Below are 72,089 nucleotides of genomic sequence, written 5' to 3' on the forward strand. Positions count from 1 at the left end.
TTTCTGCTTCCCGCTTCCTCCTTGTTTTGGGGGTCCCCAGCTAAATTGAGGTTCCAGTGCAGAAGTACAAGAGTGGCTAGCAACCCTGTCCTAACAAGAAATGAAGGGGAACTGGACATGGTGTTTTCTGGTATGCCTTTCATGGAATACTTCTTTTACCTGGCAGACGGATTCATGTCTGTTTATCTGACCTATGACCATGGCATCTTTCACCAGGGAAACTTGATACTGGTAAATGCCCTCGTGGCTCTTTTCTTTCCCATGACAGTTTACACATGCTTGATTACTTCTCTGGTGCTGGGAGCCTGACTCTGTGGTACCCATCTCCAGCATTCTGGAAAACAGCAGCCTGGGGTAGTCCCTCATTCTTTAAATAAAGGGTACAAATTCAACACAACACCATAGTAGGAAGCAAGTTAAAAGATTTTTACTTTCAAACCCTGGGCAAGTAGGACATAGTCATGAGGGCAGTCTCCATCTTGGGTCATGAGAGGCAAGAATGAAGAGTGAGCAGAGGGAGAGAGAAGCATGTAGCCACTAGCAATATGCATGTGTATACACATATTTACTCTATAAATAAATATATATAAATATATATATATTTATATATATATAAATATATATATATTTATATATATATATGTATGAGAGTAGGGTGTGGGACAGTTTAAATGGCAGTAGCAAACACTTAAAATGTCCATTTAAAGGAAGGGTTAAGAAAGCAGGGAATCAAGTCTGCTCATGGGAAAGGTGCTTCTAAATTTTTATCTGTGGCCATTAACTTGAGCCATGAAGGTGTGCTGCAAACCTGGAAACTGTTTTAAGGGTGACTAAGCCTGTTTCTTGTATGAGAAAATTAAACTTACATTTCAAATAGATTCCAAGGGAACATAAAATTATAAAAATTCACTACACTCCTTCTCTAGAGTCAAGCATAAATCAAATTAAGGTGAGCTATAGACACTTTTAGCATAAAAATCATACTAAAGATGCTCAAAGGATTACTAAGCAGGGTAGATTGTTAAAAATCTGATTATCTTGAGTCTTGAGCAGAGAGAGAATCTAGTGGAAGTGACACTGATAGAAAAGGGCAGACAAATCAATATTGATTATTTAAGTGTTCTCATTGTCTCTTTTAAGTTGTGTAATGCACATCTCAAACCCAACTAACTAAGTTTTTTAAATGTTCTTCCAGATGCTTCAGTTTTTGCTTAATCTAAGGAAATTCTGTTTGTGGCACTGAATGTACTACCCTCATCCTACTCAAGATAATGTATTACTTTGTGGCATTATCAAACAATTTGTAAGTTTTATCTCTCTAGTTAGTATAAAGTGATAAGAGAACACATAAGAAAGGTATTCAACTTAAAGGTTTTGAGCAGGTCACTGAAAGGGAAAAAAAAAATTAAAGTTAAGCCTTCAAAGAGGACTCTCCTTTTTCTAATTGAACTAGGTGATAAACTTATTTCTCAGGCAGAGGCTCCAGCATAAACAAACAGAGGTCAGAAAAATGCTTTCCAGAAACACCAACTGTCAGGATTGTAAGGCAAGTGTGTTATTCTAAGGCTGCAGTATCTGAGAAGGAAACTCAAATGATAGTTTGGTGACAGATTACAAAGGGCTGACATCTTCAATTACTTAGCCCTGGAACATTTGCCAAAAGCCCTATACCAGTCACCTTCTGCATTTTCATCTAGAGCTCCCTGATGGGAGGATGGTTTGCAATCCGGTCTAATGGCAAATTGCTTGAGTTAGCACAGACATTGAGTGCAACGAGCATGAGTAATTCACTTTTCTGAGACAACAAGTATAGAGCAAGGTTAAGCAGTGGCGGAAAGCTTCAGAGTAATCCTCCAGCCATCATGGACATGGAGAGTGGTTGCTACCAGAGGCATTTGTGTTTTAAGTGTCAAAGGAACACTGTGCAATGGCCATGTAATATTCAGTGAGGGTTTGAGAAGGAAGGGGAAGAGGTAGAGGCTTTGGAAAGTACAACTTTAGGAACAGCCCTGATTCTCCAGCTTTGCATACTCCATCTGTCCCTTTGCAGCTTACTATGTTTATCATATTGTCTAGTCTGTCTTGGGATTCTTCTAATTTTACTCTGGCTTTTTAAAGATTTTTTTTTCATTTCTCTCTTACAGTCTTCTTTCATAAAGAAAATAATCTCATTAAGTTAAATTTTAATTCATTTAAAAATAATGATCACAATTGTTATCTCTTCTGTGGCAACAATTTTAAGTTTTGCTGCTTCCCCCCACCCCACTCTTGTTCCTTTCAGTTTTAGCACTTCTGCATTGATGCTTTAACAGGCCCTTATTTATTCTTCACCATGGAGAAAGATTTTCAATGAACAGCAGTTTTCACAAGGTGTGTGCGAGACTAGAAGGGTAAGGGAGAGGTCCAGGATAGATGACTTTCACACTCCAATGTTCTCTTCTGGCTGCCCTAGAATACGGCTATTTGTGAGAGTCTTCTTGCAGCCTGCCCTCATGCATCCTGAACAAGCAAACTGCACAAAAGAACTTTTGTCCCCTGTATAGTCACCCCAGGCTCTATGCCTACTGTAAACAAAATATACCATTTTTGATCTGAAAATGTGTCCATCACTGTTGGGAAATATACATTATGTGAACACTTGCCAAAATGTGCTGCTGTACTTTCCAAAGACAACTCTTTCTCTCCCATCTGCTCTACCCCTTTCTCAGCTGCTATTGTCAACCCTTAGATTTATTTCATAGTTGGTGGGTTATATATTTTTCTTAGTCTTACTCAAATTAGATTTTATGTTTAATGTTTCATTTTCCTTTTTGCTTTAGGGTGGCTTTCCGGAGGAAAAAGGGAAAGTGATGATTTTTATAGTTATGTTATCATTGGAAGTCCCTAGTTAAAATTTTTGTTGGCTTAATCTCTTTATCCTGAGAATTATGTGCTAAATCTTTGACTGTGATTGTAGGTTTGTGTTTTCATTTTTCAAATTCTTTGTATATATATTTTGAGGCTACATTATTAGATACATAGAGATTCATGACTCTCTTTTTTGATGAATTAAAATGAATTAGAATTGTTATCTATATGCCAAATTGTTAAGTTATACTTCCATTAAGCCATTAATGCTCCTTTGGTTAAATCTATTTTATCTTAGGTGGCTACTCATACATACACCAGTATGCCTTTTCTATTTTTTTATTGTCTAACTTTTGGTTTTATTGTCTTTAAACCAGTAAATCAACTCATTTTATTTTTACTAAAAGAGTTGCTATGTTTGAATATGTGTTAACATATCATCTTTTTTTCTGTAACTTATTATTTTTTTCTCTTTTCTATACTTCTTTTCCTCCTCCTTTTCTTCTCTCTATTCCCACTGTGCTAATTAAAACTTACATCCCTAAATACTGAGGTTTATATCTGGATCCAGCTCTTCCCAAGATATTACAATTTTAACTTTGTTCCTCACCTTTATATGTTCACTTCTCTCTTCTCATTTAATATGGGTAAATTCTCCTATTTCATTGGAACTTGTGAATATATATCCACATTTAATTTCATTGTGATTTTTGTCCAGAATTTGAGATATTACCCAGAGATCTCTAAATAAAAGAGAGATGATACATACATACATACATATATACATAGATATAAAGTGAAGAGACTATGATAGAGAAGAAAATCAAAATTTTAATTTATATTTTTATAAAGTTAGAAATAAACATATTGCATCAATTATTACTGAATTTTGAAACGTCATAGTCACAAAAGTTTTAACAGTTATTTAATTAATGGTAAAAAGTATTCTTTTTTACCATTCTAATTCTACAAAGAAAAACATTTTAATCTCAAATCTATTCAATCTTCTAGACTTCTAAACTACTTTTTATATTACAATGTTGAGTGGAACTCTTTCTGTGGCCAGTAGGGTCTAAAGTTGTACCCAACATTTTAAAGATGGCCACACACAGCTAGGCAAGCTGCCTCATCCAAATGCTTCAGCAACATCTTCCTGCTTAGGCCATTTTTTTGTAAAGAAGACTAAACGTGAAAATGGAGACAAGGTCAGAGTTGGGAGAACCGAGTGTGGCGGGAAGTGTTATGGCTCTTCTGGGCTGGGGCAACAATAAGCAAATAGGCTCATCTAGATGCTAATCAATATAAACACCTACAGATTTAACTTTGGGAACGTATTTTATTAGATATATTGATGTTCAATTCTAGTACCATCAACTTTCTACCTCAATTCTCTGTGCACTTACCATCTTCCTATAATCTCATATATTTTACTTTCACTGTCAGATATGTTACATGCAGATCTCCTGGGTTCAAAGAATCCCTATAAGTGCTAATGGTGAAGCGTTCAATGACAGGAACTTCTCAGGATGAGAACTTTGATAGTCACCCCGTAGGTGACTTTCAAATGCTTTGTATTCCTGATTAATATTATGGAATCTTCATCTGTTACTCTATCAGAAATTTAAAGAAGTGTTTACACACAATTTTAGATAATACTCAACAACAGAATACATTTTGTAACCCTAGGCAATGATCAGGAAAAAATAATTTTTTAACAGTTTTTAGCTTTTAGTTATAATCCTTTATCATGTTTCTACCTTTCAATTGACTGTTAAAAAAAACAATTTTTTTAAACAACCTTACTTAAGCGGATCACTTAGCTCCTTAAAAGTTAATATGTATATTAGATTCCTATTGCTGCCATAACGAATTCTTAAGCCATAATAAAAATAAGAACTTTGAGGAAAATATATTTTCTGATGTATTAGAAATTCAGCCTGACTTGGAAACATAGCATTGTTTTGTTTTAATGTAGTTTATGTAAAACATATGGCAACACAGCTATTTACAAACTTCTCTCCCTTGAAAAACTGGATAAAAATAAAAGACTTTTGGTAATGCACTTGGGGCTGGAGGCAAACCCAACAGGGATATGTTTAGAATAAAGCCATACAACTGAATGTTTATATCAGGAAGTTAAACTTAGCAATTTAATACATATTTTCGTGGTGTAGATAAATCACCTGTAATTGAACCAGAGTAGAGGCCTATTTTTCCCCCTCCTATCCCTCATCCGTAAAATATGGGACCACTCCCAGTACTTCAAGCAACATAATTACAGGAAAGTAAATGACTATTTTGCCTGAGGCCAGGCACTGAGTCGGGGTGAGGGAAATGGAGTGATTTGATTGGGACTATAAGATAATGAGGAAAAGGAAAAAAATTCAAGAAGGCAGAGGCTGTTGCACACTCTAGAAATAAAGTTTAGTGAGGACATGTAGTGTAGAAGGGCATGTAGGACCCATAGTCTACATTGAAGTGTATTTCACCAATGAATTGTTTAACATGAGTTGAAGAGAAGAGAGAAATCACTCTCAAATTCTCACCCATTGACCCTAAATAGGTTGGACTAGAAAATTTAAACCAGAAAAAACTATTTATATACTCTGATCAGAAGTAACCTGCCAACTGTATGAACTTTTTTGTCGTGTCACGGACTTTACCATGTAATCCTTCCACAATTAAAAGACCAGAACTTATACACATAAGCCAGCTCTTATTTTTTTTATTGCAATGCAATCACTATTAATCCAGGTAGAAATTTTCTTAGAAGGTCTAAATAATAGGACAGCTCCCTCCGTAAGAAGATTGACTGCTGGAGTGGATTAAAAGCTTTCAGAGAAATCCTCTGCTCATTTATATTAGAATGGGAGAATTTGATTTTCCTTCCAACAGAAATTGCTGTTTTATCCAGTTTGCATTTCTAAAGGGCATCCTAAAATATCGTTGACTTTATGCCATTCAAATATTATGAAACATTTATTCAGCTTAATTTTATAGCTTATCTTCTGATGTTCTCAAACATTATTTTTATTTAAAATTGCAATAAAAGTCTTTTATTAAAATTTTATTATCAAATAATAGTCTATAAACTACATTTTACATGAACTATGCATCTATTAATTTTCTTTTTCAAATTATGTCTATTTGGAAACTGATTTCATAAAACTACAGGTCACTTCATGTGTCTTCCTCTCCAGAATTCATATTTTGTCATTATCTAAAAATCTTAAGTATATTAAAGTCAAGTAATCTTAATACTTATGTAATTATCACACTTGTTTTCTTATGTACACCTTCAAACTTTAGAAAGTAGTAAAAGTTTGGGCATAGGACCAGGACACAGGCCTCAATCAAATAGTTTGACGTGAGGATAACTCGTAAGTAAATTGAGCAGATACCAAATAAGTCTAAAATGGACATGAGGATAAAGAAAGTTGTATTTTTTTACTGTTTTCTGTGTTCTATGCATTTTTTAGAATGTAATACAATTGTATGTAATCATAACCACATTTATTTTCCTTTCCTCTGTTTTTTATTTGGGGTTGGCGGTAGTGGGAGGGGGAAGTTGAGTGCTAAGGAGTGTGTAAGCACAGTTGACATGCTGAAGTATCTAAGACAAAAAACTCTGTGTTTCACATCCCAAAGTTGAGTCCCAAGGGGAAGAGCCTAGTTCATATTTAGTTCCATCAGAAAACCTTGCTGTGTTTGTGGAGAGTCATAGATGAAACGGGTAGCCCAGGAAGTTCAAGCTTGAATATGAAGCTTATTTATGTCCTTTGTTTATTCACAGTTTCCCAGTTTTGGGAGGTTACTCCTCCATTCCCAGTCCTGAGTCTATAGAGTCTCAGTAAATATTTATTAACTGAATGAATAATGTCTCCATTTTAGGCACTATCAAAGAGATTGGATAATGATAAATTATTATTGTAATCAGATGTCAACTATGACAACAAAATTGTTTTTTTAGATGTGCTGTTCTTACTTGAGTGTATCATAGAGTCGCTGGCAGCCCGTATGCAACTTTTGATATGTGCATTACATTAGAAATCAGGCCTAGTGAGCAGGAAAAATAGTAGGGACTGCAATATAGCGTAACCGTATTGCTTGAGATTTATATCAGTTCTTCAATTCTGGCTACAACTTAGTCTGCTGGAAAACTGATATCTCACTAGCATCCCACAGGACATCACAATGGTTCACTACCTTAATGGAATTATCCTTATGGAACTCTCAGAGAAGAGAATGACAAATATTTGTTAACTATCTTAGTAAGATGCATTTCTAGGATCGAAAATTACTCTTGGCTTGCTGCCAGACACTGATGGAGACTATATGTCTATCATGAGGTGACATGTGACAATAAATCCCAACTGCTCATTAGGAATTGGGAATAATCTAATCCACAAGGCTATAAAGTAAGATATTCCTGGCATCATTTCCTCATCCAGTGAAAGTTCTGGTCTATATACACCTAGGGTAAGAATGTGCAAAATCCAAGAAAGTTACATGAACAGTTTGTTCACATTTCCAAAATGCTTAATAATGCCAAACTGCTATCCTTTCCTCAACCCACAGATATGGTCTCTTGGAAGGGTGTGTGTTCACTTTGATGGTTTAACATGCAATATCACCATTTTTTTTTCTTGTTTTGTGATTCAGTATATCCAATGGTGTTCAGTCTCTATGGGAGGTCATGTTTTCTATTGAGCTTGAGTCATGTCTGAAAAAAGGCATAGAGGAAACCACTACAGTTTTAATGCAAAGTTACATCCTTTCAACAAGTACCATGTAACAGGTGTCCTTGCTTAACAGTGAATTTTCCCTCACTGATGTTGATCTATCCACTACCACTAATGAGTAGCCAATATTTTATGACAGCAACTAAAAATAATACCTACCTTAAACAAATAAAGAAAACATTGCTTGCTTTGAAATAATAGATTAGATGTAGAATTAGCAACATGGATAGATCTTAAGAAAATTCTTACTGCAAGAAGTATGAGATATATAACAAAACAAATTTTACTGGAATAGCAACAAAAATATGCACAATAATAAATATCCTCCTTTTGTAAGAGTATAGTCTTATAAAAATACATATTAAATACATAAAATTTGTTACTTTCATACGGGGAGAGGATAGTGGGAGATGGCTACAAAATTGAGTGGAATCAATGTATGAATGAATCAACTAAATATTAAAAATCAAACACAGACCTTACATAGACTCTGGTGATTAAAAGGTGCTATGAACAAATTGACTCAATTTGTGTGTCTGATGCCTAAGGAAAAAAAAATCAATAAGATACTATTTGTTTTAATAAAGAAAAAGTGCCAGTTCAGCAATGAAATAGTAAATACGAGGGAAGGAAGTAGGATATGACTTCAGAGAGATAGACAGTGTTCCGTTTATGTGGGTTATGGTAAAAAAGTGAATTTTATTTTTTCATTCTAATTTCAGTGTGATCTACTGGAGTTTTTTAAGCATGGAAGAAATATTATCAGACTTAGATTAGAGTGAAACACTCTGGCTACAATATAAAAATTAGACTGCAGAATGAAAGTAAAAACGAGACAACTGCTAGGAAGCTTTCGATTTTTCTGATGAGTTGTCATGGTTGGCACCAGTGTCATAGAACACAGTCAGATGTTGGTAAAAGTGATCATGTCCCATTCTGGACTAAGGTATGTTGTTAGCATCCAGTGGTTTTCCCACTAACGCCCCCAAATCCTTGGAACGACATCCTTAGAACTTCAGAGTTTGGACTATGCTGACCACAATTCTCCACTTACTCTTCGGAAATATTGTCCTTACTGAAAGAGATACTGCTTTCTCTTAAAGCTTCCTGTCTGTTCACATGCCACTGGGTTTTTAGCTTGGGAAAACCCTGTTTTCTCTTTTCTTGATCATCATCTCTCAGATTCAGCTAAAATTCATTTCCTATGAGAATTCCTCTAAAACTGTCTTCATACTATGAAAAATTTAATTTAATTTCTGAGCCTAGTACTCCATTATTAATATGTAATTTTCTTTGTAATAGTGCTTTTCTATTAATGTCACTTTCTCTGTGTGATTTTTACTTGTCTGATTTTCTAACTAGATTGTGTAATTAGCAAAGACAAGACTATATAATCACCACTTAGCCAAACACCTTAAATAAGGAAGGTGTTTTATAAATGTTTGGTTTTGACTACTCAGTCAAAAAGTAATTAACAATACTACTGCCTTTCTTCTTATTTTTGTTTTGCTTTAAACCTACATGTCTCTTTTGGAGATTTTCTGTAAAGTAAAACAATGTATATGTATAAATGTGTTCTCATAGTTTGCTATAAAAATAAAATATATTAACTCAGTTGACTAAATAATATATTCAAATATTTACTCATTTCATTTGTTCATTAAGAATAACATTTACTTACCAAGAGCTAAACACATGAAAGTATTAAGTATCGCAGAAGGTACAAAGAAAATTTCTACCGTAATGGGAAAGTATTTTTGTGGGTTGAGTAGAGACACAACTTTAAACATAAAGTAGAGTGATCTCAGAATAATAATAAAAATATGACACAATTTCACAAAAAGCTTAGCAATGAGGAGGAACACCATGTTTAACCTTTTCTTCTTGACTTATCTATTACCATGTTTTTTATTATAAAACTCAACAAAAAGTATGAAGCATTATACCAGTTAGAGTAGCACAAGCTGTACAGATATACATGGAGGTTCAATGATTTTGTCTGGGAGACTGCTATTTCTCATTCACATAAATTCTACTTGGTAGTGATTGTGAGTGCTGGAGTGAGAATAGGGTCAGGAAATTGATACACACTGTATCCAGAGAAGGGGATGCTCTGATATTATGCAGCCACTAGATGGGAGATGAGAGCAATTGGAAGATGCAGTAGGAAGCGTTTCGGGGTCAAGCCTGGAAATGGTGCACATCTTAACCAGAATAACGAAGTTAACAGGCTTGATGAATTATCTAGTTGCTGCCACAAGTATATTTTAAGAGCACTGAAATAAGATTAATGTAAACAAAATATAGGTACACGAAGAATATAGCAAATAGAAAATTTCAGGGTCAAGTTGATGTTCTCCCAACTTAAAAGAAATAAGAGAATGCAATTCTATATATTGAATATGATCAACCACAAAGCAAATCTTGTTCAAATACACATAAAAATATGCATGAGAAAAAAGATTCAATAAATCCTTGTTAAATGAAATAGATCTGATTATGTTTCTTTAAATCCATATTCAAGGTATCAGAAAAAAATATGGTTTGGTATATTTCTATCTCTGCCCTTTTATTCTTGGTCTGATAATTTTGTGGCACTCAACCTCAAACTTAAAGGACATTGCAAATTGTTAGTAGATTTTAAATGCCTATTACATTATAACTACAGTTCCAAATCATCAATCTGATGATCTGACAGTATTATATAAAAAATGATAAAAATAGATGAAATGATCAATTCTTTAATAAATTATGAGACCCTACTTCATTGGAGACTCTTCAGTGTTAAACTATTTGATATGCAAATCTCAGATGCTCTGCTCTGGGTGTTTTTGTATCTTTTTTTCTGTGTTCCACTTTGAATAACTTTTATTAACTTGTCTTCTAGCTTACTGATTCTTTCCTCTTCTGTGCCCAGTTTTCTGATTGCACACTAAACACTTTATTTCCGTTACCATGTATTTCTAGCATTTCTATTTGTTTTTTCAAACAATATCAAGTTCTAAAATGATCTATTTACGCATGTATGCTCTCTACATTTTCCATTGCATCCTGAACAATTTTAATTGTTACTTTAAAGTCCTTTAGAATACTTCCAAATTCTCAGTTGTCTCTGTATATGTTTCTATTAATGGTTTCCACTCTTGTCCATGGGTATCCTTGCTTCTTTGCATTTCTCATACATTATTTTTATTGCCTATCACACATTGTGTGTGAAAAAACCATAGAAATAGAAGTAAACGACATTTTTGCCCAGAATGTTGCACATTGAGTCACTATAGCTGGTGAATCTAGTCTGTAGCTGAGAAGTCTCTAGGCTTTTTTGCAGTATCAGATTCAATTCGTCATCTGCTTCAAATGATCTCACCCAAGGGTGAGATAACTTTTCCTTCAGCAAGGCTTCTAATCTGAGCACTGGTGAACCTCTGAGAGATCTCTTTATGATTTACAACCCAACCACAAGCTTTTTAACCCTTTGGGTGATTATTTCTATTTTGCAGTTTGATTTTCATATTTTGGTGCCTCTGTGTGTTCTTTTTTTCTACAGTCCTGCCCCTGCCATTCTACACTTCAGGAGATCACCCCCTCACCTGGGTGCTCTGACTCCAACCTTTGGGGAGCTACTGCAAGTGCCTAAGTAAAGGTCCAGAGTGTCTTGCAAGGATGTATTTCTCTGAACAAGTTGGCCATGGCACAGGCATAGAAAGGTCACTGCAGTAAATGTGGGGAAATACTGAGGGGCTTATTTAACATTGTGTATGCATGTTACCATTAAAAGTTCATTAAAATCAACTTATGTTTTCTTATTTCTCTTTATGATTTTTTTTTCTTCATTCTACCAGGGATGAAAGCAGCCATGGCTTCTTTCTTCATAGGAAGGGATTGTAATGAGATCTTAGGATCCTTAGCACTCTGATAGTTTCAAAATACTCTGATTTTGTAATCTGCTTGTACATCTTCAATGTACTTAAAAAAATAACCCCAAATGTTTGAGGGGATAGATACCCCATTCTCCATGATATGTTTTTTTCACATTGCATGCATGTATCAAAACATCTCATATACCCCATAAATATATACACCTACTATACCCACAACTATTTTTTTAAAAAGATCCCAAGAGGAATTTTGCTTAATTAAGTAATCAGAAGATATGAAGTTAACTAAATGGGCCATAAGAATAAAAATTTTTAATTTTGTAAGCATAGCTAAACCACATCAGTTTTTAGATTTTAATATTTTTACACATTTACGTATAAGCTACAAAAGTGAACTTGCATTTTCACCTTTCTCTTCATAATCCATTTAAAAGTGGCTATTAGATTGTCTTACTTAGTGAAATATATGACACTATTATCTAGGCATGGTTAGAGAAAATGTTATTTACACTAGAAGACTGAATTCAAAAACTATCGCCATGCCAATAATGATTTCATCATAAATTTAATATTTAAAGTGAAGACTACTAAAGTCTTCAGATCTAAATAATCAGTCTTCTATTTTAGAATAAGTACACACCTTTCTAAAATTAAAATTAAAATATAATTTTATTTGTATTAATTTATGTGCTAAGAATCATATCTACAGTTTTATCTTTTGCCGACACTTATTTGTATAAATTGCAGCATACATTATAATTTAAAGGAAACACTGATAATGACCTTAAGTCCTTAGGGTCCAATAGCATCTAACAGCATCCTTTTAAGATTTCCATGGAATGTCAGCCTTAGGTTTATAAAATATATAGTAATCGACATTATCACTCTCCAGAATAGACATAAAGAGAAGACCCTCACCTTAAAGACTAATTTAAACGAAGCTTAAATTTCACCAATTGACTTCAATATTCCCCAGAATATTTTGTCTATTCATATACAGAATCAGTTAGATTTCATCAAAGTGTCAGTAGACACTTTAAAGTGATTTTAAACTAGTTTTGTAATTGAAGTGGGGAGTATATCATGGGCATGAATCTACTCTTGTCTCACATCACCACGCCATTTGAGCAAAATAAAACTGCTTGGATAGAATTGCTGTGCACCCCCAACATACATCACAGGACTCTTCACTCCATGCTCCAACAACTGATGACAGGCAAATTCCCTTAAAAATACAACTGCCAATGTTTAAAATAATTATAATAAAAAACTGTCCTAGGAAATCAACATCCCCAGTGACACTTAGAACTTTTTCTTCAGTATAGAATTCATGGTTTCAAGTTTGTATTTATTCTTTGTAGGGGAGGAAGACTGAAGAAGAAATGAAATATCTGAACATTGATCTCTGAAGCTAAAATCTGAAAAGCGAAAGTGGAAATTTATGTAGGAAAAGCTTATCTTCCTCATATCTCCCATAAAAGTTAAAGAGTCATTTTAGAAATTTGTAAAATAATAGCATTCAGAATAAAAATCAAATGAGGATTTTTTATCCTCATTCCCAAGATAATATCATTATTTATAGTTCATTGTATTTTCTTTCATTTATTTTCTAGGTAAATTTAAAATTAATGTGATTAGCTGTTTCTTTTTATTCCTTTCTATATATGATACATATGTACCACGTAATTTTTTGTATAATTTCTCTTCACTTAATATTATGAGAATATTTCTCTGTCATTATTTTTTTCCACAAAGGGTTTTTATAGTTACATAATATGTATTCAATGATTATGCATTATTCTATTTTGGAAAAATTAGGCTATTCCCAATTTGCTAATTTTAATACAAATAATAAAAATTTATATTTTGTAAATATAATTCACTTAATAAAATAACAGTTCTATAAAAGGCATGGTTGTATTATTTCCTTTGGAAAAAACAAGCAAATAAAGTTATCGATTCAAAACCAAAGAATATGGATATTTTTGACATTTTTATTACCTATCTATACGTACATTTTCCAAAAGATTAGACCAATTCATAACCTCATACAAGATGAGGGTGTCTAACTCATTATACTTTGACAATTTTTGTAGTCACTTTTTAATCCTTCATTAGTTTGATTGTTTTAAAAAGGATATTATAGATTATGTATTATTCTTAAAATGTTTGGTAGTTTATTTTCATTTTGTTTTTTAACACTACCCACTTTTTGCTTCCAAATGCCTTATGTGCCCCTGAAATTCTCAAGCAAATAATAATAACAACACTATAGTCTTAAACTTCCAAGCCTTTCTCTCCCAAAGCTGTATTGAAAGCTATATCTGCTTAGTGTTTCATTTTCTCATGACACCAGCCTTTAAGAGATTGCAGCTGGTTGATGTGATAAATGAATATATGCTCATGAGATACAAAAATTTGCAAGTCAACTCTTGCAATTCAAAAGGAGAGGCCACGTACCACAAGGAAGAATTACTGGTCTATCTGTCAGAAGAACATGACGTGTGTCCTGCCTCTCCCTGAATCCTTCTGAACGCTGGGATTCACCTAATCTCTTAAGAATCAGTTTCTTATAAATTAAGTGATCATAATATCTGATTTACAAATATCAAAAGAAAATTACAATAACTTAGTACATCTCAAATGTAATGGTTTTTGCAAGAGAATTAAAAAAGAACAAACCATCAGTATATTACATTTTAGTTAAGGGAATCCCTTTGCATACTGTGTATCTGTTTCATATGTACTTTAAAGTATACAAATGGATTATTCCAATAGTGATTAATTTAGGACTCCAGAGAAACCATTTTTGGAGAGATTATACCCACAGATAATGGCGGTGAGACAACTGCCAAACACAGGACCAGTCATGGGATCAGGCCACATATAAATAAAAAGGTAATGTAATTATTTTATTTTAAAAAATATATATATATAATATTAGAGCATACATTTGTAGAAGTAGGAAGATGATTCTGCAGAGCGGCTTTTAAATTTGGATCTTTCATGGCAAGCCTACTTTTAATTTCACAGGCTTCTTTCCCAGGAGACAAATGTGATCTATATGTATCTTTCTGAAAGCTACAACTTAAGATCAAAATATTTTACTCTGACAGTGACCATGAAGAGCAACACAAAAACAAACCATTGAAAAACCCAGTATTGTGAAGTGAATCACTATACTGCCTAATATAAGGCAATCAAAACAGCTAATGGGGGAAAAATCAGATTCATTAACATCCACAATTGTATAAATTAGGAAATGTTTGTGCATGTATGTTTCCAGAATATAAAATAGTTGTTTGTCATTATCTTTGTTTGTTGTCATTATTTATTTAATTGTGTAGTTCATTGTGTGTTCTCTCTTCAACACAAATGTTGCCATTGGACATTTAAAACTTGAGTATTTTCTAAATTTCTTCCTCTAATTCTTTTATTATTATAAGTAGAGGCTAAGAAATTACCAGAACACCACATTTAAGAAGCCCAATTGATGAAGATTAATTTTTAATGTTGTAAATTTTGAGTGCTGAGACCTGAAACTAGAAAATATGAAAGATCTTAAGAATTTTTCTGTTTCTCCCACCTCAATCTCCTCCTCCTCCCATTAGAGAAAGTAGAACTTGTACTCTTATGTTTAGAAATTTATGTTACCCTCTTGCATCCACAAAATAGAGGTTTACTTAGTTCTTCCCTGCTTTCCAGTTGTGGAGGGCTCATGTGGTAACTGTGAAGAATACAAACCTGTAGAAAGTCTATCTAACACTGGGGCTGCACTTTTCACACTACCTTGTAGGAGGTCAGGCACTTGAAATCCTCAAACTTAAGACTGTAAGCATCACGTATACCTTGCTACGCATTTGACATCAGTGAACTAGTCAAACTTGTCTGCTGACAGAATTCCTTTTTGATTTTTTTTTACTTTATCATCAATAAAAAGGGTGCTAAACACTGGAATAAAACAATTCATATTTCAAGAAACTGCACTTCTTTTAAAATTATCTATCAATATTCAGTATTTATGCTGAAATGGCGCTATGTTATAAATTAAAACGTGCATTATATAGTGAAATTATGTTTCGATGTAGAAATTAAAGATTAAGCCACCTTTTGTACTAATGTTATCTGTCATACATCCTAAATAAATCACATAATACTATTTTACCTCTACAACTATATTTACTGATAATAAATAATTGTTGAATTCAGCTTCCATTAATATCATACATTTACCATTTCTGTGTAATGACATAAAACAATTTCAGAGTCATTGTTAAATAAAATGCTCCTTTTGATCACATAATAATGACAAAACTAATCAATATTACTACCAGACATATTAACTGGGCTAAAATAAAACACAATGTTTAAGTCATGAGAATTTGAATGTCCTCAGAATTGATGGTAAATATATTTTTGAAGATATACCATAATTAAAATCAGGAAATGATTCTTCATCTATCTTATTCACCTAGTTATCTGAATATACTATTAAATGGGTTCTCATTTCAATTGTAATTGCATTTTTATATGCACCTGCATGACATTTGCTTCGGCAACTATAATATACCAGATATTTGTCCATTCATTACACGCTGCCCTTTATGCACTAGATTCTTAAAATTGACCAGTAAGATTAAAAATGTGGGAATATATGAGCAACACCAGAATGAAACTAGAACATATGAAACATTTTAGGGAGATAAGAACAAGAGATAATCCTGTTGAAGAATATTACCCTCAAATCTTATTCAGGATGGCCTTCTGTAGACATTGAATGTGACCACAAAAACACCTCACTGCCAGATACAGAGATGTGGAGGGGCTCTGTGACAGCAGTAACATCTGTCTCCAGAGAGGATTGATATAGCCTACAGTTATGGTATAGAGAAGCAAAACTTCAGACTACTGGTGACATCTAAGATGAATGGAAAGTACTAACTCATAAACTGTCTACCAAAAGCTCTTTTCATGACACATACCATCCCTCCTCCATTCTTTCGAAAAACAGGCTAAATTGCAAATGGTAGAAGTACGGGCTTTTCTTCTTCTAAGTAGGATTTTAAATACATATGGAAGAAGTTTCACAGATGCACTGAACTAAAAACACAATTTGACATAATATATTTTAATAAACAAAAATTATAAAAATATACATATGAGTAAAAAGTATTATACAGTTTGAAGCAACTTTAGATAAATAAGCACCGAGATAAAGAAGTATTATTTTCTAAGAATAGTGAAACATTATCACATAAATAAACACAATAGACTATGATGGAATAGTCAAATATAAAAATTAATGACTGTATCTTTACTGAACGTAAATATGTACACGTTTGTTAATGATTAGAATTGACAAAGGTGCAAAGCAAATTACTAAGCTATTATCAAGCTTCAAATATAATGCCAACAGTTTTCCCAAAATGTGTTGTAAAAAGATAATGAGATGAAAAGATCATAATAAAATTTAGACTATCAGAGATTAAAAGTATAAATTGTAAGATCTATACCACAAACATACCAAAGAAGATGATGGAGAGCATCCAAGGAGATAATATTTTAAAGGAATTAATAAAATCAAATAAATTGATGCAGCATTTCTTGAATTGAAAATAGAGATCAAATGAATACAAAGTAAGCTAAGCAAATTTCTTTAAAAAAAATAATAGAAGTAGAAGAATAAGAATCTTTTCAAAACTGAGTTAGAATTAAATTGTTAAATTTTAAAATCCTAACACCAGGAATAAAACAAATCCCAAACTCCAAACAGAGAACAGAAATAAAGAAATAGAAATAGAAATAGAAATCATAAAATATCAAAGGCCTCACTTGAAAATGTGATGCAAAACAGATCTACATATTCAATAAATTCAAAACCTTGTCGAAAACGTAAGTAAAATTATTAAACTTATAATACTTTTTACAACTACAGTAACATTCAAGTATGAAGGTAAAAATGACATATTCAGACTCATCAAGTTCATGATTTCTATGCACTTGCTAACATAATGTATTCCAGCAAGTAAAAAGAAACTTCAAAGTGAAAGGAATAATGCAGCAGCAAAAATATATCTAAACTTAGAAACACTATAATGCTGTGTTTAAATTTATGTTTTGCTAAACACATAAGAAGAAAAATATTTCTTAAATGATGATAATGATACAAACATGGGAGCTGAATGTTGGAAGCCAAGAAGAAGGGCTTTAAGCCATCTAAGGATTTTATGCCATTTAGTTTTAAAATATTCATATACTGGCTAGCTTTAATAACTTATTAAAAACCTAAAAGTTTTATGATTGTTACTAAAATGATAGAAATCATATGCATACCTTCTAAAATAATAGAAGAAGAAAAATAGGTCAAAGAAAACATGACTAATCCAGCAAATGACCAGAAAGGGAAAATAAATATCAGTAAATCATTATAGAGAAAAAAGTTAAAAAATAGGAAGGTGTCAAAAATGAATTGGTGAATGCAATAACTTTGAGACAGCTTATACACCTAATAAAATAAGAGATTCTTAAGTTGGGTGGAACAGATATCCATTTAAAATAAATGACATAATATCACAGAAAATTTAAAAAAATACATTAGAGATAGACCAGGAAACACAGGTCATACACAATTAAGGGCAGAAGAAATTAAGGAGGAAGAATAAGTGAATGACACATTGGAAAATGGAGTAAGAATAGAACTGTAACAGCACAAACTGATAAAGTTTAAATAAGATAGGTACAAGTCCACAATAATAGTAAGAGACAATAGCATTATTCTTTCAGACTATGTATATAATCAGACACAAAATTATATATGTGTACACATACATTATATATAGTCAGACACACACATATATATGTGTGTATATATATATGTATATACTATATTTACATGAAAATAGAGATTGGAATACTCTCTTTTAAAATTTTAATATATTTTGTAATTTTTCCCCAAAATGGCTGCCTCAACACTTCCACAAGCAGTTTATGGGAGTGTTAGTTTCCTCACACTTTTGCAGAGATCCAAATTACACCTTTTTAAAAATGATTCCCAGTCCCAAGGTTAAAAATGCTATCTTATTGCATTTTAGTCTATGTTTCTCTGATTAGTAATGTATTAGTCAGGATTCTCTGGAGTGACAAAACTAATAGGATAGATGTATATATGAGGGGAGTTTATTAAGAAGTATTGACTCACAGGAACACAAGGTGAAGCCCCACAACAGGCCATCTGCAAGCTGAGGAGCAAAGAAGCCAGTCTGAGTCCCAAAACCTCAAGAGTAGGGCAGTTGACAGCACAGCCTTCGATTTGTGGCCAAAGACTCAAGAGACCCTGGCAACTGCTGGTGTAAGTCCAAGAGTCCAAAACCTGAAACACTTGGAGTCTGATGTTCAAGGGCAGGGAACATCCAGTAGGGGAGAAAGATGAAAGCCAGAAGACTCAGCAAGAATGCTCTTTTCAACTTCTTCTGCCTGTTTTATTCTAGCCGTGCTGGCAACTGATTAGATGGTGCCCACCCAGACCGAAGGTGGGTCTGCTTCTCCCAGTCCACTGACCCAAATGTTAATCTCCTTTGGCAATACTGTCACAGACACACCCAGGAACAATATTTTACATCCTTCAATCGAATCAAGTTGACACTCAATCGTCACAAGTAATAAAACTAAGAAATATTTTATATATGCAGCAACTATTTATATTTCTGTCTATAAATCACTTTATCATACTTTTTGCTCCCTTAACACTAATCTAATAATATTAAGAAATAGCTTTAATATCATTTTGATAATATTATTACTTGAATCAAAGTCAAGTACTGAATTACAGTTATATTCTCCTTTAGATATCTCCATTCCTCCCCACTATCCTCTTGGTCTTGTTGTCTTTGTTTCTTCTTGGTGTGTCTTTCTGTTGAACAACTAAGATCAAGGATCCAGCCATTTTTCCAAAGAATCATTTTCTGATGGGAAATCACAGAGGCCTTAGTCATTGCAAGTGCCTCAGCTCTCCATTCCCCATTATATTCTGAAGCATTTAAAGAACCTAATTGATATGGTTTGGCTGTGTCCCCACCCAAATCCCAACTTGAATTGTATCTCCCAGAATTCCCACATATTGTGGGAGGGACCCAGAGGGAGATAATTGAATCATAGGGGCCAGTATTTTCCATGTTGTTCTTGTGATAGTGAATAAGTCTCACAAGATCTAATGGGTTCATCAGGGGTTTCCACTTTTACTTCTTCCTTGTTTTCTTTTGCTGCCACCATGTAAGAAGTGCCATGATTCCGAGGCCTCCCCAGCCATGTGGAATTGTAAGTCCAATTAAATCTCTTTTTCTTACGAGTCTTGGGTATGTCTTAATCAGCAGCATAAAAATGGACTAATACAGTAAGTTGCTACCAGTAGAGTGGAGCACTGCTGAAAAGATACCTGAAAATATGGAAGCAACTTTGGAACTGGGTAACAGAGAGAGGCTGGAACAGTTTGGAGGGCTCAGAAGAAGCCAGGAAAATATGGAAAAGTTTGGAACTTCCTAGAGACTTGTTGAATGGCTTTGCCCAAAATGATGACAGCAATATGAAACATAAGGTCCAGGCTGGTGGGGAGGGGGTCTCAAATGGAGATGAGGAACTTGTTGGGAACTGGAGCAAAGGTGACTCTTGTTATGTGTTAGCAAAGAGGCTGGTAGCATTTTGCCCCTGACCTAGAGATGTGTGGAACTTTGAACTTGAGAAAGGTAATTTATGGTATCTGGCAGAAGAAATTTCTAAGCAGCAAAGCATTCAATATGTGACCTGGGTGCTATTAAAGACATTCAGTCTTATAAGAAGAGTAGAGCATAAGAGTTTGGAAAATTGGCAGCCTTACTATATGACATAAAAGAAAAACTAATTTTATGGAAAGAAATTTAAGCTGGATGCAAAAATTTGCATAAGTAGCAAGGAGCCTAATGCTAATCCCCATGACCTTGGTGAAAATGTCACCAGGCCATGTCAGAGACCATCACGACAGCACCTGCCATCACAGCCCAGAGGCCTAGGAGGAAAAAGTGGTTTTGTGGACTGGGCCCAGGGTTCCCATTCTGTGTGCAGCCTAGGGACTTGGTGCCCTGTATCCCAGCTGCTCTAACCGTGGATGAAATGGGCCAACATACAGCTTGGGCTATGGCAGAGGGTGAAAGCCCCAAGCCTTGGCAGCTTCCACGTGGTGTTGAGCTTGCAAGTGCACAGAAGTCAAAATTGAGGTTTGGGAACCTCTGCCTAGATTTCAGAAGATGTATGGAAATGCGTGGATGCCCAGGCAAAAGTTTACTGCAGGGGTAGGGTCCTCATGGAGAACCTCTGTTAGGGAAGTGCAGAAGGGAAATGTGGAGTTGGACTGCCCAGAGTCCCTATTGGGGCACTGCCTAGTGGAGGTGTGAGAAGAGGGCCATCGTCCTTCAGACCCCAGAATGGTAGATCCACTGACAGCTTGCACCATGCTCCTGGAAAAGCCGCTGACACACAATGCCAGCCCATGAAAGCAACCAGAAAGGAGGCTGTACCTTGCACAGCCACAAAGGCAGAGCTGCCTAAGACCATGGAAACCCATCTTTTGCATCAGCATGATCTGTATGTGAGACCTGGTGTCAAAGGAGATCATTTTGGAGCTTTAAAATTTGACTGACCCACTGGATTTTGGACTTGCGTGGGCTCTTTAGCCCCTTTGTTTTGGCCAATTTCTCCCATTTGGAATGGCTGCATTTACCCAATACCCGTACCCCCATTGTATCTAGGAAGTAACTAGCTTGTTACTTTTTACAGGCTCATAGGCAGGATGGACTTGGCTTGTCTCAGATGCAACTTTGGACTGTGGACTTTTGGGTTAATGGTGAAATGAGTTAAGTCTTTGGGGGACAGTTGGGAAGGCATGATTGGTTTTGAAATATGAGAAGATGAGATTTGGAGGGGCCATGGGTGGATGGTTTGGCTGTGTCCCACCCAAATCTCAACTTGAATTGTATGTCCCAAAATTCTCGCGTGTTGTGGGAGGGACCTAGGGGGAGGTAATTGAATCATAGGGGCTGGTCTTTCCTGAGCAATTCTTGTCATAGTGAATAAGTCTCACAAAATCTGATGGATTTATCAAGGTTTCTAAGAAGTGTCTTGTACCTCCCACTGTGATTCTGAGGCCTCCTCAGCCATGTGGAGGCTCTTTTGAGTCTCGGGTACGTCTTTATCAGCAGCATGAAAATGGACTAATACACCAATAGAGCTAGACTTATGGAAATAAAACATGGTCTTTAGGCTGCATGTTTATAAACTTCACAATTGGAGAAGAATTGCAACTCACTCTCTCAAAAGTGTGCAATGGGCTAGAGATCTCATCTATGGTTATAGAAATATGATGTGGTAGAAAGATGATGCACATCTCTGAACTTCTGAGTTCATATGTTAGGAGTACACTAGATCATCTCCTACTATGATTGGTTTTGTGGATATGAAACTGGGTCATGGTAGTAGCATGCCATAGAGGTCTAGTAACTTCCAACCATACTCTGTCTTCCCAGCTGAGTTACTTTAAGATTTTGGTGATAGGATGATTATATAAGCACCTGTAGGGAGCCCTGGCCATCTCTATGGCTGGGTGGCTAACCTGTAGAAGTCAATCTTGAATAAGTTAACCCTTATCTTTTAGTTCATCATCCTTAATAAAATGTAGCTTCTTAATGGGCAATCATATCATCTAAATCCTAAGGGGTTGTGAGGATAGTTGCTGATCTTGCTGAATGAGACAGTAGAGGATAATAAGAATAATTAACACACAAAAGAAGCCTGTGGGTAATGCCCGAAGTTCTTCTTTAAAGGAGCCCTGATTAACCCAGCAATGAGATGTTAAGGTACTGATCGACGTGCTTAAGAGAATTTTCTGCCTACTTCCATGTACAGGAGATAGACTTTTCTATTTGGCCACTCTGCTTTAACCTGTGCATGACATGATGAGTTGCTCAATGCAAATTCCTGCTTTGGGGCTAACAAAGAGCTAAGGGTGGTTTTATTGCCTCATATTGTTGCCAAGGAAAGTAAATTAATATGCTAGGTCATAAAGTTTTGCTTGAAAATAATGGCTATTTAGCTTTTTGTAGCTGACAAATATTATGGTCATCAGGTCAATTACACCCACCCAGGAATGGGTTCATGTCCGTAGTTATAAAATACATACGCCTTTTCCTGTCCCAGGAAAATCACTCTTTAGTCTTGGCCAGCAGATAAATATGACGTCCTGGAAGGAAGTCTTTAAAATCTTGAAATACCCAGGTGCCCAAATTGGGGTGCAGGCTATATTTAGTCAATACAAACAAATAAAGTCTCTTTGTCTTCATAGACAGAAGAGTCCAGGAGAGCAGGCAGTTCAGTTCAGAAAGTTTCATATATCATCGTGACAGACCTAAGTGCTGTACGGAACTGAACAATTTATTGTTGCAGCATAGGTACTATGGTTTGAATGTGTCCCCTTCAAAATCCAAGTGTTGCCAATGTAATATTATTAAAGGGTAGGGCCTTTAAGAGGTGCTTAGGTTGTAAGATGTCCTCCCTCATGAATGGGAATAGACGCTCTTATAAAAAGGTTTAATGGAGTGAATTCACCCTTTTTGGCTCTTCCATTTTCTGCCACGTGAGGACATAGTATTTCTCCCCTTTCAATAATGCCACATTCAAAGTCCCAACTTTGAAACAGAGACTGGAACTCACCTGACAATAAACCTACCAGCACCTTGACTTTGAACTTCCCAGCCCCCAGAATTGTGAGAAAATAAATTTCCATTCTTCATAAATTACCAAGTTTGTCTCTTTTGTTGTTGTTGTTGTTGTTTTAACAGCACAAAATGGATTATGACGAGGATTGAGAAAAGGCTGATTAGGACCAAATTCAGTCTTCTCAAGCATCTTCCAATGTCTGGGGACTCTGTCATGTTGGAGGGGGAAAAAAATCAGTCCAAATATTTTTCTCAAACTTGGATCGTGGAACCCAATCCACTGTTAGCAGTCTATTTTACTGGCAGGTACTGGTTGGTAGAAAGAGTTTTGTCATTGGCAGAAACTGGCATGGCTGAAAGCTCTATTTTTGCTACATACTGGGACACTCAGCATCTCAACAGGCTAGCAGATGCAGTCACTGCCTTAAGAATTGTATCAAATTAAGGGTAATCTACATTACAAGATTCTTGAAGAGATCCAAGTGTATGACCTTTAGTATACAACCTTTATCCTGCCTTTGGTACTTTCTGGTATTTTTTGTCCCTTTTCTCTTTTTATTTTCTGGCAGGTGAGAGGCACCTTATACCCTGGTTAATCATCTTGGGAAAGACCTAGGTTTTTGCCTAATGGCCAACAGCATCCTGTATTCAGTAAAGTCTTATGCCAGGTGATTTGTACTCATCTGCACATATATAAGAATGCACATGCCAGCAGAGTGGTCATATACCTAGGTTTTTGATCCCAAAGCAAAAGGTCACATAGGACAGGATAATGATAATGTACACCTTCCAACATAATTCAAAACTAAACACCAACCAAACAGCAGCATTTTTCCAGCTGGGTAAGCACTCTTCCTTGGTTCAGGCTACAAACCAGGCTTCCTGATCATGTTTAGGTCTTGCTGGAGGAATAAAAATAAAGTGCATGAAAAGATATATAAAAGTATAAGTTTGGTCCCAAATACTTTAACTGTACCACTCTGGACACCACACTGTCACCTGAATTCTAAGTCAAGAGAAAGCAAAGAAGAGATGAACACTTGTGAGGTAGTTGTCTTTGGGATATGTTTAGCATTATGCAACTGATCTATCCAGACTCTTAATAGGAAGTGAGTGAGTGATAGACTGCCACAATTTGTTTTTGAGTCATGCATTTCAGAATTTTATTTTCCCCACACTCTATGTAAAATAAGGAATGTTGAATATCCACTGGGTACAATGCTATCTGGTTTGGCCTGCACCACAAACAAAATTCTGTTGTCCAATGATGGTGCTTGTGTATCCCAATAGTATTCAGGGTTGTCCCTCTAATATTTGAATTATTTATCAGGGTGGAAGTGGAGATGAAGGGAGTGTCCAGCTAGATGTATAGCTAATGCATCCATCTCAGCATCCAGGGACTGTAAACTAAAGACGACTTATGGATCAGCCCATCACACTGATTACATTAATAAACCATACTGTGAAATGTTGGGGTAATCTTCATTCTCGTTTTGTGGAAGATTGATGCCATTCATTAATGTTATAGTATCTTTTTTGCTATATCATTTTTTCAGTGTACCCATCCTTTCACCTATTGTGAGAACTAATCATATCCTACTGTTTCAACACTATCAATTTTATCACATTTATCCCCTAAATTAAAAAGCATAATAACAACATGTCTTTACAAAAGGTAGCCTATTTAGAGACGATTTCTCAGCCGTTCTCTTGACTCCCTTTATCTTTCTGGATGGACCTTCTACACAATGTAAGTTATTGTGGGGTTCATACAGTTATGCCTCCCTGCTCTTTGCTTTGATTTTAAAGGGGCTGCTTCGGAATAACCTATGCTGTCTCAGACCAGCTGTCCTTGTTGGAAGACGAGTATCAGAGAAAAACCTGCTTATCTGGACCTGATAGGATAAGTCATCCAACATTCTTTTCAAACCAATGTATCATTCAGGGGTATATTCCACCTATCAGGTTTTTCCCATCATAATCTAATCAGGAGTATGGGTTTGGTTTTGTCTTTAGTGATATCTACTTATGTTTGAATATAACTTTCTACAGCCACTAACAACAACATGATGTCTGTGCTTGCAATCTAATCACTGATGACATCCTTTTCAGAGTATCCACCACTTGAGTTCCTTGGGGCTTCAAGGATCTAGTTTCTGTAGACTTTTGTTGTACAGCATTTAAGTCTTTGAAGACTAGATGGACAGGTAGACCTAGGAGGACATTTTTAATTTCCCATAGTGACTTTTTGGTTTGCTTTATACCACAGCAGTTATCACACCATTCCTGCTTGATGCAACAATTACTGTGAAATGAGGAACAGTGACCAGGTAGTCTAAAATAAGTCTTCTGGAAAAAGACCTTGGGGGAAACCCATTGAGACATATGCAGTTGAAGGTATCTAGGTTTTCCAAATTCTCAACATATTCTGTGGCAATGTAGGTTGGATAATGAACTCACAGAGCCATAATTTGGTGGTGGAGGGTTAAGACATGAAAGGAACGAGGGGCCATTATCCTTAGCAAACTAACACAGAAGCAGAAAATCAAATACCACATGTTCTCTCTTTATAAGTGGGAGCCAAATGATGACACACGGACACATAGAGGGTAACAACACACACTCGGCCTTTCAGAGTGTGGAAGATGGGAGGAAGGAAAGGATCAGGAAAACTTACTACTGAGTATTAGGCTTAATACCTGTGTGATGAAATAGTCTGTACAACAATCCTCCATAACACAAGATTACCTATGTAACAAACCTGCACTTGTACCCCTGAACTTGAAATAAATTTTTTAAAAAGACATACATGTTTGAGAAGTAATCAGCTGCTCCTCTTGGAGTCCAAGCTTTATGATTAAAAAACATAAAACAGGTGATGCTTATTCTTCATTCACATTTGGCCACATCTATATTTTTCTCTTGATACAACATTAATTCTTCTCCTGGCATGAGCAAACTCTGAGATCTAAGTCTTGAGGTTGCAGATGTACAGTAGCATAATGTCTCCCAGCCCTGATATTCTGCCTAGGAGTTTGCCAGGTTTAGTTTCCTTAAGCTGTAGCTCACGTTCATGAAACACTGAGGAAGCTAACTCCCTTGCCTAAGTTCACCATGGAGGGAATTAGTCCTGGACAATGAAGGTTTACTTCTCACATTGCTAGAACAATCCCCTGTTTTGAAAATCTCTTATGGTATTATCTCACCACCTTCCACTTTTCTCCTGGAAAGCCTCCCTCTTGGAGGACTGTTATTTTCTAAAATATCCTGAGCAAGCCTTTCTTTTTAGACTGAAAGTATGGCTCTTATTTATACTCTAGCACGTACTGCTCTCCTGAAGTTGGTTCAAACTTCTATAACATGTTGAGTTGGAGAGATTAAAGTCAATCTTAAACTTTCTTACATGTTGCTTGACTTTGAAACAAAATGTTTACACTCACAGCATATGTATATACAAACTCACCCAATTATTACATTCAAGGTGTTTTATGAGGACTGAATCAAATAGCACAAGTTGGCTCCCAGCATAACTCTTGCCATGTAACAGATATTAAAAAAATAAATGGATGTTATTATCTTGCCATGTAATACATATTAAGTAAATAAATGGATGTTATTAGAAGTTACTAACCAAAAGATGACAGGCAATTCATATTCTATTTTAGTGTATAGTTTCTCATCTTTTTATTTTAAAATGGGTTTAAAAACTCCATGTAATTTAATATTGTAAGAAATACAAATATCGTGTGTATAAGCCCTATCACAATTACTGACATTTCACCAATTTCAAACTGAATTCAAAAAAATCTTCTTTCTACCTACTTAACTAAACTTACACTATTTTCCTTTAAAAGAAATACATAACAACACCCTCCAACAGGTTATCTCTTGATCAGTGCTTTGGTTATGATATTTTATCTACTAGAAGTTATTTTCTCCCAACACATTACTTGCTTCTCCTAGAACTTCAGATATCAGCTATGTCTCAGAAAACCCATTTCCTACTATCTGCCATAAAGTAGCCTGCCTTCTCCATCATAGTTCCTCATTCTGTTTTTTCATGATATTCCATAAACTTTGTAAGGAAATAAGATATTTGTTTGGGACCATCTTACCCTATTAAATAGGAAATTTCTTAGTATATAAAATATTAATAACAATATCAATTATTTAAAGAATTTTTAATGGCTGTAGTAAAGAAAATGAAAAAGATGTGATCTGAGAAATTAGGATAAAGTTTTTAATATGCTCTAGCATGTAATTTAAAGAATGTGGCTATTTTTAGAAAAAAGTGATCAATTACATCAACTGTTGGAGAATTTAAGTAGGAAAGAACATAAAAAGTCATTTGTTCATTGAGGAACAAGCAGTAGAAACAAGAAATTAAGAGTTTTCAAGTAATGGAAACAGAACATTTTTCTCAAATTTTGGCAATAAAGAAAGCATAAATATACAAAAATTAAAGGAAAAATCAGGTTTGTATGAAGATTTTGTTTTGTAGTAAAGATAACTCCCAAGCAAGGTAATAAGCCAAGAGAATGAACTATGGAAATGAAATGGCTAAAACTGAAGAATAACCATCCACATATTATTGAGTGTTTGCAATGTGTAAGGCATATAAATGTTTTATACGTATCACATATGTGGCCTACTTATTTATTCTAATAACTCTGTAAGATAGGTGGTATCATAATACCCAATTCTAAACAGAAAAACAGGAGTACAGATTGACTAATAATCTGTGGCCATGGTCACAAAGCTAGTAAGAGACAGAGTTAGAAATTGAATACAAGTAGCTTGTAGCAATAGCTTTAGCCACTATTCCTTGTTGTTTCTCAAAAAAAAAATATGGTAATGAACCAAGATGAACCAAGAATCTAGCTGAGACTGAAGATTATGAGATAAAAAGAAATTTTACCAAAGATTAATCTTGCAAAATATACTTATTTCTAAAGGCTGGAGAGAAGGAGACATATACAAAACATTTATAATTCTAATCACACATTAGACATGTATTAAGTCTTAGACATACATTAATAACAAAAATAGAAGCTGACACAACAACTTGTTTTCCTTTTGACTCAGGAGAGACGTAGAAGAAAATAATTAAAATATGAAGAAATAATGCTATGGAGTAGATTAAAATATTATTAATTTTACAGCAACTAGCTCAAGAATCTGAGTGAAAGGAAGACTGCTTAGAGGGCACTGCTTAGAGAAGTGTAGGGGAAGCCTTGAGAGAAGTAGGACTAACTTTGCTCTAATTAGGTCCTTATCAATCCTTATTAGTTTGCATTATTGCTGTCCAGGGTTATCTTGCCGTCTGTGGATAAGAAACAACAGAGAGATGACTGATTACCTGAAAAATGAAGGTGAAATTAATGGCATGCCTCCATTAATATTGTCAGAGAAACAGATGAGTTAAACTACAAGTAAGAATCCAATACTACCACAAAGTACATTTCTTTTTTTCTGCCAAAATATGGTAAAAGAAGGGAAGTCTTGGTTTAAACGGAAATTCCTTACATTAGAATGAAAACATGCATATTTTTTGACCAACGAATTAAGAAGATAAATGACTTCATCAAGTGACACCTCTGGGTGTATCACACATGAGTCAGAATTTCAGTTCTGGCTTGTGGTTTTAAGAGTTTCTGGATCATTAAGGATGCTCCAGATTTTTAAATGAGGGAATTGAACTTTAAAGCCATTCTTAATAGTTTAAGTGTAACATGGAGAATTAAGACACTTTTGGTTTGATCTAGTAGTCGTTTGCCTTCTAAGTTATTAAAATAGCAGTAGGTCTATCAAATACTGATTTTCCGTTCACAGAAATAGCCACTATATCCTGTCAAACAATTACAAACTGAATTTTTGATCCAGTAAACTTGTACTGAATTTTAAAAATTATTACTTCTTGGAAAATTTCTTTAGTAAAGAACTCATAATTGAGGATATGAATTACAAAAAGTTGAATTTTCATAAATGGTATATTAGCATTTAATTTACTAGGATATATATTCATGTGAGTTAAACAGAGAATTATCATTTCTATTTATGTGAGACTCTCAGGCTAAGAATAAATGTGAGTATATAGAAAAAACTAACATACTAAGTGATCAATAAAAATAAATCTAAGACATAGAATTATGCTGTGTCATCGACTCAATGAGCCCATTTTTCTCATTTACAACTATAATTTAAAATCATCTATGATTAAAAGCTCTGTTTGGGATGAGGAGAAAATTCACGGTTCCAACCAAGACAACATGAGGGATGGCTGAAAACTGAGGAGAAGGCTGTTAGAATACTAGTTGCTCTTTAAAAAAGGACTAGAAGAAGGCTGATGGAAGGAAAATATTTTTAGCTACAACTTCCAATCCGCATTTACCTTAAATATAAACATATTCTTACTTATTTAATGTTCATTCCTCTTCAAATGAAGGCTAAGCATGAGGTTGTGGCAGTTGAAAGGTGAAAGCTAGGATTTTATATGTGGGAAATTCTTCAAAAACAAATTAGTGAAGAGAGTACTTCCAAATGGAGATATGAGGAGCTCTGTGGACACTCTCAGGAAAGCAAACATAATGTGAAAACTATTTTTAAGTGACCATTTTACATTTTGGAAATTGCCCTTAGAACATATAGCAAGTGTAGAAACATTTACCCAGGAAAATCTACTAAATCTCTGTAAGAACAGTGAAAATCAGTGGCATTGGAACCAAACTATCTTCTTCTTCCTCAGCCCCAAACAAGCGCTGTGTGTCAGAAGCTATATTCCAGGCAGGTCCAATCAAGAGGAAGGGGATCCTTATCACTCAACCTTCCAGTCTAAGGCTACTCCCAGAGTGGCAGACCCCTAGCATTTCTAATCGATCCCCACTTTTTATGAAAGCTATTTCAGGCAAGAGCAGTCAAGTGTTCTAAGGTGCTCTTTTCTCAATCAGCGTCCACTTATAGGGTGGAAGCTCTGAGGCACTGCAAGCTGAAAATCCTGGGTCCCAATCACCTAATCACTCACACCCAGCTCACTTATACGTCAGAATTTCCACAACCAGAAAAGAAAACATACAAACAAACAAACAAAACCAAGAACCATCAAACAGCCCAGATCTCTGCTTTTAAAGGAGGTGTGTCACACCAAGAGAAGCAGGTTGCTATCCTCACATCCATTTCGCAAGCAGTAGCACTGAGGTTCTTGCAGGGTAGAGGCAGTTCATAAAAGCAGAATTATCTGTAGCTCAATAGTAATCCACTAAAAACTAGTGGAGCCTAATAGCTGGGCGTGAAATCAACAGAGGCAGGAGGTTTAATAGAGAGATCAGAGAAAGAGACAAAACACTGCTAAAAACACTGTCATCAATATACAAAATTCAACTGCACTTCTATAAACTAGCAGTGAACAAACAAAAAAAAATTAAGGAAATAATTTTAATAACATAAGAAATAATAAAACACCTAAGAATATATTTAAGAAAAGAAGTGCAAGACCTGTACTCTGAAAACTACAAAACATTGTTGAAAGTAATTAAAGACAACATTAGTAAGTGGGAAAAACAATCCTAGGTTCATAATATTTGATATTTATATGTTACCGCATTTGAAATTTATTTAGAGATTCTATGTTAATCTGTCAAATTCCATGTGCTTTTTTCCCTGAAATTGATAAATTGATCCTAAAGTTCATATGCAATGAAAAAAGACACAGAATAGCCTAAACAGACTTGACAAAGAAGAACAAGAGTGGAGGATTCCATCATTTACCAATTTGAAAACACTGTAAGATAGTACCAATCAATACAGTGTAACACTTGCAAGATAATAGAAAAATTGGTCAATGCAATGAAATTAAAATTCCATAAGGATGCCCTTATATTTGTGATCAATTCGTTTTTGATAAGACTTCCAGGACAATTCAAAGGGGGAAAGAATAGTATTTTCAACTATTGATGTTGATATAATTGGATATCCACAGGAAAAAGAATGACGTCAGACCCCTTCCTAACACAATTAACAGACATAAACTCAAAAGGGATCATAGACCTACATGTAAAAGCCATAATTTTAAAAATCTTAGAAGAAAATGTAAGATTAAATCAGTGAAATCTTCGTTTTGGCAAAATCTTAGATATCAAAAGCTCAATTTACCAAAGAAAATAAATAAATTGGACTTCATTAAATTTAAAAACTTGAACTTTAGGCTGGGCACGATGCTTCACGCCTGTAATCCCAGCAGTTTGGGAGGCGGAGGTGGGTGGATCACTTGAGGTCAGGAGTTTGAGCACAGCCTGGTCAACATGGAAAAACCCCGTCTCTACTAAAAATCCAAAAAAAAAAAAAAAAAAAAAAAGCCGGGAGTGATGGCAGGCATTTGTAATCCCAGCTACTCAGGAGGCTGAGGCAGGAGAATTGCTTGAACCCAGGAGGTGGAGGTTGCAGTGAGCTGAGATCATGCCACTGCACTCCAGCCTGGGAGACAAGCGCAAAACTCCATCTCAAAAACAAGCAAACAAAGAAACAAACAACAACAACAAAAAAAAAAAAAACCTTGAGCTTTAAAGAATGTCTCAAGTACAAAAGAGATCATGAATAAAATGGGAGAATATATTTGAAAATCATATATCTGATGCAGGAATTATCTCCAGAATAAACAAAGAACTCTTACAATTCAGTCAAAAAGACAAAGAACCCAACTGAAAAATAGCCAAAGGATTTGAATAAACATTTCTGCAAGGAAGATATACAAATGAGCAATGAGCAGATGATAATATGCTTGACAACATCAGCCAACATCAAAATGCAAATCAAACCCATGACAAAATAATATTCCACCTCCACTAGAAAGGTCATAATAAATAATATGTAACAAGCATTTGTGAGGATGCAGATAAATTTAAAGTCTCTTACACTGCTGGTAAAAATGTAAAACAGTGCAGCCACTTTGGAAAATATTTCATTAGTTTCTCAAAAAAATCAAACATAAAGTTACCATAGGATCAAGCAATTCCAGTGCTATACACACACACACACACACACACACACACACACACACACACATATATATAAGATAAAAGAAAACCAACATATACCAAAAAAACTTGTACGCAAATGTTCATACCAGTATTATTTGTAATAGCCTAAATGTGGGAACAATCCAACTATCTTTCAACAGACAAATAGAGAAATAAAAAGTAGTACAATAGAATAATATTGAACAATAAACATGAATGAAGTACTGAGACATGTGTGAAACTTGCAATTATTATGTTAAGTCAAAAGAGAACCACAAAGGTCCCCAAGTTGTAGTTTTGCATGTATATGAACAGTCTAGATAAGGCAAATTTTAAAGACAAAAAGTCTATTAGTAGACTAAAGCAAGGAATTAGGAGGCTGAGGCGCAATGGGGAGTGTCTGTAATATCTATTAGATTTCTTTTGCAGTTGGTGGTTGAACAACTCTGTGACTATACTAAAAAGTATCCTATTGTACACTTCAATTGAATGGTATGAAATACACATCTAATAAAGCTGTTAAAATAGTTAGAATATCAAATTTGTTTGTAAAAATCAGACAAATTATCACTGAAGAGAAATTCATAGAAAAATATATTTCATTTCATTGTCATATTATAATCAAATATATTAAAATATATACCAACATATTTTTTTCTGCCATGTTTTAGACTACTGTACTTCAAGGGTTTGGGTGTAATACATAAATCCTGTTACAAAACTGACATTATATAGATGGCTTTTTGTGTACAACCCATAATCTTCAAAAGCTTATTTATGCTTACATAAGAAACCCAAAACTGTTGTGAAAGTGTGTAATTTTTGTTGGAAAATGGAAAGGTTAGATATATAAAATTACCAAATGTATATCAGTATCTAGTACAGCCTCAGAGAAAGAAGAGAAGCTAAAGGTAAAATTGTTTTTCCACTCATTGGCTTGACTGTGTAATCAAAAACAAATCTTCTTCTTTCTTATGCGAAAATGAATATTCCACTAGACTTGGACTTAGTAGAAAGGAGATTGAGCTAAGGCATCCCGCTGGGCACCACATGAGTGACTATGCTCTACTTTAACCTTTCAGCTATTGATTTGTATGAAGTGCCACTAATATATTCGGATAGGAAAGTACATGTGTTTTCTCTTGCTTTCTTTAGAAGAGCAAATATTTTCTTACTCATTACTTAATGCATAGTTAAACACCCCAAAGTGCATTATACAACAAAATGCAAATTTTTGCAGAAAAAAATACTGACTGATGAAGTAGTTACTCTCGTATTTAACTTTCAGAATGCATCATTGGCATGATTCTCACTTTTATCATTTGGGTCACATATGCTCTTCCCACATGAATAGTCCTAAGTACGATTGTGCCAATTCTAGCGTCACAATTCTCTTTTATACAGGCTGCCTTGGCTTTTGTAGATTTGCTTAAGGCTTTTTACATTGAAAGGATAAGTTTCTCAAAAGAGAGCACCCGCCACAGCCTTTTGCACATTTCCAATGACAGCAGCCGGCTTCCAATTTCTAAAGTACCACATTTTGCTCTTAAATAGCAGTAGCATGAAACTACTACAATAAAAAGGAAAAATGATAAGCTACTGGTAAATATAGATAGAATATAATATATTTCTGAACAAAACCATCTTTGGAAGCATTAAGGACTATCCAATTCTGTTTCAGTGATAGAGAGGTAATTATACCTGTCTCAAAGGCCAATGGAACTAGGGTATTAATATAAATTGCATTTTAATGTCTTATTTTCTGCCCTTAACCACTTTAAGAATCTTAGCAAATAGAAGTGCTACTTTCCCTTTTAAATATCATTACATTTTCTATATGAGTTAACAGTTTAACATACAGACTTGAGAATCAATTAATGTCTCGTAACTGAATGAAATTACCAAACTAGTGAAGCTCTTCTCAGTGAATACATATACACTTGCCAATTAGAAGTGCTTAAGGGCAAAAAGTGAATGCAGATGTTAAAACTACCACTCTACATCTATAATAAACTGAATAGATTTAATTTGGCAAGATGTTCTTGCTAAATATGTTATTATTGACACCTATTTTTCTTAAAGGAAAATAAGGTAAATTATGTTATTTAAAACCATATATCTCTGCATAAAATGAAATACATGTGTAATACAGTTACCCAAGTGATAAGCCACATAAAAATTGAAAAAAAATTGTCTGCAATACTCAAATTCTTTTTCTCTCAGTATCTCCATATATATCATATAATTTATATTTGTGTGTATATAAATCTACAAATATTTATGTATAACTATTGCATTTGCAATATGCATACAATATTTAACATAATATAAATTATATGAAATATACTATGAAAAGAATTAATTTATTTTACTAAATAATTTACTTTATAAATACATATTACAGTTACTGGAGTATTTCTTCTTCATTTTTATTTTCAAGTTTATTTTTAACATTTAAGTTCAGGCATACATATGGAGGTTTGTTATATAGGTAAAATTATGACTTGGGGGATTGTTGTACAGATTATTTCATCACCCAGGTATTAAGCATAATACCACTTAGTTATTTTTCCTATCCTCTTCCTTCTCCCAACCCACCCTCTGATAGGCCCCAGTGTGTGTTGTTCCCCTCTATGTCTCCATGTGTTCTCATCATTTAACTCCCACTTGTAAGTGAGAACATGTGGTATTTGATGTTCTGTTTCTGCATTACATTGCTAAGGATAATGGTCTCCAACTTCATCTATATGTCTGCAAAGGACATGATCTTGTTCTTTTTTATGGCTGCATAGTATTCTATGGTGCATATGTACCACATTTTCTTTATTTAGTCAATGATTGACGGGCATTTAGGTTGATTCCATGTCTTTGCTATTGTAAATAGTGCTGCAATGAACATACATAAGCAAGTGTCTTCATAAAAGAATGATTTGTATTCCTGTGGGTACATACCCAGCAATGGGATTGCCAGGTCAAATGGTATTTCTGTCTTTAGGTCTTTGAGGAATTGCCACACTGTCTTCCACAATAGCTGAACTAATTTGCACTCCCACCAACATTATTTAAATGTTCCCTTTTCTCTATAACTTCACCAGAATCTGTCATTTTTTGACATTTTAATAATGGTCATTCTGACTGGTGTGAGATGGGATCTCATTGTGGTTTCCATTTGCATTTCTCTAATGATCAGTGATGTTGAGGTTTTTTTTTCATGATTGTTGGTCACATGTATATCTTTTTTTGAGAAGTGTCTGTTCATGTACTTTGTCCACTTTCGAATGGGATTGTTGGCTTTTTTGTAAATTTGTGTATGCTCCTTATAGATGTTGGATATTAGACTTTGTCAAATGCATAGTTTGCAAAAATTTTCCCCATTTTGTAGGTTTTCAGTCAGTCTGTTGATAGTTTCTTTTGCTGGGTGGAAGCTCTTTAATTAGATCCACTTTGTCAACTTTTGTTTTGTTGCAATTGCTTTTGCATCTTTGTCATGAAATCTTTGCCCATTCTTATGTCCTGAGTCATATTGCCTAGGTTGTCTTCCTGGGTTTTTATAGTTTTGGGTTTTACATTTAAGTCTTCAATCCATCTCGAGTTAATTTTTGTCTACGGTGTAAGAAAGGGCTCTAATTTCAATCTTCTGCATATAACTAGCCAGTTATCCAAGCACCCTTTGTTGAATAGGGGATCCTTTCCCCATTGCTTGTGTTTGTCAGATTTGTCAAAGACTAAATACTTGTAGGTGTGCAGCCTTATTTCTGGGATCTCTGTTCTGTTCCATTGGTCAATGTGTCTGCTCCTGTCCCAGTACCATGCTGTTGTGGTTACTGCAGCCATATAGTACAGTTTGAAGTCAAGAAGCATGATGCCTCCAGCTTTGTTCTGTTTGCTTAGCATTGCCTTGGATATTTGGGCTCTTGTTTGGTTTTATATGAATTTTAAAATAGTATTATCTAGTTCTGTGAAGACTGTCCACGGTAGTCTTATAGAAATAGCATTGAATGTATGCATTGCTTTGGGCAGTGTGGTCATTTTTGCAATATTGATTTTTCCTATCCATAAGCATGGAATGTTTTTCCATTTGTTTGTGTAATCTGTGATTTTCTTAAGCAGTATTTTGTAGTTCTTCTTTAGAAATCCTTAATTTCCCTAGTTAGCTCTAGTCCTAGATATTTTATTTTTTATTTTTACTGTGGCAATTGTGAACGGGATTGTGTTCCAGATTTGGCTCTCGGCTTGATTGTTGTTTGTGTATAGGAATGCTAGTGATTTTTGAACATCAATTTTGTATCCTGAGACTTTGCTGAAGTTGTTTTTCAGCTTAAGAAACTTTTGGGCTGTAAAGATGGGGCTTTCTAGATATAGAATCATGTCATCTGCAAACAAGGATAGTTTGACTTTCTCTCTTCCTATTTTGATCTCTTTATTTCATTCTCTTTCCTGATTTCCCTGGCCTAGGCTTCCAATAATATGTTGAGTAGGAGTGGTAAGAGAGGCCTTCCTTGTTATGTGCCAATTTTCAAAGAGAATGTTGCCAGCTTTTGCCCATTCAGTAGGATGTTGGCTGCAAGTTTCTCATAGATGGCTCTTATTATTTTGAAATATGTTCCTTCAACACCTAGCTTATTGAGTGTTCTTAACATGAAGGGCTGTTGAATTTTATCAAAAGCCATTTCTGCATCTATTGAGCTGATTTTTATCTTTAGTTCTGTTTATGTGATGAATCATATTTATTGATTTGTGTATGTTGAACCAACCTTGCATCCCAGAGATAAAGCCTACTTGACCATAGTGGATAAGTTTTTTATGTACTTCTGGATTTGGTTTGCCAACATTTTTGGAAGGTTTTTGCATCAATGTTCATCAAGGATATTGGCCAGAAGTCTTTCTTTTTGTGGTATCTCTGCCAAGTTTTGGTATCAGGATGATGCTGGCCTTGTAGAATTAATTATGAAGGACTCCCTCCTCCTCAATTTTTTGGAATAGTTTCAGCAAGAATGGTACCAGCTCTTCTTTGTACATCTGGTAGAATTCAGCTACAAGTCTGTCTGGTTCTGGGCTTTTTAAAATTGATTTACTGATTCAATTTCAGAACTTGTTATTGGTCTGTTCAGGAATTCAATTTCTTCCTAGTTCAGTCTTTGTAGAGTGTATGTGTTCATAAAATTATCCATTTCTTCCAGATTTTCTAGTTCATGTGCATAGAGGTTTTTATAATATTCTCTGATGGTCATTTGTATTTCTGTGGGGTCAGTGGTAATACCCCTCCTTGTCATTTCTGATTCTGTTTATTTGAATTTTCTCTCTTTTCTTCTTTATTTGTCAAGCTAGCAGTCTATTTTATTAATTTTAAAAAAAACAGCTTCTGAATTCATTAATCTTTTGAATGGCTTTTCATGTCTCCATCTCCTTCAGTTCAGCTATGATTTTGGTTATTTCCTGTGCTAGCTTTTGAATTTGTTTGTTCTTGGTTCTCTAGTTCTTTTAGTTGTGATGTTAGGTTGTTAACTTCAGATATTTTTAACTTTCTGATGTGGGCATTTAATGCCATAAATGTTCCTCTTAACACTGCCTTTGCTGTGTCCCAGACATTCTGTTATTTATGTTGTATCTTTGTTCTCATTCATTTCAAAGAAAGTCTTAATCTCTGCCTTATTTCATTATTTACCCCAAAGTCATTCAGGAGCAGGTTATTCAATTTTCACATAATTGTATGGTTTTGAGTAAATTTCTTAGTCTTAATTTCTAATTTGATTGTGCTGTGGTCTTATTTGTTATGATTTCAATTATTTTAAATTTACTGAGGAGTGTTTTACTTCCAATTACGTGATCAGTTTTAGAGTATGTGCCATGTGGTGATGAGAAGAAAGTATATTATGTTGCTTTTGGGTGGAGGATTCTGTAGATATAAATCAGGTCCATTTGATCCAGTGCTGACTTCAAGTCTTGAATATCTTTGTTAATTTTCTGTCATGTTATGATGATCTGTCTAACAATATCAGTGTGGTGTTAAAGTCTCCCACTCTTATTGTGTGGGAGTCTAAGTCTCTTTGAAGGTCCCTAAGAACTTGCTTTATGAACCTGAGTGCTTCTGTATTGGGTGCATATATATTTAGGAGAGCTATATCTCCTTGTTGAATTGAACTTTTCACCATTATGTAATGCTCTGCTTGGTCTTTTTTTATCTTTGTTGCTTTAAAGTCTGCTTTGTCAGAAACTAGGGTTGTAACCCCTGCTTTTTTCTATTTTATATTTGCTTGGTATATTTTTCTCCAGCCCTTTATTTTGAGCCTATATATGTTATTGCACAGGAGATGTGTCTCTTGCAGACAGCATGCCAGTTGATCATTCTTTCTCCAGCTTGCCACTCTGAGTCTTTTAATTGCGGTATTTAGCCCATTGACATTTAAGGTTAGTATTGCTATGTGTGAATTTGATCCTGTCAGGCTGCATGCTCTAACTCTGGGGGACTTGTATTGAGACCCAACTGTTCTCTGGCTTCTGCTTCTTGAGGTTTGGAATCCACTGTGCTGGTTCAGCCAAAGTGTAGCAGCTGTGGCAGAGAACCAGCAGGTGCTGGGGTGCCTGCTTCCCTGTGGGCTCTCACCACAGTGGCAGAGGCAGCATAACTGGGGTGGAGGTGGGGGGAAGGGGGCCCACTGCTGGAGACTGTGTGAGTGGTTGCACTGGAGGTGGGGTTGGCTCCATGGCAGTGTGCTGGAGGGCTCAGGTTAGGTGTCTTCCTTGTGCCCTCGAAGCCAGAGTAATTGCCTAGGTTGGAAGAGGATCCACTCTTCCTTGCCCAGTGTTAGCACAAGGGCAGTGTGCTGGTGGGGCCAGGCTTGCTGGCTCTATTCCCACCAAGGCTCCATCTGCAATAGTTGTTGGAGGAGGGATGAAGGCAGACTGCACTCTTGCATGCTGGTGGGGCAAGGAAAGCAAAACCTGCCCATGCAGACATACAGCAAAGTGATGTGGGGAGTTGTGCTGAGTTGCCATGAGACGTTGGGAGGCTGCAGTATGGGGATGGAATGGGCAACCTAGCTACAGTGAGAGCCCCCAGGGTACTTGAGACTGCCCTGCAAGCAGGCATGGCTAGACTGGGGCCCCAAGAGAGGCCAGCAGACAGAGGGGTCCTAGGGTCAGACCAGCCCTGTCTGATGTGCAAGAACACCCTGCAGAGATCAGTTTCCACAGTTCCCCTAGGGCTAAAGTCTCTTGTGGGAGAAAGTCGAGCATAGGGGGATGGCCCTCCCTGACCATGCTCAGCTACAGACACTCCTACATCAAACCCTCTGGGCTCCACATCAGCTGGCTTGCTGCCCCTACCACTTCTCTAAGCAGCTATCCCTGACAATTCAAGTGTCTGTGGTTGTCGAGGGTTCCCCTTCTCCCGGGGTTCCAGAGGTCTGTGGTGAGAGTGGGTTGCTCTTTGCCAGTTTAACTCACCCATTTCCCTGGAATTGCTGTGGTCCAAAACTGAGTCCCGGTGTGCAGTAGCTCCATGGAGGGTTCCCAGCTTTCTCACACTTCAGCTCAGCTTTTGTGTGTTCCCTCCATCCACTTTCGGCCTTCCCACTAAAGATTTCTTAAACGCACGCCAGTCCTCTCAGTCCCTTTGTGGGAGCTGTTCCACCTGGCTGGGTCTTGGCCATCTTGCCCTCTCTTCCCATTTTGTTTCATCTATAAATATATAGAACAGGCATTTTTCACAGATGTCCTTCAAAGAAGACATTAAAGACTTTAGCATAATATACCAATCATTCTTTGTATGTACATATGCACATCCTTTTCTCACTGAGGTTCTATAAATTTCATCAGATACCTAAAGGTCCTGTTACACAAAATATGTTGAGTCACGGGACATAGGTTTAGTCTACAGGATTGCTAAAAATATTATTGAATTTTTGTTTAAAGGTATATATGTAACAAAGTGACTACAAAGTAATTACAGTTTCCTGGATGCCTGTCTATGCAGGTGGCAAAAAAAAAAAAAGTGCTAGTCAGATCGTTTTAATGTTATTTTGCTCTAGTACTATCTTTAGATTCGTTAAACATAAGTACACATGAGGGCAAGTTGTTTCACCATGAATTTATTTACTTAGTCAAGAATCAATAATAGTGAACATAGCTTACAATGCCACCAGTAGTAGTTAATTTCAAGACCCCATTTTTGAAAATTGTATTTATATACTTACTACATAAGGTGCAGCAATTTTAAGTTATGTGGGATGAAGACAGGGAGAGAACAAGAGGGAGAAAGAGGTGCATCTCTAAAGTATCAAAATGACTGCAAGTCTGAATATCAAGAAGAAAACCTAGGCAATACCATTCAGGACATAGGCATGGGCAAGGACTTCATGTTTAAAACACCAAAAGCAATGGCAACAAAAGCCAAAATTGACAAATGGGATCTAATTAAACTAAACAGCTTCCGCACAGCAAAAGAAACTACCATCAGAGTGAACAGGCAACCTACAGAATGGGAGAAAATTTTTGCAATCTACTCATCTGACAAAGGGCTAATATCCAGAATCTACAATGAACTCCAACAAATTTACAAGAAAAAAACAACCCCATCAAAAAGTGGGTGAAGGATATGAACAAACACTTTTCAAAAGAAGACATTTATGCAGCCAAAAGACATATGAAAAAATGCTCATCATCACTGGCCATCAGAGAAATGCAAATCAAAACCACAATGAGATATCATCTCACACCAGTTAGAATGGTGATCATTAAAAAGTCAGGAAACAACAGGTGCTGGAGAGGATGTGGAGAAATAGGAACACTTTTACACTGTTGGTGGGACAGTAAATTAGTTCAACCATTGTGGAAGTCAGTGTAGCGATTCCTCAGGGATCTAGAACTAGAAATACCATTTGACCCAGCCATCCCATTACTGGGTATATACCCAAAGGATTATAAATCATGCTATTATAAAGACACATGCACACATATGTTTATTGAGGCACTATTCACAATAGCAAAGACTTGGAACAACCGAAATGTCCAACAATGATAGACTGGATTAAGAAAATGTGGCACATATACACTATGGAATACTATGCAGCCATAAAAAATGATGAGTTTGGCCAAGCGCAGTGGCTCATGTCTGTAATCCCAGCACTTTGGGAGGCCGAGGCCGGTGGATCACGAGGTCAGGAGATCGAGACCGTCCTGGCTAACATGGTGAAACCCCGTTACTACTAAAAATACAAAAAATTAGCCAGGTGTGGTGGCGGGTGCCTGTAGTCCCAGCTACTCGGAAGGCTGAGGCAGGAGAATGGCCTGAACCCAGGAGGCGGAGCTTGTGGTGAGCCGAAATCGTGCCACTGCACTCCAGCCTGGGTGACAGAACAGAGTGACACTCTGTCTCAAAAAAAAAAAAAAAAATGATGAGTTCATGTCCTTCGTAGGGACATGGATGAAGCTGGAAACCATCATTCTCAGCAAACTATCACAAGGACAAAAAACTAAACACTGCATGTTCTCACTCATAGGTGGGAAATGAACAATGAGAACACATGGACACAGGAAGGGGAACATCACACACCAGGGCCTGTTGTGGGGTGGGGGGAGGGGGAAGGGATAGCATTAGGAGATATACCTAATGCTAAATGACGAGTTAATATACCAGCATGGCACATGTATACATATGTAACAAAACTGCACGTTGTGCACATGTACCCTAAAACCTAAAGTATAATTTAAAAAAAACTTTGATGAAAATGATTATTATACTATCAGGTTTTCATAAAGAAAACATTAAAAGAGAATTAAATAATACTATCAAGTAATGCATATTTTTAATTATTTTTCTATATGCATACATGAGAGCATAATGAGGAACAAATTTACTTACAGTATAAATGTAGATACTGTTAGATATAATCTTAAGAGGTAGGTGCTACTGTCATTTTTATTTTATAGATGAAGGTAGTGGGGTTCAGAGAGTTTAGGTGATGTCCTCAAGGACTTACTTACAGTATTGCTGGACTTTAACCTCAGGCTATATTGGTAAAGCATCTCTATCTTTAAAATCTATGCTATTATTGTCTCTCAATATTAAACCATCTTAACTAAAAATTCTAAACCAGATTAACCATGTGTACTTAATTCCAGTAGATTCTGAAATTATGTAACCAATTATTATAGCTGTCTGCTATAAAATTAATAAGTAGTTCTGATCTCAAAGAGTTAGTGGCAGAAAATGAAATTAGTCCCAGAATTTTTCTCCATTGGACAGAGATGAACAGCAGTTTGAATTTTAGCAACATACAACATTATTTCTTAGATAAAGACTGAAAAATGAAGTTAAATATTTTTCAACTTGATCTCCTTTTATACATTAACATAAGCAAAAACATTCTTGTTATTGTTTTAGTAAGAGTTTTCATTTTTTTTACATCACCAAAACTAAGTTAACTTCTATACATACATTTGAACACAGAGCATCATTCTGTTCTTACTCCAATAGAGTGAAAGGCAATTAATGGCTATAAGCTCAATGACAGGGTCATTAAAAACCTGTTTGTAGCCTTTAGAAATATGTGTAACCTCAAGTTGATGATACAGAGAACCATCTGGAGACCACGGTTTAAATTGCAACCACTGACTCTGGCATGGATGTGCAGGTTTCTTAAGGCAACTCTGTGCTCTTTGTTCAGTATCTCTGCTCTACACATTAGTAAACATTTTTTAATGCAACCCTAGGCTTAACACCAATAATCCAGAAATTTTACATTACTGTTACATGCTGAATTTTCATATACCAAAATATCATATACTAGCTGTATAAATTGTAAATGTGTTGCTCTTTGGCAAGAATATTTTAATCAACAATTTGCTTGAACTTTTATATCCTTAGGCAAGAAGAATTCTAAAATGTGTAATAAAAGATCAAAGGAAATGTTCAATGGTAGCTCTGGAATTAATAAATGTAAAATCTGTGAGGTATGTTAGAAGTTACACCCAGAGTAAGAAAAATTAACTTATGTCTATTCCAATCGTCAATATTCAGAATCCTGTATTCACTTTTGATCTTTCGTCGCTTGCATCTTCTATGTTCAGGCGAATTTCAGCAAATTTTGCCTTTTCATATGTCTGAAACTATGCCTGATTTCTGTAATCCCATCACCATCACCCTAATCCTGTTTGAAGTCAGTATGTATCTTGATTTCCATAGCAGAATCCATGTAACAGGCTTTCTTGATGGTAGTTTTTATAAGCTCCCCTTTAAGCACAGTAAAGTCAGTTTTTCAATACATTTAAATCATGGCATTTTCCAGCCTAAAATATAATAAGTTATATTTAAACTGCTAATCCTGCTTAGATACTTCAGAAATTTCTTTGAATTTTATTTCCCCTTTTTGTCAAACATAAGCCATCCATTCTAGTAATTTTCTCAGTTCAGCATCCTCAATGGGATCACCATTTGTCATGTTCACTCCTGTCTTTACTATTTTTTCTTACTTTAGTCTTGTCTAACCACTCCCTATTATCTGGTTATTTAAATCCTTACATTCTCAACTTTTTGTGTCACGACTCCTAAAACCTTTTGTTTATAGAGATTTTATGTAATGATATATATATAATTTTTGAAGTTAAAGATAAAAAATATTTATTAATGAAATTACACAAAACAATATTAACCTACTATATGTTTCACAAATAAAATAATTCTGTAAAAATAAGCATATATTTTTAAAATAGTGGAAGGAGTGTCAGTGTTTTATATTTGCAAACCTTAATTTCTGGCTTTACAGCAGACAAATAGAATAACCTATTTACTTTTTCTTCTACATTTGTTCTGTTACAATCTGCTGTTTTGGTTGAGTATATGAAGAAAATCAGTTTTACACAAAAATGCAGCAGGAAAGGGGGGACCCATGCATATTCCCTGAAATATTTTTGGCACCACTAGGGGTCTTCAAATTATACTTGGGATCTGCTACTTGAAGTTTCTAGTTAAGACCCTCTACAGCTTGGTACTTTTGAGATGTTAAAAACCTTAATGCATGCATTTCATGCGATGTCATAGAACAAATGTTTAATCTTTTTACTTCCTTATAATTTATGCCTTTTCTACATTGTAGATTATATTTCATTTACATTCGAACGTCAAGCAGTATACTACACTGCTCCAGTACCAATTTTTTTTTTCTTTTTTTTGAGGAAGAGTCTCACTCTGTTACCCAGGCTGGAGTGCAGTGGCGTGATCTCAGCCCACTGCAACCTCCACCTCCAGGGTTCAAGCAATTCTCTGCCTCAAGCTCCCGAGTAGCTAGGATTACAGGCACCTGCCACCACGCCTGGCTAATTTTTGTATTTTTAGTACAGAAGGGGTTTCGCCATCTTAGCCAGGCTGTTCGTGAACTCCTGACCTTGTGATCCACCCACCTCGGCCTCCCAAAGTGCTGGGATGACAGGCATGAGCCACTGTTCCCGGCCTCAGTACCAAGTTTTTGTAGATTCCAAGGTTCCATTTCATTCCATCCTTGCTCAACTGTTTTGTTTTGTTTTGTTTTGTTTTGTTTTGTTTTGTTTTGTTTTGAGACAGAGTTTTGCTCTTGTTGCCCAGGCTGGAGTGGAATGGCACAATCTCGGATCACCGCAACCTCTGTCTCCGGGGTCCAAGTGATTCTCCTGCCTCAGCCTTCCGAGTAGTTGGGATTACAGGCATGAGCCTCCACGCACCTCTAATTTTGTATTTTTAGTAGAGACAGGGTTTCTCCATGTTGGTCAGGCTTGTCTCGAACTCCCAACCTCAGGTGATCCACCCGCCTCAGTCTCCCAAAGTGCTGGGATTACAGGCGTAAGCTACCATGCCTGGCCCCATGTTCAAATGTTAACCAGCTGTAGGGCAGGTTTCCTTAGCTATTCGTGCCTTAAATTGTTCTTCTTTATAAGATAAATAATAATAGTGTGACGTGACAACGTGCTAGCAGCCCTCGCTCGCTCTAGGTGCCTCCTCGGCCTTGTTGTCTGCTCTGGCCGTGCTCCAGCAGCCCTTCAGCCCGCCGCCGTGCTGTGGGGGCCCCCTCTCTGGGGCTGGCCAAGGCCGGAGCCTGTTCCCTCTGCTTGCAGGGAGGTGTGGAGGGAGAGATGCTGGCGGCAGCCAGGGCTGTGCACACTGCTGGCAGGCTGGTGGCTCGGGTTCCAGGTGGGCCAGGTGCCTCCCTGCTGGGCTTGATCGGAGGCTGGGTCCCACACGTGGACTGCTGTTCCCTCTTTGCGGGGTTGTTGGCGACGATGGCAGGTCTCCTTCTCTTTCTAGCTTCCCCTCTTTTCCTCTTGGTTGTCCAGGAGGAGTGCCCGGGCTAGGTGCCGCAAAGTCCTGCCCGGTGAGTACCATTGAGAAGTGAAGCCTGTGGGGCTTCTGGGATGGGTGGGGACTTGGAGAACTTTTCTGTCTAGCTCAAGGATTGTAAATGCACCAGTCAGCACTCTGTGTCTAGCTAAAGGTTTGTAAATGCACCAATCAGCACTCTGTCCAAATGGACCAATCAGTTCTCTGTAAAACGGACTAATCAGCTCTCTGTAAAATGGACCAATCAGCTCTCTTTAAAATGGACCAATCAGCAGGATGTGGGTGGGGCCAGATAAGGGAATACAAGCAGGCCACCTGTGCCAACAGCAGCAACCGGCTTGGGCCTCTTGCAGTGAGGAAGCTTTGTTGTTTCACTCTTCACAATAAATCTTGCTGCTGCTCACACTTTGAGTGCCCGCCACCTTTATGAGCTGTAACACTCACCACGAAGGTGTGCAGCTTCACTCCTGAAGTCAGCGAGACCACGAACCCACCGGGACGAATGAAAAACTGCAGACCACCTTTAAGAACTGTAACACTCACTACAAAGGTCTGCAGCTTCACTCTTGAAGTCAATGATACCATGAACCCACCAGAAGGAAGAAAATCCAGACACATCTGAACATCTGAGGGGACAAACTCTGGACACACCATCCTTAAGAACTGTAACACTCACTGCGAGGGTCTGCAGCTTCATTCTTGAAGTCAGCGACACCAAGAACCCACCAATTCCAGACACAATAGTACTCATAGAATTGTTTTGAGTTTTAAACTACTATGTGTCTGTACACAAATAAACACATTCAAATATATATATATTTGAATATATATATATCTGTGTGTGTGTGTATATATATATATATATATATATATATATATATATATACACTGAATTGTTTTTCCTACTGTTATTTCTTTTTTTTTTCTCAGTATGGTAAGGAAATTACAGCATGCTTTTCAGCAGTAAAACCAACTACATTATCTTTTAATTTATATTTGTAGTAATATTTTAAATATGAAAATCAGAAGTTATTATTCATAGCATGTGAGATTTAGAAGAGAGCCAGAGTTTTGAAAATTACCAATCTTGCAAAAATGTAAAAAAAAGAGTCATTTCTGCACAATTACACACAATTTTAAGAGATCATCTCTTTTAGCTTAATCATAATCAAATAGTTTATTTTAATGAGCCTTTCCTTAATGGGGTCTACACTTCCTATTCCCTCTGTCATACCCATCTGTCATTATGTGTCAATTTCCTAAGGTAATTAAGAAGTTGCCTACAAAAGGAAAAATGATATTTAGGCAGGGTATGTACAAATTTGAAAATACGTTTATTACACTATACTTCGAAAAATTAAATTTTGAAAACAGCAAATAATCTATTCAAATATCTCACACATTAAGGTGACTTCAAAATACTGTTCTGAAATTAAAACTTTGGAAAATGAAATGTTACAGCTTTATTAATAAAATATTTTGAAGTGGTGTTGTAGGTATCTTCTGATTCCTCCCAACACACGCACAAACACCATTGTTCTTTACCGTGTTTTATTTCCAGCAAGCCTATTTCATTTGAATTGTATTCATGTACTCCAAAGTCTCTGTTCTCTGGTTAGATTTCAGCAATGGAAACATCCTCCAGGAAACTGGAGGATATGAGGCTGGGAAGGTAGGAGTACTTGCTACATTTTGTCATTCCCTGCATAGTCACCATGTTTAACTGCATTCCTCTGTTAAATTACTGGCCAAATTAATCTCTCCTGATTTCAGTAACTGTTTCTGTTCCTTTATCCTTCAGACCCTCTGCTGTTAACTGTTCTGGGAAAGTTCATGTGATTGTTTTTCCTCACCTTCTAACCAATATGATAAAAAGAACCAAATGCTACAGGTTGAGATTTCCTAACATTTATTTCTTGTTGCATGAGATTCAGTTTCTAATACATTTAGCAACTTTTCAGCTTACACTTATTAAAAGAAAAAAATTAACAGGATTTTTAATAATTAAATATGTCAGGCACTGTACTAGATGTTGGGGGATACAAATTAGATGTTGTACCTGTATTTGAAGAGCTCATGATCTTTAGACTCTATTAATAGGCTGACACTATAAAAAATGTAGTACATGAAACACTTTGAACCACAAAGGACCTCAGAGCTCATCTATTCCAATATTGCACTTTTCTGGTTAGAAAAGGTGACACACAGAGAGTTGATTTATACTGAATATAGTGGTCTTTTCAGTAGTCTTTATGTTAGTCTTTTGTACATTTTTCTCAAGATAATCTCAGTAATTTGTGAACCTACAAATCCATATATTTTGTTTTCATTTTTATAATTTTATTGAAATTTTACTTAACAGCTTACAGAAACAAAGACTTAAAAGCTATAAAACCAATCAAAGAAAATATAGCATGTTTATTTCACCATTATTATGTATTTTCCTGGAAAAAATGTGTAATAGTATCCCCAGGGGATAAGCCTGATTGATTTTTTTCCTGAGAGAAGTATTTTTATTTATTATGCAGTAAATATAGAGATATATGTAGTAAATATCAATATTTCAGTTAGAAAGAATGTTACATATTGGGAAATAATATGTGTAACACATGCAATAAGCAATGGCTTAATATATCAAAGAACAGACAACACTTCCTGAAGAAGCACAGAAATAACAGAGATGAATAGCCTACCAGATTTACAATGACTTACAGAAATGAGCATCTATATAGTGTTGGAGAGGTTCTGTACACAGAGATTTCATAACTGTTGAAAGACAAGGGAAAGAGAGAAACAGACCATCTTTTTCTGCGAAATTCATACACACACAAATTGAGGAAGACTTCACAATTAATACATTAGAAAATGTTTGTGATTTAGTAATCAAGTTAATATTTTCAGCAGCATATGAAAAACTTGTTAATTAAACTCACTTAGCTATCGTAATATTCATGATGTTTACTAGTCTGTTATATGGTTATATCTTCCTTTTTTTTTTTTTTTCTGAGATGGAGTCTCATTCTATTGCCCAGACTGGAATGCAGTGGCGCGATCTCTGCTCACTGCAACCTCCGCCCCCCGAGGTTCAAGTAATTCTCCTGCCTCAGCCTCCCGTGTAGCTGGGATTACAGGCATGCACCACCACGCCCAGCTAATTTTTGTATTTTTAGTAGAGACAGAGTTTCACCATTTTGGCCAGCCTGGTCTAGAACTCCTGACCTCCAGTGATCCACCTGCCTCAACCTCCCAAAATGCTGGGCTTACAAGCATGAGCCACTGAGCCAAGCCAATATACCTTACTTTTATGGTGAGAAACAATCAGCTTTAAACACCTTTACGGGTTGTCAGTGGCCTCAGTGCTTTCGGGCTACGCCCTTATTTACACTGACAACAAGGTGATACTGGAGTGTTATAGAGTTACAGAGAAGACCTTCAATTATCAATTATAGGTTTTAAATTTACCCTGGCTTTTAAAGGAATAGGGTCCAGTGTTTTTTCTTTACTATTTCTCTCTTTCTTTCTCTTTGGCTTTCTGTCTCTTTCTCTTTGACTCCTTCTTTGTCTCTGTCTCTTCCTCTCTCTCTCTGACTCCCTCTTTGTCACTCTGTGTCTTCCCCTCTCTGTCTCTCTTTCCTTCTCTCTTTGACTTTGTCTTACCCCCTCTCTCTCTCTCTCTTCTGTCTCTCTCTGCTGGTCTTTCCCTGCCTCTGCCAGCCACTTATGCTGCTGTTCTCCCCTCTCCTTCCCCTTTTTGATGGCTTCGGCTGTGTAAGACTGCCACCTCCTTGGGTTTTTGCACTATGTGCAATAACTCCATGATTTCCTTGTGGAATTTAATGCGGATTCCCCCAGAGGTTCAGAACTTCCTATCTTTCCATATTGCAGCATGGGCATGTAGGATTAGATAAGCATACTTGCCATCTATATACACATTTGTTCTTTTTCCCTTTCTCAGTTCTGAGGCTTGGGTAAGTGCCACGAGTTCTGCTAACTGGGTGCTGGTCCCTGGGGGAAGAGGCTTACTTTCAAGTACTGTTACATCACTAACTGTGGCATAACCTGTCCTTCATATCCCATTCTCCACAAATGAACATTCATTGGTATATAGGTTAAGGTCAGGATTAGCTAAGGGGACTTCTAAGAGATTCTCTCAGGTGGCATAAGTCTGGACTATAATTTGTTGGCAGTAATGCTTGATTGGTTCCCCATCCTCTGGGAGAAAAGTGGCAGGATTGAGAGCCACACACATATGTATTTGAAGCACTGGTCCCTCAAGGAGTAGTGCTTGGTATCTGAGCAGGCAGTTGTCTGATAGCCATAAACTTCGTTTGGCACCTAGTATGCCATTTACATTATTAGTAGTCCAGACAGTGAGATCCTTTCCTTGTATTATTTTGATAGCCTTTGATACTAAGATGGCCACCGCTGCAACTAGCAGTAAACAGTGAGGCCAGCCTTTTGCTAATATATCAGTTTCCTTACTTGGGTATGCCACTGGTTGTGGGGTTGTCCCACAAGTCTGAGTAAGGACTCCAAGAGCTATTCCTGCTCTCTCTGTGATGCGTATAGAGAAGTTTTGTCCTGTAGGAAGGCTTAAGGCTGGAGCTTGTACTAGGGCCTGCTTCAAGGTTTTGAAGGCTGCTTCTGCCTCTGGTTCCCATTCTACTAGATGAGTATTTGCCCTCTGGGTCTCCTTGATTAGAGTAGCGAGGGGCCTGGCTATGTCACTGTATCCGGGGATCCGTAGTCGGCAAAAGCCGGTGATTCCAAGGAACCTCCACAACTGTTTTAATGTCTTAGGGAGACGGTAAGCCAGTATAGTCTGTATTCGTTCCTCGCTGAGGGCCCTGGTTCCTCTGGCTAAGATTAGGCCTAGATATTTGACTTGTGGTAGGCAGAGCTGGGCCTTCAATTTAGATGCCTTGTACCATTGATTAGCTAGAAAGTTCAAGAGATCTAGAGTAGCCTGCTGGTATGAGGCTTCTGAACTGGTAGCCAACAGTAAATCATCCACATGTGGAAGGACCAGAGTGCCTGGACTTGAGCAGTGGCCTAGATCTTGGGCCAGTGCCTGACCAAACAGATGAGGGCTATCCCTAAACCCTTGGGGCAAGACCTTCCACGTAAGTTGGGATGTGCGGTCTGTGGGATCCTCCAAGGCAAAGAGAAACTGGGAGTCAGAGTACAGGGGAATACAGAAGAAGGCATCCTTCAGGTCCAGAATCATGAACCATTCTGCTTCCTCTAGTATTTGAGAGAGAAGGGTATACGGGTTGGGTACAACTAGATATAGAGGAATCACTGCCTCATTGATGAGTCTAAGATCTTACACTAGTCTCCACTGAGTGTTCAGTATTTTTACTCCTAGAATTGTGGTGTTGCAGGGACTGCTGCATTTTCTTACTAAGCCTTGAGCTTTTAAATGTCTAACAATATCCTGTAATCCTTTATGAGCTTCAGGCCTTAAGGGATATTGCCTTTGAAAAGGAAAAGCGGTGGGGTCTTTTAGCCTGATTTGGACTGGACAGGCATTTTTGCTCTTCCAGATTGTCCTTCCAATGCCCATAATTCAGGGTTGATTCCCTCCTCAAGCAGGGGACAACAAATGGGTAACTTGTTCCCCATATTCATGTAGATAATAGCTCCAGCTTTGTCTAATATGTCCTGCCCTAATAAGGGTGTGGGACTTTCAGGCATAACAAGAAAGGCATGTGAAAAGAGCAAAGTCTTCCAATTACAACTGAGGAGGTGAGAGAAATACCTGGTTACAGGCTGTCCCAGGATTCCTCGGATTGTAACGGACCTTGAGGACAGTCATCCACAACAGGAGATTAAAACTGAGAAAGCCACGCCAGTGTTCAAGAGGAAGTCAATTTCCTGGCCCTCAATGGTTAAACGTACCTGGGGCACAGAGAGGGTGATGACATGAGCTGGTGCTTGCCCCAGGAACCCTCAGTCCTATTGTTGGATCACCTGGTTAGGGGCTTCTGGCCCAGAGAACCATTGCACTCTGGGGCAGTGCACCTTCCAGTGATTGCCTTGGCATAGCGGACATGGACAACGGGGTGGCTTGTTTCTCGTTGGACAATCTTTTTTAAAGTGTCATTGCAAACCACACTGATAACAAGCCCTACCGGGTGATTGGCCTGCTCTATTTTCTGTCCTCTCTGAACCACCAAGGTTTCTTTGTATGAGGGCCATGACTAAGGCTGCAGCCTTTCTCTGATCTCACTTTTCCTTTTTGGCCTGTTCCTCTTGGTCCCTATTATAGAACACTGAGGTTGCCAGGTTTAATAATGCCTCCAGATTTTCTTCAAGGTCCAGGGCTTGCTTTTGGAGCTTTCTCCTCATATCTGTGGTTGACTGGGTAATAAACTTATCTTTTAGGATCAATTGACCCTCAAGGGAGTCGGGTGACATGGAAATTTATTTTCTTGAAGCCTCCTGTAGCTGCTCAAGAAAAGCAGAAGGATTTTCTTCCTTCCCCTGAGTTATGGCAGACATCATTGAATAATCACGGGCTTTTTCCTAATTCTCCTTAGTCCTTCTAGAACATAAGTCAGCAGATGTTTACGACTCCAGTCCTCATGATATGAGTCGAGGTCCCAGTGGGGATCCAAATGGAATGGCTTGCTGATCGGTAGGGAATTTGTCCCTTTCTTCAGCTGTCATTCTATCATTTACTTGACTAAGATACCGGGTATCTCCAAACTCTCGGGCTGCAGCTAAAGCCGCATTTTTTTCATTAAAGGCCAGGGTTTCATCTAACAATAGCATGACATCTCTCCAAGTGAGGTCGAAGGTTTGCCCTAGACCCTGTAGAACATCTATGTACCTATCAGGATCATCTGAAAACTTCCCCAGGTCTACCTTGATCTGCTTTAAATCAGAGAGGGAGAAGAGGACATGTACCTAGGTTGGGGCAAATTCCCCTCCCTCTACAGCTTGAAGGGGACATAACTGATAGCTAGGGTGGTTTTGTGGTCCTTTGGAGATTTCTTTGCTTGTTTCCTTCTGGGTGAGGGAGATTAAAGGAGGCTTATCATTAATAGGAAGGGGAACCATAGGGAGGCTAGGATATGGAGGTATGCTGAGAGGTCCTCTTGTGGGATGTAAATTGCAGGCTTTGCATAGTTGTGGATTCTCCTTCAATGAAAAGAAAGCTTGGACATAAGGTATTTCACTCCATTTGTCTTCCTTCTTACAGAAAAGATCAAGCTGCAGGATAGTATTGTAATTTATACTTCCCTCAGGTGGCCATTTTTCCCCATCAGAGAGAGAATATTGGGGCCAGGCTGTAGTGCAGAAAAAAATGAGCTGCCTCTTTTTCAGGATTTGTGGGTCAAGTTGGTCCTAATGGCTTAGGATGCATTTCAAGGGTGAGCCTGTTGATGTCTGAGTGTTTCCCATCTGAAAGAAAAAACCACCCACGGTTCTGGTCTTTTCGTTACCCCCCCCACCCAACCCTACCCAAGAAGCCACAACAGTCCCTGGAGCCTACTGATCAGAATAGTTGCACTCACCAACGCAGCAGCAGAAACACTAGTTTTCATCCTAGACCACAACGAGGACTGAGGAAGGTTGGATTTAATGGCCCTTACCAACGCATTCTTGAAAACCTGCTCCCTTGGCTCTCTTAGACCACAAACAGGACCAAGACAAATCAGATTTAGTGGTCATTACCAATGCATTCTCGAATACCTTTTAGGGTCCTAAGCATTTTCTCCTATTAGTGTTGGGACCTTATCCCTGTCCTGTAAGCATGATATGTCCCAACAATGGAGTGGAGGGCTATACAATGAGGGAGGGAAGAGATCTCCAGGGTTGGAAAAATGAAGCCTTTTGTCCTCACTTCTCGTCATATGGATAGGAAGGATATCATTTCTGAAGCTCCCCAAATCCTAGCTTCAGGAATAGCCTTTGTTAGGCCTGCTAGTCTGAAGAGGGATCCTAAAATGATGGGGCTTTGGGCAAAAATTATGTCTAATTGGTGAGCCTGGGTGCCTAAACAAGGGAACAGAGTCCCAAAATTTATACTAGTAATCATTCTTATAGGAGAAACTAGAAAAGCACCAGAAACAGGGAGTGGTTTTTAGAAATGGGACTAGCCTCAGAGAAGAGAGGCAGGAGGAAGTTTGTCTGACAGGTGTTAGGACCCAGGAGGCAAGGGTCAGGATAGATAGGATAGATGGGCAAGTCTCGCATGGGTGACATGACTTTGAGAGTTCTGATCATGGCTACAGAGTCAACCAACTTTACTGGGACCCTGGAGCTGAATGGCTTTCCTCTCTGTCAACCCTTGGCTCAGCCCAGAAGTACAGGAAATGCAGAAGCTGGTTCTAGGTAAACCAATGCTCCCTGTTCCGAACAGATGGGGAAGAATTAGCGAACACTTTTCCAGAAAGCCTGACACCCATGTCCTTAGTCTGGTGGCTGCACTAGTCACTTTTAACTGGCCAAGAGATGCCCAGTGTTTAGTCCCCAAATTCTAAGAAAAAATGGGACAGAATACCAAGCAAAAGAGGTCCAATGGTACTCACCGCTTGGCAATAGTCCCTTTGTGGTCACCAAGATGTGTCTGGAGTTCATTCCTTCATGTGGGATCTTGGTCTTGCTGACTTCAAGAATGAAGTCACAGACCTTCCTGGTGAATGTTACAGGTCTTAAAGGTGGCATACACCCGAAGAGTTAGCAGCAGCAAGATTTATTGTGAAGAGCAAAATAACAAAGCTTCCCCAGCATGGAAGGGGACCCAAGTGGGTTGCCACTGCTGGCTGGGGTGGCCAGCTTTTATTCCCTTATTTGTCCCCACCCTTGTCCTGCTGATTGGTCCATTTCACAGAGTGCTGATTAGTCCATTTTACAAACCTCTAGCTAGCTACAGAGCACTGATTGGTGCATTTTTACAGAGCACTGATTTGTACATTTTACAATCCTCATGTAAGACAGAAAAGTTCTCCAAGTCCCCACTTGACCCAGGAAGTCCAGCTGGCTTCACCTCTCATTTACTAGTCTGTTATATGGATATATCTTACTTTTTGTGGGGAGGGGGATGGAGTCTCACTCTATCACCCAGACTGGAATGCAGTGGCGCGATCTCAGCTCACTGCAACCTCTGCCTCCTGGGTCCAAGTGATTCTCCTGCCTCAGCCTCCTGTGTAGCCGAGATTACAGGCATGTGCCACCATGCCTAGCTAATTTTTGTATTTTTAGTAGAGACAGAGTTTCACCATGTTGGCCAGCCTGGTCTCGAACTCCTGACCTCAAGTGATCCACCCACCTCAACCTCCCAAATTGCTGGGATTACAGGCATGAACCACTGAGCCCAACCAATGTATCTTACTTTTATGGTGAGAAACAATCAGCTTTCTTTTTGCTTTATAACAAAAACATATTTGAGAAAAATTTCATGCACTTATATATATATATTTTTTTCCAAACCTGAACAATTATCTTTAACCATATACTTCTGAAACTATTAGTTAGACTATTCAATGTACTCATTTTCAAACTTGAAAATTTTTGAAAAAGTCACCTCTATTAAGGTAATATCAAATTGTCTCCTGCCAATAGTGTTTGTACCAATTTCCATGTAACCTGCACCACACCAGGCTGAAAATAGTTTTGTTATTTTATGAGGCTGATTATATTTCATTTATAAAACACAGCTTTTAGACAAATAAATTTATTCCTGGATGAGTTAACCATAATATTCTTTGCTTAATTGCTATTGAACTGTTCAATTATTTGTTTATTTTCACTGTTACAGAAGGAAGTGATTAGCAATTGAAGATATCAGTACTTAAGAGATTTTCAAAAGGTTTGACTTCTCAGCCTGGTCAACTGGATCAACAAGAAAAACACATCCTAAACTTTATCTAAGTAGAACTACATGAAGAGCTTGGTAAGTGGACTTTGGCATTTTAGAAACAAAGAAGCTAGTACTGTCTGTTATTCAGGAAAAATTATTAGTGACAGGGAATGATTATACTGTCACTGGTGACAGCAAGAAATGAGAAGTAGGTGATGGAAATGGTGTATTTTTAAAAATTGCTTAGTAGATCTGTGGGTGTATATGAGTGAGAGTGCATATACATGTATCATAAGCAAGGTAAGAACTTGAGGAAAAATTCCCATATGGCAGTGGCAGCCTGTCTTGAGAGGTAGCTGCAAAGGTGCAAGCTGCAGTGGGGAAGGGGTGGCTGGGACTGTGCACTCGAATGTGCTGATGGAAGCTGGAAACCGGCAGGAGCCCTGCTCACTTCCAAGTTGACAAGGCAGGAGCCCAGCCCTCCTGGATGCAGCTGCAGCCACCCAGCTGCATCTGCAGACCTGGCATCCCTGCCTTCTCAAGGGCAGAAAGCTCCTCTGCCTCTGTAGGCTCGGAAGCGCCTGCTCCCACTGCTTGGCCTCCTCCTAATCCCAGTGCTTGCTCTGATTTCAGAGCAAAGTTGAGGCTAAGCACAGGTGCTGTTGTGTCCTGGGTAGGTGTGTGCACCCTTGGGTCAGCACTGACACATCAGCCCCTTGCAACTTTGGCCTCCTCTGAACTTTGGATGCCAACAAGCATGGGAGGGAGGCAGAGGGGTTGCTGAGGATATCTCCTTGCAGGCCTGCAGGTGCTCTTTCTCAGGAACAGCCTGGGTGCAGTGGATGACATAATTTATGGTGTCAGGAGGCAAACAAGCACCTGGGCAAAAAGGAGTGGGTCCCTTGTGAAGCCCCACCTTCAAACCTGGGAAGCCTGAAGCATGGTGGCCAGGCTGTCAGTTCTGGGTGGAGTCCACAGCTGGGTGTGACAACTTATGGTGCTTTTTCTGGACCTGCCCATGGCTGCCCATGGACCAATCAGCACACACTTCCTTCCTTCTGAAGCCCATAAAATCCCCAGGACTCAGCCAGACTCACAGAGATGTCAGAACTACCAGCTGTGGGAAGGAGCTATCCACTTTTGGTCTCCTCCACTCATCAGAATGACCTCCCTGCAGATAAGAGCAACTCGCCTCCAGATCTTTTCTCCATTGAGGGCTGCACTTGTCAGGACTACCTGCCTGCAGAAAGGAGCTACCCAAACTGGCATCCTCTCCATTGAGAACTGAATACTCATTGGGATGACCTGTCTGCAGAAAGGAGCTACCCACTTCAGATTTCCTGAGAACTGTTCTGTTGCTCAACGAAGCTCCTCTTTGCCTTGCTGACCCTTTTTGCCTTGCTGACACACACAGTTGTCTGTGTACCTCATTCTTCCTGGACATGGGACAAGAACCCACTTGGGACTTGCTGAATGGCGGGACTGAAAAAGTGGTAACATGAACAGGGCTGAAACATGACCCCTGGTTGCCATATTGCAGGCCAGGAGCCTGCCAGGCTGAGTAGGCAGAACAAGCCCAGCAGGCTGAGTAAAACTTGGGCAAGTCACCACTGAACACAGAGATTTCCATGTGGGAAAGTGACACCCTAATGTTCCTGTGACAATTAGGTTATCTTTAAAAAACAGGGCTAAGAATACCATAGAAATGAGAGAAGTTCAACTGAAATAAAGTGTAGACAAAAATTACATTTGGTCAGAGCACACAAGAGGCTTCTATATTCATATAACTTTTACTTACCTCCCAGCACTATTATAAAGATTTAAAAGCAACACTGCCAAAGTGGCAGAGCTGTTTTATTTCCACATATCTATAACAGAAATTAATAAATTATGATCAAGTAAGGTTTTATGGAAAAATCTATATTTTCAATTGCATATATACATTTTTAATCTAAAGCCTTAATATTGAACTCCATAATTTTACAATTAAAAAAGAAAATTGAAAATTTTCTTTACTAGATTGAAGCTCATGAAATGTATCTTTAATAAGAACATTTTATAATAATCATATTAATATTGGTTATTATTGTGTTATAAATATATGAACTAGTATTATTTAATAAAATAGTGTTAATATAAAAATGTGCAAAAATGGTTTACACTTTTAAATGGGAGCTACTCTCATTAAAGAAATGTTTATAGTAAAACACTGACTTTCTAAATTTTATTGTTAGTTTAGGACTTCTTAATTTAGTTAAACTTAAAATAATGTTTTAAGGTCTCAAATAAAAAGAAAAATTCTACCTGATATTTTTAACCAAAAAAATGTAGCAGAGAAAGAGGTGTAATGAGAAGAGAGGACTTCTTAAGTTATGGCTTTAATTTTCAGTATTGGATAACTGTTTTTGCCTCTTTGCCATGTAAAGAAAGTCTCTTTCATATATTTGAGAGTTTCTATCCAGCAAATCACTTTCTACCTTAAAAGTGTTCATAATATATAACTTGATGTTTTATAGTCATAAAGTTTTACTTCAAATTTGGAATAAATGGAAAGCATAGAGTCTTCTGGAAATATTAAATCTGAATACATGAATCTTAAATAAGCAGTCAAATTATTATTATTTTTTTTTCTGAGATGGAGTCTCACAGTGTCACCTAGGCTGGAGTGTGGTGGTGCCATCTCAGCTCACTGCAGCCTCTGGCTCCCAAGTTCAAGCCATTCTCCTGCCTCAGTCTCCTGAGTAGCTGGGATTACAGGTGCCCACCACCATGCCTGGCTAATTTTTGAATTTTTATTAGAGATGATGTTTCACCATGTTGGCCAGGCTGGTCTCAAACTCCTGACCTCAGGTGATAGACCTGCCTCAGCCTCCCAAAGTGTTGGGATTACAAGTGTGAGCCACCGCACCTGGCCAAATGAAATTTTAAGAAATGCACACACCTTATACTATCACCATCCAGAACAATACAATAAATTTAAGTATGTCAGAAATCTCCCTCCAGTCTCTTCTCAGTCATTATCTACAAAGGTAAACACTATTTGACCTCTAGACTAATTTTATCTATGTTTTAGTCTCATATGAATAGATTAATGCAATAATAGCTCTTTTATATCTGGCTTTCTTTCCCTAAGAGTTATTTCTGTGAGATTCCTTCATATCACTACTTACAGCAATTGCCTGTTCATTTTCATTGTTCTATAATGCTGTATTGTATGAATAAGCGAATGTGTATTTATTCATTCTGCAATTGATGAACATTGCAGTTTGGGGAATCTTGAGAAATTTTGGAATTTAAATTTACATATACATTTTGGTGATGATTTATATATTTTTATTAGATATATTATTAATAATGGTATTTTTGTATTTACATTTGATAAATTCAGCTTAATTGGGAACCTCCCAACACTTTTCCAAACTCATTGCATGAATTAAAATTTCTGCCCACTAACAGTGTTTCAGAGTTGCAGTTCTTTCAAATCTTCTCAATATACTTTAAAATATATTTTAATTTTAGCTGTTACAGAAAGCATGGCTATCTCATTTTTTAAGCTTATTTTCTTTTATTTTAAGTCCCAGGATACATGTGTAGGGTGTGCAGTTTTGTTACATAGGTAAACTGTGCCATGGTGATTTACTGCACCTATCTTTTTTGCTGCCTGACTCTTTTTCTGAAGAAGCTACAGCATTTTGCATTACCACTAACAGTGTATGTGTGTTCCAGTGTATCCAAATCTTTGCTAACTCTTGTCACTACTTTTTTTTTAATTATTTATAGACATCCAAGTAGCTTTTATTTGCAATTCTGTGATGGCTAATGATGGTGAACATGTTTTCATGTACTTATTGGCCAATTGTATGCCTTCTTTGGAAAAAATGTCTAGATTTTTGCCCATTTTTAGTATTTTTTATTCAGCAGTATCAGTTCTTTATATGTTAGATATAAGTTTTTTATCAGGTACATAATTTTCAAATGTTTTCTTCTATTCTGTGGGTTGTCTCTCCACTTTCTTCATGGCATCCATAGACTTGCAAACATGTTTAATTCTAATGAAGGCCACTTTACCTATATTTTAATTAACTAATTAATTAATTTTTGAGAGGGAGTCTCTCTCTGTTGCCCAGGGTTGAGTGCAGTGGCACAATCTTGGCTCACTGCAACCTCTGCCTCCTGAGTTCAAGCTATTCTCCTGCCTTAGCCTCTTGAGTAGCTGGGACTATAGGCATGTGCCACCATGCTCAGCTAATTTTTGTATTTTTAGTAGAGATGAGGTTTTGCCATGTTGGCCAGGCTGGTCTCTAACTCCTGACCTCAGGTGATCTGCCCACCTCGGCCTCCTAAAGTGCTGGGATTACAGTCATGAGCCACCATGCCCAGCGTTTATTTTTTGCTTCTGTTTTTTATTTATTTATTTATTTTTTGCTGTTATATGTAAGAAGGATTTGCCTAAATCAAAGTCACAATGACTTAATCTTATATTTTCCTAAAAGAGCTTAGACTTTAGCTTATGTATTTAGGTCTATGATTCCTTTTCAATTAAGATTTGTGTATGATGTAAGGAAAGGGTCCAACTTCATTCCTCTGTATTGCGGAATCTGGCTAGCAGCCCGCAATGCAATGGGGCTCTCTCTTTGTTCCTAGGTGGATCGGCTTGTCAATAAATAATAGACACACACAAGATAGTGAAAGCTGGGTGCAGTGGGGGTCACCGCCTTCTGGTCCTGCGGTGCCAACAATGCACTGGATATACCAGCATTTATTATCAAGTTTAGTGAGGGCAGGTGTAGGTTAGTGAGGGATTTAGGGTCATTTGATTATGAGGTGAGACGGTCACATGGGGATGAAGTAATTCTTTAACATAACATTTGTATGCAGAAGTACAGTATACAGAGATAAGAATTTACAATATAGTGTGTGCATTAGTAATTTCTAACAGAGCCTTAAAACAGAAACACAGTCTTTCTGTAACCTATGATTAGCAAGATATTAATCAGCAGTAACAGTTGCAGCAAAAGCTGGTTACGAACAATCCACAGAAACAGGATATGAAGCTAGACAACCGTCTAGACCAGAAATTCTCAGAAGGGAGTATGCCTTAACCCTAAAGTGGCCTAGAAGAGCCGTGGCAAGATGAGGGCATTTATAGCCCTATCTTATCTGTAAGGACAGGCTCCCCCCATACATCCATTTATAGGCTCTCCACAAGGGTCGCATTCCATTCCCAGAGCTTTTCTGGGATAGGAATCTTGGTGATGGGAAACCTCCCTGACTGCACGTCCATTCATAGGCTCGCTGCAGGGGGAAGCACATCACACACTGTTGGCTCATCTGGCAGTCCAACCTGTCATTGTCTTTACACAATCCTGCATGCAATTTTGTATTTACAATAATCAGGAGCATTTCATCTTTTATTCCGTAGCAATAGTTTCAGGGGGTCTCCCTACACCTTTGTCTCTGGATATCTAGTTGTTCCAGGTCTAGGTGTGGAAAATACTGTTTTTCTCCACTGAATTGTCTTGTCACACTTGTTAAAAATCAATTGAGCATGAATGTAAGGGTTTACTTGTGATATTAGTACCATAATGTCTTAATTCTATAGCTTCAAACTAAATTTTGAAATTGCAAATTATTGTATTCTTCTAGATGCAATTGTAAATGAAGTCATCTTAGTTTCAGTTTTGAATTGTTCATTGCTTTCCTATAGAAAAATAATTATTTCCTATAATAATTTTGTACATTTCAGCCATGTTGAACTCCTTTATTAGTTCAATAGGTTTCAGTGGAATCCTTAAGAATTTATATAAGAGCATGTGATATGCAAATTGAGATAATTTAACTTCTTCCTTTCTAATTGGAATGCCTTCTATTTCATTTTCTTTCCTAACAGTCTTGGCTAGAACCTTGAGTATTCAACCAGTATAACGTTGAATAGAAGCAGCAAGAACAGACATTCTTGTCATGTCTTAAGGAAAAAGCATTGATTCTTTCTAATAAGTATGATATTAACTGTGAGTTTTTCATAGATTCCCTTCATCACATTGAAGAATTTCCCTTTTATTCCTAGTTTTTTAAAAATTTTTATCATGCAGGGTACTGGATTTTTGCAAATGCTTTTTCTGCATGTATTTAAAAAATCTTGTGTTTTTTTCCCCTAGATTCAATTGATACGATATATTACATTTGTTTTTGATGTTAAACTAACTTTTCCGTCTTCCTGGAATTTTCTAGTACATGACAAGTTACTTTTTCTTGGCCTTTTCCATAGTTGTTTTTTCGATTTTTTTTCAACATTTTTGTCATGATTTGTGGATCTCTTTATATTTATCCCATTTGGGCTTCATTTAGCTTCTCGGATGGGTATGTTAATGTCTTTCAAAAATGTTGAAAAGTTTTCTGACAGTTTTTCTTTCAATAGATTTTTTTCTTTCATTCCTTCCCTCTTGTACTTTCATTATATGTTAGTTGCTGTGTTGTCCTGCATTCTTCTGAAGCTCTTCTTATTTTTATTCATTCTTTTTTTATTGGTCATTGAGATTGCATAATCTGGCTACATCTATTTGTAAGTTAATTGATTCTTTCTTCTGCCAGTTCAAATTTGTTGTGTCCCTTTAGTGAATTTTTCATTTCAGTTATTGAATATTTCAGTTCCAGAATTTCCATTTGATTATTTATTTATAATTTCTATTTTTTAGTAATATTCTCTATTGATGAATTGCCATAATATCTTCTTTACTTTTCTGAGCAGGGTTTCATAGTTTCTTTGAAGATATTTATAATGGCTGCATTGAACCGTTTGTCTCATAAGTCTGGTATCTTGGCATTCTTGCAGGCAATTTCTGTTGTCTGATTCTTTTCCCACGTGATTTGTCACATTAAAAAAATTCAGATCCATAAATTTTTGTTGAAATTGGACATTTTAGAGAAAATATTTTAGTAACTCTGAATATTTTCCACCCTTTATTTATGGAGCTTATATTGTTGCTGCTATTGTTTGTTGCTTGTTTACTTGTTTGATGACTCAGCTGGACTGTTTTAGTAATGGATTTCCCCTACAGTGTGAAGGTTCTGATGTTGCTGCTTAGAGGTCACAGCCCTAGGCATATCCACAGTGACCATGGGATGACAGTGGTTTTAGCAAGACTCTCTCTCACCATAGCTTTCCCTCATCTCTCTTGCTATCATACCAATTTCTTAGATTTCACTTATCTTCAGACAGTTGCCTTAACTGTACAATCTGAAGCATAATTTGCTTCACAGTCTGATGCAACTAAATCTGGGTCTCTTTGCCTGGGTAGTTTTGAGGTTATATTTTGAAGGTTGTCTGACTCCAAGAGATCTCCTTTTAGCTCTCACTTATCTTGGGTTTTCTTCGTAAACTTCCTGGCATATGGATTAGCTTATTGTTCTGAGGACAGTATCATTCTTCTCTAAATAAGGTACCACCATATCTCCATTGTTTTTAAGAGTGTCCTTTGACTTAAACCACTTCACATACTGTTATAAAGAAAGTCAATTCCTTTGACGGGAACTTTGGATCTCTCCGCTATATGGCCTGCCTCCTTTTAAGGTCATAGTATCTGAGCTACTTCTCTAGAACTCAGAAGTAATCAATCTCTCTTGGAGTAATACTCCTTCCTTATGAGATAGGAGTTGGATGAAAATGGTAGTCTGTTCTTAGCTTACCTCTCCTAACATGGAAACTTCAACCTTCTGGCAAGTTTAGGTAAAGGTGATCAGGTATCAATATTCTCAGTCTGCCATGCCTGAAGTAGATTTTTATTTTAAATGCTGGGTGGAGAACAGGAGCTCCCAGACTTCTCAGCCTCATTCACCTGGATATATTGGTCTTCAACAAACAGCTGTGCAGAATGAGAAATGTTGCATCCCTTGACCAAGAGCAAGATAAGGGAGATCTATTTTCTTGGCTGTAATTGCCTGGAGTGAAGCTTCCATTGTGTTGACCTAGAAGGGAATAAGAGAGTAAATTATGGCTCAATTGCCCACATTCTAGCTCTTTTATTTTCTGATATGTAGTAGATTAAACAAATAAATGTTCCTTCATTTGCTGCCCTGAGGACAATTTCTAATTTCTCTCTACCTATATGTGCCTGTGTTTGTGTGTGTGTGTGTGATGTATTTATTTAATAATTTGGACCAGCAATATTTGTTTCACTGGAGAGCGGGTCAGTAGAACTCTTCCTACCATTTTTCTGGAAATGAGTCTCGTATAAGATATATGATTTAAATATTCACAATCATTAAAAACCTCCATGTGGAAGCTTCAAACATACATATACATGCCAAGGTCTACATCTGATTCTTGCAAATTTTCCATTAATAATTACTTTCTGCTTCTCAAATATAAATATTACATTCGACCCTTTTATGAAAGAAATTTTCAAGTACAACTTTTGTAGGAGTTGATTCACAGTCATATGCATTTAACAAAACTCATTAAATTGTATACATAAACCACACTTTAATAATGTTTATATAAATATGGGGAGTTAAATTGATTTCTTTACTTAACCCACTTTCTCTAGCTATCTACATTTATACGTACTTTATATTAAGTACAATACAAAGCAACTCTAAAGTACTACTTTTAGTTTCTTATGTAGCATCTCAATTTTATGCAGGAAAAATCTGCTGATAAGCAATGATGAAATAAAAATTTTAAACAAGAGGATACCCCAAGTTTTGTCCCAATTTTTAGCTCTCTTCATTCTTGTGATGTCTCAGTTCTGCAAATTCACGTGTGTGAATATACTCATACCATTTGATGCTGTTATTGCCATTTTTGTTGGAAGGTCTTGAGAGCTATTATTACTATATAATGTGATTTGGCTGTGTCCCCATCCAAAAATCATCTTGAATTGTAATTCCCATAATCCCCACATACCAACGGCAGGAACAGGTGAGGTTAATCAGATCATGGGGGCCGTTTCTCACATGCTGTTCTCATGATAATGAGTGAGTCTCATGAGATCTGATGGTTATATAAGCATTTGGCATTTCCCCTGCTTGCACTCACTCTGTCCTGCTTTTCTGTGAAGAAGGTGCTTTCTTCTCCTTTGCCTTCCACCAGAATTGGAAGTTTCCTGAGGTCTCCCACGCAATGCAGAACTGTGAGCCAATTAAACCTCTTTCCTTTATAAATTACCCAGTCTTGGGGTATTTCTTCATAGCATCATAAGAACAGATTGCTACACTATATTTTCATCAACAAATTTGAAGATTCACTGTAAACTAAACACTTTATAATTTATATAAAATTATAACTTCTATAAAAATTTTGTTAAACTCAAACATGATTGGCCCAAAATTGATGATACACATTAATGGTTAACCCATAAAAGCCTTTTTTCTTTATCTATTTTCAATGGTTTTGTTTGTATCAAATTTTTATCTGAGAAAAAGCAACATTTTCACCTATTCAATTCTATGTTCTACTAGGGTGAAGAGGATTTTGCATGTGGTTCCTTTTGCAGAAAAGGAAAACTTACTAGTTAATATTTATACTGACAATTAATTTTCCATTGTACTTATGATTAATCATTCCATAAAACAGCATCATTTCCACATGACACTAGCTAACAAATGTTACTCTTTACCAATTTCATGTCGCATTCAAATCAAAGTGCTGCTATATCCATAAGAACTGGCAATTGTTATAACTGTGAAATGACTATAAAATATCAGAGAAAAATACAGAAAATGGAAAATTATAAAATATGAAAAAATAACTCCCTAAGTATAATGCATTAGATATTGCACATAGGTCAATCAACGTTTTTTTTTTATTTTAATATCCCTTTGGTGCTTCACCCTACATAGAGAAGGCTTTAGCATGATGTGTTTTGATGGGCAAATAGCAGCATTGGTGAACTAATGCTGTCGGAGTTGCTGTATGTGCTTACACAGAATATATCATGGTGTTGTGCAACAAGAGTCTGACCTTCATTTCAGGATATGAATAAAAGTGACTTGGACCATTAAATAAACTGTAAACCAAGCCCCTTTGATCCAGCCAGGCACAGGAAATATGACAGGCCGGGAAAATTCTTCCAGGGGAAGAATTACTGTAACAATGAAAGTCCTACTTAGCTTATATAATAACCTTCAAATTCCAATCTACCCAACGAGAATGCTGCTGTTATTTGATAAATTTTAAATTGGTAAACAGGTCTTGTCCATGTATATATTTTCAAAGGTACCTTCTCAATTAGAGTTAGTAATTCCCAGAATGCTTATTTCAGTTCTCTCAAGGCCATCTGCATTTTAACTGAATTAATTGCTTTTGGTAGTCGGCACATAAAAAAGAAAAAAAGCTTATATTTTGGAAGTTGTAGACATAAAGACAGGCTTGGCACTGAGAATTAAAATTATTTACTGTGATATTGTTAGCAGTAAATCAACAGGAATAACTTTAAACTTTTTTCTCACCCATTCCAAATAATGGAGGATTATGAAGTGCAACTAATTTTTTTAAATTAAAAATAGTTTAAAATTTTTATGTTTTAGTTATATGTAAGAACTTACTTATCAGGAATAAATGATACTCTAAAGCATTTTGTTAAAGAGAATGACCTCATTTAATCATGTTATTTAAAATAAAACAGGGCAATTTGATGATTAAAATTTAGCTAGTCCATCCATACATTAAATAGAAGTTTTGAAATATTTTTACTGTTAATTTTTTATAACATCTTTATCTTTGAGAAGAATACGGAGAAAATCTGATTCAACTTTATGCCAAACATAAATTTTTTTCTGCAGTGTCCTAAGAGAAGAAAATAAAGTATTTCACCAAATCTTATCTCTAACTCCAGAAAAATTTGTTCTCATTGATTCAAGTACAGGCCTTCAGGGTAAGACAGAGTAAGCCAAGCTCCCCTTCAACATATTGAGGAAAACACATTAATTATAGCAAAATATACACAGGTTTTGCATATCAATTTTAAAAACAATTTATATTAAATCTATGTAAGAGTGATTTGTTTTAAACTACATATGTTGCACCATTTTCAAAAGTGTGTTATGTATAACAAAATAAATTCTACATCTTCCAATTGCAAATAATTTATTAGATATGGTGTTCAAACCCAGGTGGGATGTGTAACACATGTATTTATCCAAAAAGGATGGTTGGGCTTGGTGGTTCACACCTGTAATCCCAGCACTTTGGGAGGCCGAGGCAGGAAGATCATTTGAGGTCATGAGTTCAAGACCAGCCTGGCCAACAGGGAAAAACCCCATCTCTACTAAAAATACCCAAAATTAGCTGGGCATAGTGGTGTGTGCCTGTAATCTCAGCTATCTGGGAGGCTGAGGCAGGAGAATTGCCAGAACCTGAGAGGCAGAGGTTGCAGTGAGCTGAGATGGCGCCATTGCACTACAGCCTGGGTCACAGAGCAAGACTCTGTCTCAAAAAAAAAAAAAAAAAAAAAAAAATCCACGTGATTAAACCAACTATTTCTCCTACCTTAAATAATGTGTCCAAATGTGGTTTTCAATTTGCTTTGTGCATAGCCTGTATATGAATCTCTAAGTTCCCTGCCTTACTCCTTTCTGAAAGGCACTACAGATATTACCTATGATTGTCAGAGATCTCCTTATCATTTTCAGTTCTGTTCATCTCTCTCACACACCCTCAGTTTTTCCTGAAACTTTCTTATTATCCTTATCTGCTCACTTTGAAAGTCACAGATAGATGACTGAAAATTCTTACCTATATTATTGAAGCATGCTTAGTTTCTGCACACATTCAGAAAATTAAATTCTCAATCATGATTTCATGAAGCTTTAACTTCTTCAACAACTCACTTTTAATTTTTTTCTTTCCTTGTTAGAAAAATATACTTCACACGTAGTACAAGAATGTTCTAATAATATCTTTAGAGTATAATAATAATAAGGAGAGCCACAGAGACCACTGGCACTTTTATCAGTTGTCACTCTGAAGTCGTACGACACCAGCAAAATATTCTGCTCTTGCAACGTCTGAGAAATTGAAATAGCAAATTACTTTCTAGTCTCAGATCACTCAGCAGCAACTTCAAAATTCCAAAGAACCATCATAGTATTTGCTTCAGAACTGTATATTTTTATTCAAGCAAACATAAAACTCCAAACTGTTCCTTACACATAATATTTATATAGACAAGTGAAACAAACAGCTATATTATTATCTGTTAAAGAGTAGCTACTGAAAGTCCAAAGGGGCCTTTACATTTTTTTCTTCTCTTTCTCTCTTTCTCTCTCTCTCTCTCTCTCTTCCCAGATAGACCCTCGCTCTGTTGCGCGGGCTGGAGTACAGTGGTGCAATCTTGGCTCACTGCATCCTCCACCTCCTAGGTTCAAGTGATTCTCCTGCCTCAGCCTCCCCAGTAACTGGGACCACAGGCGTCTGCCACCACAACTGGCTAATTTTTGTATTTTAAGTACAGGCGGGGTTTCAGCATATTGGCCAGGCTGGTCTTGATCTCCTGACCTTGTGATCCGCCCTCCTTGGCCTCCCAAAGTGCTGGGATTACAGGTGTGAGCCACCTTGACCTGCTCAATTTTTTCTTTTTTTAGTGTCCTGCTTCTGTTCCAAGTGTTGTGGATATAATTCCACAGGTTTAAATCCATCCTACAAAAACAAAAATAAACACAACAAAACAAAAACAAACAAACAAAAACAACAAGAAAAGAAAAAGAAAGTCAAAATCAGAGGCAGGCATTTGTGAGTCAAGCCAAATTGGAAAAGTTTGACACATCGAACATAAGAATATATGAGTCTTTGGAAACTTGCAGGGTTGATTAAACGAAGAGTTGAGAAATGCACAATAATATGAATTTAAAGGCAATTCGAAACAGAAGATCAGGCAGTGAGGTTGGGAAACAATTGGGAAGGGTCTAGGTCATCAAATAGGTGGGACCAAGAGGAGTTAAAGGAATTCGAAGAGCTGCTGGTATTGAACTTCTAAGTAACCTGTGAGGCAAGAACATCCTCTGTGTGAAAGTGGCTGAAAGAAGATGAAAGGTTTGAGGGGAATGTAAGAAAAAAAAAGTAATTGGCACTCCAGAAAACGTGAAAAGAAGCCAATTAAAGATAAATAAAAAGATTGCTGAGTAGAGCTGAATATCCAGCCAAGGTTAGAAATCATAAATTTTGATGAGGCAATTAACAGTGTTATGTGATTTCTCTCTATTAAGCCTTGACTGCCCAGGGGCGGGGACATTAACCTGATGAAGGGGCATTCAGTGATAATGAAAGAATACAAAAAGGGAAAGCATGAGAGGCTGTTTTAAGTTACACTATTAGTGTCTTAAATTGTTCTTCAAGCATTTTAGAGGGTCCTTAGATTAATATTAACAACTATGATTTTTTAAGAAGTATTCACTATATGTTATGCTTATGTTTCACATTTCATGTGATCTCTTTTATCTGTTAAGAAATCTGTAAAGGGTTAACTCCCATCTTTTCTTTTTTTTTTTTTTGAAATGGAGTCTTTTGAAACAGAGTCTTGCTTTGTTGCACAGGCTGGAGTGCAGTGATGTGATCTTGGCTCACTGCAACCTCCACCTCCTGGGTTCAAGCAATCCTCCTGCCTCAGTCTCCTGAGTAGCTGGGACTACAGGTCCCACCTGTACATGCCACCACGTACAGCTAATTTTTGTATTTTTAGTAGAGACGGGGTTTCACCATATTGGCCAGGCTGGTCTTGAACTCCTGACCTCATGATCTGCCTGCCTTGGCCTCCCAAAGTGCTGGGATTACAGGTGTGAGCCACTGTGCCTGGCCAACAGCCCTCTTTTAAAAGTGGCTACTCCGAGCTTGGAAAGATTAATCAACATTCCAATGTTGTAGAGTCACAAGTATTATGTCCTGATTCAACTGCAAGTTTGCTTAGTTTATGTTCTTTTGCTCTTCTGTAGGCTTTATAAGTTGACAATCTCAAGATGTGACTTTAACATTCACGGCATACAATGAAATTAGAGGATGCTTTTATACACAAGTGTATTCAGTTTGTGCAAATTCAACTAGCTGTACAATTCTGATATGTACACTTGCTTGAATGTATTTTATACTGAATGTATTTTATACTTTAGTATCAAGCTTTAAAAATTGAATGAGAACTTTGAGGTTGAGTAAATCTGCCTAACAGATTCTGAAACAAGTCAGGTCATTTTTATTGTCAGATATGATACATAACAATCTTTTGCCTGTTTACCAAAGTCTTCTCCAGGGTTTCACTTCATACTAAATACATTATTGTGGGTGAAATAGTTCATCTCTATGGTCTCAAATTACTTCATCTTTAATATATTTGTTTTGTGCTGCTATAACAGAGTACCAAGGACTGAGCAATTTATACATTTATAAAGATAATAAATGTATTTGGCTCACAGTTCTGGAGGCTGGGAAGGGATCTGTCCGGCATCTAGTGAAGGCCTTCTTGCTGCAACATTCCATAGTGGAAGGAGAGAGAGTGAGAGAGAGAAAGGGGGCCAAACTCATCCTTTTATAAAGAACTAACCCACTCTCATGATAATCCATTAATGGGAGTAAAGTCTTCAGGAACTAGTCACCTTTTAAAGGTTCTGCTTCAACACTGTGGCACTGGAGATTAATTTTCCAACTTGTAAACTTTGGGGGCCACATTGAAACCATAGCATCTCTATACTCTCAGACTACCTATCTGTAATATATATTTAGAATTGAGTTCTAAGGAGTCTTTTTTTTCTTTTTTACTTTCATTTTAATTTCAGGTGTACATGTGTAGGCTTGTTACATAGGTAAACTTGTGTCATGGGGGTGTGTTGTACAGATTATTTCATCACCCAGGTATTAAGCCCAGTGCCCATTAGTAATTTTTTTCATTCTTTTATTATTATACTTTAAGTTCTGGGATACATGTGCAGAACGTGCAGGTTTGTTACGTAGGTATACACATGTAATGGCGGTTTGCTGAACCCATCAACCTATCATCTACATTAGGTATTTCACCTAATGCTATCCCTCACCTAGCCCCCCCCACCCCCCAACAGTCTCTGGTGTGTGATATTCCCCTCCCTGTGTCCATGTGTTCTCATTGTTCAACTCCCACTCATGAGTGAGAACATGCAGTGTTTGGTTTTCTGTTTCTGTGTTAGTTTGCTGAGAATGATGGTTTCCAGCTTCAACTGTGTCCCAGCAAAGGACATGAACTCATCCTTTTTTATGGCTGCATAGTATTCCATGGTGTATATGTGCCATATTTTCTTTATCCAGTCTATCATTGATGGGCATTTGGGTTGGTTCCAAGTCTTTGCTATTGTGAACAGTGTTGCAATAAACATACATGTGCATGTGCTCATTAGTAATTTTTTTCTAATCCTGTCCCTCCTCCCACCCTCCACCTCCTGAAAAGCCTCAGTGTGTGTTGTTCCCCTCTATGTGTCCATGTGTTCTCATCATTTAGCTCCCTATTGTGAGAAGATGCAGTATTTGATTTTCTGTTCCTGTGTTAGTTTACTAAGAATAATGGCCTCTAACTCCATCCATGTCCTGCAAAGAACATGACCTCATTCTTCTTTATGGCTGCATAGTATTCTGTGGTGTATATGTACCAATTTGAGTAGCATAGTTCTATAGTTCTAATCCATCTATTTAAGTTCTTTTGTTTATTTCCCTCAATTTTGATTTGGGGTTTGTAATGGTTGGATAAGAGAATACTTGAGCGCTATGAAACGTTCAAGGATAAAGTTTTATTACGTGTATTAGTTCTGGGAATGTACATTCTATCTCGTATATTAAAAAACAGTCACCCAAACTTTCAAAAATAAAATGTACATTTTAAGAGAAACTTCAGTCGAGATGTAATCTATTCATTTAAGTTAAACTGAGTCAATGATAGTACTTTCAGCTTAAAAAAAATCCAAAGCTAATAAGGAGAGAGACTATTTCAAAGGATTTTTTGCAGTGTGACAAAACTGACTTTTGTAATAGGGGAAGGAGACTTATTTCAGTGAGGGCGTTTTCTGACTATAAAAACATCAAGAGATCTAGAGTCTCAAGTGTTAGGCAAAAAAAAGGGGGGTTTTATTTTACAGAACCAGGTAAATAAGACTAAAAATCTGTCTGCTGAAGTGGAAAGAAAGGGCAATGTGAAGAGATGGTGGGTCAGAGAATGTTTTACCCTAAAGCTAGCCTATTTTCAAGAAGGGTCTGTTGAGGAGGGGTTGTATGATGGCTCAGGATGAGGGTGGGCCAGAAGTTCAGGAATTTTGAAGACAGAGCGTATCTTAATCAAAGTTTAGTTAGTAAGCATGTGTGCCAACCGAGCAATGGGAACAAGCAGTTCAGTGTATCATTTATGAAACAAGAGTGGGATTGTAGAGGGTCTTTGTCTGCCTGCCATAGGTAAACAAAAGACACATACATCCATTTTAATAAATCCTATAGGAAAAAGTGCTCGTTAGAAATAAGCTATTTTCCAGCATTTAAGGGTTGGGAGATGTCTTAATCTTTGCTGAATTCAAAATTTTCAGAGCTATGCTATACTTAGTACACATTTTAAAAGTTTCATTGAAAGAATATAATCACAACATATAGGGAAACTCTAAAAATATATTTTATTATTTATTCTTATGTCGTACTGACTCTGAAGAGGAAACTCAGATTCAGCAGTTTTTTTTTTTTTTTAAATATAACAATGACAGTGATGTGAAATGCCTTAGTGCCTCCAAGTAGAAGCTGGTATATAGGTACAAGTATCTTCAG

Source organism: Gorilla gorilla, chromosome 1 (genome assembly GCF_029281585.2).
Source record: "Gorilla gorilla gorilla isolate KB3781 chromosome 1, NHGRI_mGorGor1-v2.1_pri, whole genome shotgun sequence".
NCBI classification, from domain to species: domain Eukaryota; kingdom Metazoa; phylum Chordata; class Mammalia; order Primates; family Hominidae; genus Gorilla; species Gorilla gorilla.